Source organism: Kryptolebias marmoratus, linkage group LG16 (assembly GCF_001649575.2).
Source record: "Kryptolebias marmoratus isolate JLee-2015 linkage group LG16, ASM164957v2, whole genome shotgun sequence".
Classification (NCBI taxonomy): domain Eukaryota; kingdom Metazoa; phylum Chordata; class Actinopteri; order Cyprinodontiformes; family Rivulidae; genus Kryptolebias; species Kryptolebias marmoratus.
In genome coordinates, this window is record NC_051445.1 from 8,579,605 (window position 1) to 8,650,227 (window position 70,623).

General features: G+C 40.2%; 5 protein-coding genes across 7 annotated transcripts; 2 read left to right on the forward strand and 3 right to left on the reverse strand.

Annotated features, from left to right (window-relative positions):
- Positions 1 to 15,344: 15,344 nt before the first annotated feature.
- On the reverse strand, positions 15,345 to 19,816 carry LOC108235334 (zinc finger protein OZF). Of its 2 annotated transcripts, XM_025005739.2 has the most exons (4): positions 19,687 to 19,816; positions 19,355 to 19,464; positions 18,983 to 19,187; positions 15,345 to 17,088 (listed from the first exon to the last, which is right to left on the reverse strand). In XM_025005739.2, the coding sequence occupies exons 2-4, from the start codon at positions 19,376 to 19,378 to the stop codon at positions 15,704 to 15,706; spliced, it is 1,614 nt and encodes a 537-aa protein (XP_024861507.1). In that variant the 5' UTR covers positions 19,379 to 19,464; positions 19,687 to 19,816; the 3' UTR covers positions 15,345 to 15,703. The 2 variants fall into 2 exon arrangements, with proteins under 2 accessions (XP_024861507.1, XP_017270763.1); XM_017415274.3 differs by having other exon boundaries at positions 18,983 to 19,464.
- Positions 19,817 to 20,309: 493 nt separating this feature from the next.
- megf8 (multiple EGF-like-domains 8) lies at positions 20,310 to 38,480 on the reverse strand. Of its 2 annotated transcripts, none has more exons than XM_037980175.1 (44): positions 38,082 to 38,480; positions 37,256 to 37,448; positions 36,990 to 37,153; positions 36,683 to 36,892; positions 36,401 to 36,581; positions 36,080 to 36,168; positions 35,634 to 35,847; positions 35,375 to 35,558; positions 34,904 to 35,049; positions 34,696 to 34,806; positions 34,413 to 34,564; positions 34,137 to 34,238; positions 33,798 to 33,945; positions 33,279 to 33,442; positions 32,721 to 32,924; positions 32,233 to 32,430; positions 31,859 to 32,104; positions 31,631 to 31,749; positions 31,392 to 31,523; positions 30,781 to 30,894; positions 30,538 to 30,621; positions 29,962 to 30,201; positions 29,675 to 29,859; positions 29,313 to 29,526; positions 28,933 to 29,173; positions 28,687 to 28,819; positions 28,286 to 28,536; positions 28,048 to 28,158; positions 27,826 to 27,944; positions 27,442 to 27,679; positions 27,166 to 27,337; positions 26,820 to 26,983; positions 26,596 to 26,731; positions 26,274 to 26,505; positions 26,031 to 26,157; positions 25,743 to 25,953; positions 25,310 to 25,524; positions 25,035 to 25,230; positions 24,766 to 24,922; positions 24,480 to 24,672; positions 24,216 to 24,386; positions 23,952 to 24,082; positions 23,560 to 23,692; positions 20,310 to 23,398 (listed from the first exon to the last, which is right to left on the reverse strand). In XM_037980175.1, the coding sequence occupies exons 1-44, from the start codon at positions 38,103 to 38,105 to the stop codon at positions 21,896 to 21,898; spliced, it is 8,652 nt and encodes a 2,883-aa protein (XP_037836103.1). In that variant the 5' UTR covers positions 38,106 to 38,480; the 3' UTR covers positions 20,310 to 21,895. The 2 variants fall into 2 exon arrangements, with proteins under 2 accessions (XP_037836103.1, XP_017271058.1); XM_017415569.3 differs by having other exon boundaries at positions 31,859 to 32,107.
- A 415-nt stretch (positions 38,481 to 38,895) lies between these two features.
- On the reverse strand, positions 38,896 to 43,441 carry trim35-28 (tripartite motif containing 35-28). The gene is made up of 7 exons (XM_017415289.2): positions 43,307 to 43,441; positions 42,716 to 43,234; positions 41,277 to 41,372; positions 40,811 to 41,041; positions 40,687 to 40,709; positions 40,407 to 40,525; positions 38,896 to 40,224 (listed from the first exon to the last, which is right to left on the reverse strand). The coding sequence occupies exons 2-7, from the start codon at positions 43,139 to 43,141 to the stop codon at positions 39,686 to 39,688; spliced, it is 1,434 nt and encodes a 477-aa protein (XP_017270778.1). The 5' UTR covers positions 43,142 to 43,234; positions 43,307 to 43,441; the 3' UTR covers positions 38,896 to 39,685.
- Positions 43,442 to 55,271: 11,830 nt separating this feature from the next.
- Positions 55,272 to 58,499, forward strand: LOC108235481 (C-X-C chemokine receptor type 3-like). Its single transcript, XM_017415513.3, is given in 4 exon segments — positions 55,272 to 55,594; positions 56,632 to 57,030; positions 57,106 to 57,201; positions 57,203 to 58,499. Coding segments are annotated over 3 exon segments (1,131 nt in total). The 5' UTR covers positions 55,272 to 55,594; the 3' UTR covers positions 57,839 to 58,499.
- A 6,579-nt stretch (positions 58,500 to 65,078) lies between these two features.
- On the forward strand, positions 65,079 to 67,476 carry LOC108235340 (C-X-C chemokine receptor type 3-like). Its single transcript, XM_017415282.3, is given in 4 exon segments — positions 65,079 to 65,248; positions 66,072 to 66,470; positions 66,546 to 66,644; positions 66,646 to 67,476. Coding segments are annotated over 3 exon segments (1,059 nt in total). The 5' UTR covers positions 65,079 to 65,248; the 3' UTR covers positions 67,207 to 67,476.
- Positions 67,477 to 70,623: the final 3,147 nt, after the last annotated feature.

The window sequence follows — 70,623 nt, forward strand, 5'->3', positions numbered from 1 at the left end:
TTTCCATGGCCGAGCAGCTGCATCCAAGCCTTCCATCACCAAGTGCAAAGCGTCTGATGAAGTGGTGTAAATCACGTCACCACTGGACTCTAGAGCATAGAAACATGTTCTCTGGAGTGACGAATCACGCTTCTCTGTCTGGCAATTTGATGGACAAGTCTGGGTTTGGCTGCTGCCAGGAGAACGGTACTTGTCTGACTGCAATGTGCTGAGGGTAACGTTTGGTGGAGGGAGGATTATAGTGGGGGATGGTTTTCAAGAGTTGGGTTTGGCTGCTTACAAACCAAGGTCCATACAGACATAGATAAGGGAGTTTGGTGTGGCAGAACTTGACTGGCCTGCAAAGAGTCCTGACCTCAACCCGACAGAACACCTTTGGGATGAATCAGAGCAGAGACTGTGAGACAGGCCTTCTGTCCAACATTAGTGTCTGACCTCACAAAATGGTCGAAAACTCTCATAAACACTATAAAACCTGTGGAAAGCCTTCCCAGAAGAGTTGAAGCTGTTATAGCTGCAAAGAGTGGGCCAACATCACATTAAATCCTATGGATTAGGAATGAGATGTCACCCAAATTCATGTGTGTGAAGGGAGACGAGTGAATACTTTTGTCAGTATAGTGTACATTAGAACCTTCAATATATTTAAAAGAAGACACACAACTTTATTACAATTTTAATTTGGCTCATTTTACATGTGAGTTTACAGCATATATTTTTAAAATGGTTTTTAATTCCAGTGTTTTTTAGCCAATCAGGTTAAACATCTTCTTAAAAGTTTTTTGTTTTTTTTTACCATTTTAACTCAACCCATCTCTGACTGAACCGATGAGTCAAACGTTTTGACAAAATGTTTCAGTCAAACCAACCCAGCCTGTGCCCAAACAGCTGCAACGGAGTTATCAGAGTAACCCACCAGTTTTTAGTGTGTATTTTTCATTATGGGTACCACTTTACAATAAGGGTATATTTATAAATGACTTGTTAATGCTTTATAAATAAGTTATTCATTAGTTTTCAGACACTTTATAAAGCACTAATAAGCATTTTTAAAACACTGTTTATAAACTGAAGTAGGCTCACTATTTGTCATAATTAGGTGCTATACTAACAATAATGCTAATAATAATTCAGGTGAAACTATGAACTGTATATTGATAAAACAAACATTATTTCTACAAATGCTCACAGTGCAAACATGCAGCTAACTTACTGACAAATGTTTGATTTTCAAAATCTAAATTATGAAGAAAACAGGTGAGGATTGAGAATAAAGACACACAAATGTTGGCTCACTATCTGGTAAGACACAAGTCAGTGTTGTCATTTTTATGAACGTGCTGTAACTGCTTATTAATGGTTTGTTACGTGTTTACAGCTAAATTATTAACTGCATTTTAACTATTTATTAGTCATTTATAATGGTGCCCTTATTGTAAAATGGTGCCATATTATGTATTAAGCTTTCAATTGTTTTGTTTTTTTTGCCATCAAATCCAAATGCTTTATTTCGCCACCCGATCGATCACTGCACTAAGGATGTTATCAATAATTTGAAAGCTTGATTAACTCCAACGCTTCCATAACAGTCCTCCTGCGTTTATCCTCTCTTGAATTTTTAATTAACGCTTGCTTAATTAGTTTGAGATCGTTTGGGAGTGAGATACTTTGTTTTAAAAGAGGAGGAGGAGGAAGGAGGGGGGGGGGGGGAAATTAACATAAAAATCGCTGCTGATAAATTGATATATTATCAGGAAAGAAATGTTGTAGAGAATTTCTGAGCGGAACGAGTCATAAACAGACATCCATCAAGGGGAGACAGCTCGAGACAACGTGTTTAAGTCTTTGGCAGCACAGCTATAATTTAATTATTTAATGACTATACTATCCTAATTTCTTCAAATAATGAGGATATAAATTCTTTCTGCCTGAATCGCTCATGGACAATCAGAACGATTTATAACGTGCAGCATAAACAGGAAACCAATTTCCTCAGGTGACAAAGTGTTCTTGCTTGGAAACCACGCGTGCTTCATGGGCCTTAAACCCACTCAAATCAGCATCGCTTTACTTGATGGAAGGGAATTGTCACTTTTCAAATAAAAAACCTACACATTTGTACAACCAGTGACTGAAATTCCTGTATATTTGTGTGGCAACTGATTCTTAATGCAAGTATAGTCTGGCATGTAAACCACTGAATGAATAAAAGGCGCTTTAATTAGAGTGATTAGTTAAGGAATCAATGAGCTGGCACTTGCAGAGCTCACAGGGAGACCTGAGATCAGCTAATGGAGCAGCAGATTACTTAAAAAAGCTTCTCTTTTTTTTCTTGTCTGGTTCCTGCAGGTGTAACTTCCAATTTTCTAAAAGTTTGGGATGATTTAAAGTCAAAACATCCAGTGGATGTTGCCACGCATACTTTATGGATTTCTTTTCTAGTGCATTTGACTAACAGATGAAGTTTTTTTTTATTTTCAGAGGAGCCTGAATAGTGATTTCTTTTTCTACACAGGTCACACTCTTATATCCAGTGTGTTAAGAAGTCTCTTTGCATATAAACTAGTATATGGAGAGAGAGAGAGAGTGTGTGTGTGTGTGTGTGTACTGGCTGCTGCCAGCTGTTATGCAGCCTCCAGGTTGTTTGGTTGAAAGTGAGAGTGTGATTTCCCTCAGACCCTGCTCTCTAGGGACTCCTGGCTCCCCCACTGCCATCTCCCCACAACCCCACCGGTTAAACGGACAGGTCATTGATACAAACACACACACACATGCACACTCTCCCTGCCTGCCTTTCAATCTCCCCTCCTTAGATGGGCCCCACTGCCACATAAAGGCCACATTTCCCTGGTCATTACTGGCGAGTCAGAGCGAATATCTCACCTCACTGTACACCCAGTAATCAAATCAAACCTGAAATTACCATCATTAGAAATGCTGCAGGAGGCAAATCGCAAGGAAGCAACCTTGTGAATAACAGCCTGCGCTGATGGTGTGAGTTTGTAAGAGTAAATCTGATTCCACCCTTCAGCCACACGCCGTAATGAGCCGCCGGCATTGTTTAAACGACTCAAATGAAATTGATGCCGATTCACCAAGCATGAATGACAGCTCGTATGAAGATGTGAGCTGGGAATGAGAGATGATTGGAGGGGGGCTCTGTGTGCACATTTTTTTGGTTGCGTGTCAGCATGTGTGCATGGTGGTGGTGGCCCCCTGAATGGGGTGTTTAACAGTGGTATTAATAATCTCCATGATCTATGAGCTCGTCTGGTGTCAGTCAGCCATTAGAGAGACAGACTCGCTGTGTTCTCCACACCTCGTTTCCTCCCCCTCGCCCATGTCAGCCCCCCAAAATAATTGTGTGTTAATGGGTGAGGAGGAGGAGGGTGTGTATGAGGGGGATTAGAGCTCGGGGAGGGAGGGAGGGAATACCAGGGAGATGGGTCACTGCTAACAGAGGAGATGATTAGGTGCAATTGTTGACCCTTTCTTGCCACGGAAAACGGAAACGTCTGATCATAATTATAGGTCAAACACTGTAAAGGAACTGAAAAAACAAAATTAAAAAATAAACGCCTACCATTCCTTGAAGGAATGCATATCCCTCACCACCTTTGATGCTGGCGTCTTAGACTAAGATTATCTTATGATGAGAAATGATGCCATTATAGCTGTTTTGTTCTTACCTTAATAAAAACACGTTCAATTTCATGCAATATTGTGTCGTCTCATGTAAGCTCTTAGTGCTTGGAGTATGTGTTGTGATTCACTGTCACCTACTGCCACACCAAATTTCAGCTTAGTATTTGTAGAATTCACTCAGTTATAGCCATTTTTGTTTTCTAAGGTCAGTTGGCTGTGGCAGCCATCTTGAATAGGGGGGAGTCCAAAAGTTATTCACTTGTAGAAGAAAGTTGTATTAAATTTTGTCCACTGATTCATAAGATATGTTGCTAAAATACAAACAAACACCAACGCACACACAGAGATCAGGGCAAAACCGTTATTTCTCCTCTGCCTTCACCTTCAGTGGTGGGTAATAATGATCTTTTTCGGTAAAGCAGTTGATATAAAGATCTGATAAGGTAGCCCTGAGTCCTTTTCAGGTCTTAATCAAGGTAGAATGAGCCATGAGAGGAAGCAGGAACTGAAAACACACCAGCAGATCTCTTCTGACCCCACTTCCATTCTCCCTCCCTCCCTCTTCGTCATTTCCTCTCCTCTTTTCCAACCCATTCTTCTCACCGATTCCATCCTACAAAACAAAGTTGCCTGGCACTGACGGGACCCTCGAGGCTGTCGGTGAGAAAAGACGGAAGTCACCCTCAGCTGAGACGAAGAGGTAAGAAACGATAGAAAGAGAGAAAGGGGAAAAGGGGTGGGGGGAAGTGGGGAGACTGGAGCGTTTCAAATTTAAATAAACCCTTCGGCAGACTGAAACTGGCAGCAAGCTTCCCCTTTTGCTCACAAGGAAAAAGAGGGGAGAGGAAAGAATAAAGGGGGGAAAAGGAGGAGGATATAGAGATGTCTTCATGCAGGTTTGCTTATCCGCATGGGAGACTTTGAGGCCAGAAGACGGGGAACGAGGGAATTTAGAGATTGAAGTGGAATAAGATAGAGGGGACACGAATAATAGAAGGAAAAACCAAGACAAGACACTCGGGTTAAGAAAGGGAAGAATAGGAAAGAGATGTGAAAGTTAGGTAATGGAAAATAGTGTGTGTGAAAAGATGGAGGTGTTGGAAAGAGTTCATCCATCGTCCCCCTGGAAACCAAGAGGAAAAAGGGGGTCTCTCGACGGTGGGGTCTGATCAGTCTCCTCCCATCAAAACTTAGCTGAAGTTTGTTGGACTGTTCGCAGCTCCAATCCACTCAGACCACCACAGTCTTCTCCGTCACACTGTCTCCCCCTGTCTGTCCCTGTGGCTCGTCACAGCAGTGGGCTCTGCCGTGCAGAGAGGAGGGGAGGTGAGGAGAGGCGAGGGGGGACGCAGGCTTCAATATTAAAGGCCAAGCTTTGCTCAAAGGAATGCCTATCACCCGCTGCATTTCATGCCAGAGGTTTAGACTAAGATTATCTTATGTTGAGAAATGACAGCTCAACCATTTTGGTCAAAGTTTCTGAAAGTTTCATTAAAATCTGTCCAAAGGTTCATGAGATATTTTACCAACAGACAGACAGAGTTGATTCCAATCATTAAATGCAAAGTTTTAGATGCAGATCTTGCACATTTAGTTAGTTTAGTATAAGTTGGAGATCAGTCTCAGCTACTACCACAACACATTTTAGGTCAGTATCTGTAAAACTGACTGATTTGTAGCCATTTTTGTTTCTACTGAGACTGCTTTGCTGTGGCATCCCTTTGGATTCAGGTTGACTCCAAAAGCTAATTAATTTGTTGTAAAGGTCCATCCAATTAATATTTTCTTTAAGTTAATCTGAGTATGGTTCATGAAATATTTTGCTAACAGTAAGGACAAACTAACACAGACACAGGAAAAAACATTGCAAAGGTTGGTAAAGACACAACAGGAGAATATTAGGAGAGACTCAGAAAAGATCCATAAATGCTGAGAACTTTAACCTAAGGAATTTAAACTCCTAATAATATTTTGGGAAGATTTTTATCATTGATCAAACTGATTAAAAATACAAATACAAAAGACATGTTTAAGGGAGAAGACGTTCCCCACATCTACCATGACTTGTGTTCTCTGAAGGTTAAAAGATGAAGGTGAGCAATAATGTTTTTGCTCATGTGTCTTTTAGCAAAATATCTCACGCACCACTGGAATTTTATTGAAACTCTCAGGAAGTAATCATTGGATTTTGGTCTACAGCTGATCAACTTTTGAGATCATTCAAGTTCAAGATGGCCGCCAAAACTAATGACTTGGCGTGGTTGTCTGTTAGCAACATATCCCATAAACCTCTGGACAGATTACCATGAAACTTTCAGAAAGTAATTATTGGAAGTAAAACTCAGCTGGTTAATTCTGTGGTCTGTCTTCTTCAAAATGGCTGCCTTGGCAAACACAAAAATGGCTGTAACTCAGTCAGTTTTACAGATATTGAGCTAAAACTTGACATGGTAGTAGCTGAGAGTCATTCACTACAGACTCACACTATTGCATTTCCCAACACAAGATGATTCTGGTATAAAACTCTGGCGTTAGAGGCGGAGGGTGATAAAGGAAAGCCAGGCCTTTAATTATAGTTCAGATTTTGCACTTATCATAATGTTTGATCAAGTAGCTGACATGCATACAGAGCGGCTGTGACAAGTATATTACAGAGTCAACAGAAGAGTCGGGGCTTGACACGAATGTTGACAATAAATGACAAGACGCGATTACACACTCCCTGGATTAAAGGTGTGTGTGCGTAAAGGCACGACACGCACTCTGTGTTTGGGCCCACAGGTAGGAGCAAAGTCTACAGGATGGATGGAGAGACAGGAGAGAAGGAGGGAGGGAAGGAGGGGGGAGGGGGGGCTGGAGAGAGACTCCCGACCCCCTCCTTCAAACATACACACTGAGAAGTGGCTCCGGCTCCGGCTTCGCTGGAGTGGAGAACCATAAATCTTCATATAGCGGCTGTTTTGATTAATGCAGCCGAGTCGAGCTAGGGGGCTGGACCTATCCCATTACGGCCTAATGGAAGATGGAGCGGCGCTGTCTCCACCACTAGGCCCCTGTCATTTGTTCCACTTTGCAGTCCATTTGGCCGAGAGACTACAAGCCACTCCATCAAAAATATTTTCAGAGTTAATTTCCGCCCGCTTAATTCGCCTTGATTCGGATTGCGTATCGAATGGCAGGATCGATTTTCGCCTGGCGTCTAAATTAAATAAAAGAGAGGGGGGTGTATGCTTTAAGTCTGCGTTTTCTTTCTTTTTTCTTTTCCATTCCATTTTTTCCCACCTCTTTTTCCAACCATCCCTTACCGTGGGCTCCTCATTCTTCTTCTTCTTCTTGTGATGCATCTCATTTCCTTCTTTCTCTCAGATTTTGACAGAGGCGTGTTTGCAGAAGAGGAGGAGGAGGCACAAACCTGACTGATGAAGAAACACCTACTGGAAGATGAGATCAGGTGAATTTGCCATACGGGGGAAATACATTGTATGGTAGAAAGAAGGCTGAAAAAAAATACATATATATCATCACAAAACACTGACATCTCTGCGAGAAGGTTTGGAAAACACATAGAGAAGAAGAATTGGACAGGCCTGCATGGGAAAAGTGGGGTAAATTAGGGGCATCGGGGTATAGAGGGGGTGAAAAATAATAAGGGGGCAAAGTATCAAAAAAGAAATGAAAAGAGGCAAAAAGCACAGTGACAAATTGGTCGAGTGTGTCGCGAATTCCCTTTTAGATTTAAAGCCGCGTGTAGCCTATCGTCATATCTTTCCAGAGTAATTTATTTTCTCATTTCTCTCCCTCTCCCCTCACTACCCTTCTCCCTCTCTGTGTGAATTTATCTGGTAGTCACGTGGCCAAAAAGGGAGGAGGAGGGGTGAAAAAAGTCAATAAAAGTCTCTGGCGACAACTGTTTCCCCCGTTGGTCTCTCGTCTCCTTCTTGCATTATCTCTCTCATTTTGCCTTCTATTTGTTTATTCAATGAAGCTGCCTTGCTCCTCCCCACTTCCTCCTCCTACGGCTACGTTTCCTGTTTCAGATCCTCTCTCATATCATAAGACTACAAGCCTATACCTGTTCCTCTCCAGGGAGGCCTATTGATTTTATTCTTCCACTAACAGGGAGCCCCCACTCTTTGAAATTACAAAATCAGGAAGCTGTAGGATCCAACTCTTGTATCCACCTCAGAAATGTTTCGAGGAGAGCCAGAAAGTTTGAAGAAGCTTACAAGTTAGAATTTATGACGGCGCAGGCAGGTTTAGCTTGAAAAAATATATATTAAACTATGCTTAAAATGGTGTCCCTGTCCATGTAAATTTGATTTAAATAGCAACCGAGGTTGACCAAAGTGCTGCAGAGGAAGGCCAGACAACAAACAGAATAAAACAAAGTCAAATAAAGAACAGAACAAAACAATAAAATAAACATATAGAAATACAATACCAATTCCAAAAAAGTTGAGACGTGTAAAATATAAACAAAAACAAAATGCAATGATTTGCAAATTTCAGACAAATTAAAACAAAGGATTTCAAGCATAGACTCACCTCACATAGCTCATGAAATAACTCTTTCTTCTATTAATGCAAAATGTTGAATTCCTGTGCGATTGAGATGGAAAAGAGTTTTTACAGTTTATCATCCATTGTCATTCACCAGGGAGAGAAACAGCAAGATGGAGGCAAACCTTATGGTTAAGAATCATGTGGAAGGATTTACGAGATTCAGCCCTACACTATGTCCAGGTGTGCTCTGGTCACTGCACATCAGGTCGGTCAGTTAATGTTATATTTCCTAAAGTTAGTTTATGTTTTCAAGTTAAAAAATTGTGGATCACCAGGCTGATGACTGTATGGTTGGCACCCTATGTTTGGTGTTTAATGTGGGCGATGCCAACTCCATCTGAACTGATTCATACATAAAAAGTGGCCTTACACTCCATGAGATATGTTCTGAGATTTTCTTTGATTTGAGCCAATTCAGAAACACAAGTGTTCAGTAAACGAATGGATCTAGCCCATCAAAAATATTACAACCCCTCTTGATTAAACACTCGATCTTTACCTGCATTTGAAACTCACCTACATCTAAATTTCACCAGGGAGACGCAGCACCTTCAGCCTGAGCTGCGTGTAATAAAAATTAAAAGATACACTGTTCCGTATTTTTGGGGTAGCACTGCAAAAGCCCAGTCAATTTTATATTTTGATCTGGATCTTGCACATCTAAGAGAAACTGGCAGGTAAAGCAGTGATATATACTGCTTGGTACAAATATTAGTTTCAACATTAGATGTAGGTATATATTTAGGCATATTTCGCATTAACTGTTACAGAGAAAAACTGGCAGTCAGTAATGGACAAAAATATAAATATAATGGTACAAGGGTCTTTGTTAAAAGGCGCATAAGCCATGTTTGCTACTTCAGTCAACAATTATTGCGGTCACGAGTTTCTCCTACTCTTATTTTGTGGGTCAAAAGCTGAAAACTTTGTGAACCACTGTTCTAGTAGGTTTTTAACTTTTAACATAAAGTGTTTCCCACTCTGTCAAATGAGTGTAGAAGAATGTCACAGTACTTGCTTCTGCAGTGTGAAAACAATTTATCTTTTGGTTCTTCAGAGGACAAAAAGTTAAAAGGGTTGTCCACAGTATAATCAGTCAAATGGAACATTTCCAAACAGATATGAGAAGTAAAAAGGGATGGTACTTTGTCCAGCAGCTTCGTCCCACTCCAACAACAACCCGGACGAGTTGATAAAGCTGAAAGGCCTCTGTGCTCTGGGAATCCTTATAGGAGGTTGGGTGAGGGGGTNGGGGGGGGGGGGGTTACACCACCAAAGCAAACAGGACTGATGACCGATGCACCCAATCTGACTTGTTCACTCAGCCCTTCCAATACCAATGTCTCTGTTTCAGTCACCACATCTGTTATTGTCTGATTCTTAAGAAAAAAAAAAAGTGGCTGCGCAGAGAATAATGAAATCAAAGTCCAACACACACAAGTCAACAAAGCCCTTGGTAAGAAACACTCTGTGTCAATATTAATCTCCTGGACAGAAAGTCGAAATATGGCATCTGTCACACATCATCTTCCCCCTCTCCTGTCTTCTTCTTCTTATCTTTTTTTTTTTAGGGGAGCAGGGGGGATGAAGAGGGACTGGTGTTGTGTTGGTGAAAGTGAAGACAGGAGAGCTGACACACAAACCCCAGGACTCTGGAACAATATTCAAAAATACATATATTTTTTCTGTCACAGCTGGAACTTGACACTTCAGGAAAACAAAAGTTGATCTAAAGAGTTGGGAGTGATAATTAATGAAGAAGTAAGTATGTTAGCAAATGTTTTTAACAAGAAATCAAACAGAGCAGTCTGTCGAATATCTGAATGGTCAACCAGAAAGTTACACGGCAGTTTCCACCATGATTGAGTAAATAATATAGAAAAACACTACAGAGCTACAGTCTGTGTTGTTTTTACCAGATTAAAAATGAACACAAACAGAAGTCATTTTAATCAGTGTTGGAGAAATGAACTGGGAGGTTTTAGGTGGTTAATTTTTCCACAAAGAATTAAAAAGAGTTCTGCTTGTCACTGAAGGTGGACGTCAAAAAGTCAGAAATTTTTAAGTCTTACAAGTTTAAATGAACTTTTAAACCTTCTGTTGAAGAGGATCTGTTTGAACTTTTAGTTTTTGTAAATTAATCTGTTTTGACTAAAAGACTGATACTGATACTGTATTTGTAGTATTTCTATCATTTTGCTTTCATTAAAAAAGGCTAAAACTCACAGTAATTTGGTTTTTTAGGTGAATTTTCTCCTCTGTGTTTAGAGTGAAATCAGTGAGGTGACTCTTTGTCATAACAAAGAAAATGCTTTACTTTGGGTCAATCCCATGTGAAATTGAGATTTTAAAGTTTTAGGTGCAATACAACTTTTTTTTAGGAAATTATTCATATAAAAACATTTATCCATGACTGTATTAATTTAGCCTTCATACAAAACAATAGTGATGGTTCTAGTTTATTTAAAAAAGGAATGTTTTATTTGTAAAAAGACAATCTAGAACAAAGTTTGCAAGAGGTTTTAAAAACCTTTTCAGCTCCTAAAAATGATCCTAAATACTTTGCAAAATTATTAATTTATCTGAGTAAATTATAAGGTAAAGTCTACCAACTATTTCATTTTATCTCCCTAAATTTGATAATATTCTGTTTTCTTCTTCTTGCGTGACTAAATACCCATGGGTTGATACGGTTTCAGACTGCAACTGTAAATTTAAATTTCAGGGGGGTAAAATAAAGCTTTTTGTTTTGTAATAAACATCTCCTGAGCGTACCCTTTAAAGTGAATATTCAAGGTCAAAAAGTGAAAGAAAGGAAATCTGAGCGAGCCACTCAGACTGCGGGGCTGCAAAACTAATATCGCTGTTGAAACAAGACGCTTAAGGCCTGTGATCACAACACCAGATCTCTTGGTGATGAGATATAAAATGCCCCCCTATATTTCATCAGTGTTCCCTTGTTTGAGCTTTTCTCCTCCCCATGCACATCTGCCATCCTTTATTTATCCTTCAATCATCCAAGAATCTCTCCCTTCTTTTCGGCCTGTTATCTCTTCTTCCCACTCGCTTCACCCAGAACACTTTCCTTTCTTCCATCCTCTTTCCATCTGCTTCCTATTCCTCCCACCTTTCCTCTTCCTCCCTCCCTCTCAGCGTCTTTTGGACATTTCTCTTAGTCTTTTCTGCATCCCTCCACGCCGCCTCTCCACCCTCTCTTCCCCCTCTTTCCCCTGTGATGAATGAGTCTGTCTGCTGGGTGCAGTTCATATTTACTGAGCAGGGGAGCGCTCACTGTCAGTCTCTCTTGCCCTCCACATCTCTATTCCTCCACTAAAGAGACAGACGGAGCAAGAGGTTACAGTGGGATGAGAGGAGGAGGGAGGTCGTGGCTGTGAGACATCCACTCCGGCAGTCACCAAGATTGCAGCTGGCTCGGTGCGGAACAAGTCCAGACCGGCTGAGTTTCTCAGAGATGGCTGAGGGGGAGAGAAATCTTCCTCACCTCTTCACCAGCCTGTCAATGCGATGAAACTAATCGGGGAATAAACAGTGTCTTTCCCTCCTTTTATGTGCAACTTGGCAGCCCACTCTCGGCACTAAATGCAGCACAATTTAATAGCGTTTTCTCTCTCCTTCCTTTTGTGCGAGCCATGCTTTTAGGCACATTTGAACTTGAGAGGGAGAAAAATAAGCCACAGCTTACCAAAGCCTCCCCCCCCCCTCCAAAAAAACAAAACAAAACAGTTTCATCTACGCCCACACACACCAGTCTGAGTCAAACTGCGCGTATTGACCCGTGTGCTGACACCCCTCGTGAATGAGAGGGGTGGATGTGGGCCTGCAGGAGCCCAAAGGGACAGGGCAAGAGCCGCCGCGAAAGCCCCGCAGAGCCACCGCCTCTTCCCACACGCTGACCTCGGAGGCCAGCCAACACCAAAACCACTGCGGCGTGACGACCGGTGACACCCAGGGCCAACGCACACGATGTGTTCCTCTGCCAAATTGACAAAAATATAGACAGTAAATACAAGGACAATTGGGTGGCTCGAATTACATCACTACAAAAAAAATCCTCTCGACTGGACTTTTATAAGATTCAATATGTGGTCATTTAATTTTCAGACTGCAACACTAAAACACTATCAGCTGTCTGTCAAAGACAGCAAATTGGAAAAAAAAAAAAAAAAAAAACATTTGCCATTCTGCTTTGGGACAGGAGAGGGTAAATAAATGTAAGGTTTGGATTTGTTGATGATTTGTAGAAACGTCTTAGCCAATGTAGTGCACCTATATCTGCAGAGATGAAACGTATTGCCTTAGTAAACATTCATGTAATGTATGTCACGCTGTAAGAAGGAGAATGAAAGGGAATCAAGGGAAAATAGGAGCACGGGAGGGAAAAAGAGTAGGACACTGAAAAGGAGAGAAGGGAAGCATCATACTGTAATCATCTGATTATTAGGGAAAATTGGACACAGGATAGGCGAAAATTGGATATGGGGAAGATTTCTGAGGTGCAGAGGAAAGCCCGAATGCATCAAATGTGAAAACAATGACCGATATCAAAACGGATGGAAACAAATGTAGGCCCCTGTGGATAAATAACTGCTGTAAAACATCCTTTACGAGGCCTAAAAGCTGACATATGAGAGGGTCAGAGGTCCCACACTGGAAGCACTATCAGCTGGAACAGCACTGTTTATGAGGGTGGAGGTAATAATGTTGGGACGGAATATTTTCTACATGTAGTGCTGAACAAAGGCTCATTCTATGGCTCAAACTTTTGGGTTTGTGACATTTTCTGTGGTTGACTATTCCCTGAAGCCTCCGTTCCACAGCTATTCATTTCCCCCTGGTGCCTCAAAAGAGGAACTACTGCTGTTTCAACCCGGCCCCGGTTAAAGTAGGCCTCAGACTGGGATGCATCCAGCTCCTTGCAGTGTGAGGAGACTGCACAGAAAAAAAAAGTAAAAAGTAACACCTTTATTTGTCAGGATACATTCTCAGCCTCCGTTTGTTTGTGTGCAGCGGCGCTCTCCCCATCCACCTCCTCATCCCTCCATCATATTTGTCCATCTGCCTGCCACGCCACTGGAACGCTCCAAAAATGGCTTCTGTGCAATCCATCTCAATTTTCCAAATCTATTAACTTTCTTTGTGTGGCCTGCCTCTCCCTGAGCCCGATCTTTAAAAACCGTGGTTGTTCAACAATTATGATAACTGCAACAAGGGGAATTAGAGAATCCACCCATTCATCTCCCCCGCCCCTCCTCCACACAGACATGACGCGGCTAAATGAAAAATGGACACACTTTAAGAAGTATTGATTCCAGCTTTAAACTAAGGTACAGTCAATATTATTTACTCCTAAATATATCTTTGTTATCTGTGCTGGAGTCGTAGTTACTGCTCTGTCCCTGTAATTGCGGACATAAAAATAATAGACCAATTCCCACTGAATTGACCGAGACAGGTTTAGTTGTGGGCCTTGTATAAGTGATGCATATCCTGGGTGTGTATGAGTGTTAGCAGGATTTTCCTCAGATGACTGGCCCACTAAAGGCAGGTATATATTCCAATCCAACGAGGAAAGAAAGTGCAAAACACACAATGGACAAAAAAGGGACAAAACAAAGCATTCATAACCGATTAGAGTAGAAAAATTTATCTTTGTTCCTTGTATGTTGCTTTTAGATGAGTTTTATTTCAATCAAAAGTAGGAAGGTGTTTAATTTTTTTTTACTCAACTCGGCCTCTGGCATCTCTTAACTTATGCAGAAAAAAAAGGTTTATTGACTGTTGCTTATGAAATAGTTTTAATGTGTTACTGTGTGTAAAAGTGGTTGGAAACTGGCCTTTAAATGTCTAATCCTGCTCTTATTTTTTGCAAACACAAAGTATAATTTATAATATACTGACAATCTTTAAGAAATTAGATACAAAATTTTAGACTTTTGTAACCACTCTGTATGTTACAACAAATAATAAAATAAGGGTTGTAGTATTTTGAAGAGTCATAAAGCCTCATCAGTAGCACCTGAAAAGGGAGAAAAAAAATGCAGAACTATACATCATAATCATCTTTGTTTTTGCTTTAGTTTGATCAAAAAAATAGAAACGCTTTTTTTTTAAATTCATATACAGCATTGTTAGCGTTTCAAAAGTTATATCTAATTTTTTTAAATATGCAATCAAAAGCAATTCTTTAATTATTGAACAAAATTTGCACAAAAAAAAAAACAACCTAAACTGCATTTCTGAAAATCAGCTGCACAAAGATGAACTAGTTGCAAACAGGAGGTTTAATGGAACATTAAAAGACGTGGCTTACCTGCGTTGCTGACGGCGGTCCTGCCTCACTGACTCCGCACCGAGGAGGCAGAGTTCTCACAGTGTTTCAAGCAGCATATAAACCAGAGCACATGTCTGATGATGTGCTCCATTTCAGCAAAGGCTACTTACTTTGGACTGTTTTGATTTCCGGATCATACTAATCCCTAAATGAATGAAGTCAGTGAATCTTTGCCCTCACTGCTCATCATCACTTTCAGTCAGATCATGAACCAGAATGATGACAAGCAGTGGACAGACTCCTTTAACAAACACCTCCCAGTCTAAAAAACACCTAAACTCTGCTGTTTTATGGTAGATTTATGAGAGATGTCGGAGTCTGCTGGCCTTCTGACCTGTTGACTTTACTACAACTTTTTCTTTCTTGCTTGTTTCTCCAGTTTTTAGCCCCACAGTGCATGTCAGGATTGTTTGGGGATCAATAGGTTCAAGTTTTTTTTTTCCCAAAAATACTTTTGTTTGTACATGATTGGATTTAATTTACCACCTCTTTTCTTTAGTATAATTAATAAGTACAATTAGCTACACCAGATCTAGCAAGTGTTTGTAGCATTTCAGCCTCAAGTTAAGCGATGGTTTATATTATTCAGCCTGTGTGTGACTGCCAGCATCAAACTCCAAATATCTGAACACACTTTCGATCACAGACACATCTGTACTGAGCAATATATTAAAAGTTTTATTCTATATTTAACCTTTTAAATTTAGGTTTTGGGTTTAAATCTCTTAAACAGTCATATATAAGCAAATTATGCAGCTGTTAAAAATTACACAGTCTTCGTGCATTTATCAAACTATTTATTTTACTTTTACAGATACCTTAGCAGTGGAGAACAACGATCATTCTGGACATCCTACAGAACTAGTTCATATTTCATCTTCAGGCCTTGATCATATTAGTGTCTTACAAAACTGGTTAGAATGACACCAGACATAAAGTACATAAAGCTTGAGACAGTTGTGTAAATAGTATCATGCATTGCTCTTGATCAATATCTAGTTTTAATTTAAACAGGATTTCTTAACAGTTTTATAAATAGTTATTTAAAGATGATTCCATACTTTCAAACAATGACTTAAAACGTTAGTGTTAGAACCGCATACAGCTGACCTAATGTCCAATTTAAATCCTAAATATCTAAGCTCAGCGACATTTTGCGACGTGTCCGGAAAGATGGTGGGAGCGAGCAAACCTACGAAGGCAGTTGGGGCAGGAATACGGCTTTTCCCCGGTGTGGGTGAGCATGTGGGTTTTCAGATGGCCCGACAAGCGAAAGGTCTTTCCACATTCCTTGCATGTGTAGGGCCGCAGGTTGGTGTGACTCCTCCTGTGTTTGCCCAGGTCGCCAGAGGAAGTGTAGCAGCGGTGGCAATCTGGACATTTGTAAGGCCTTTCCCCCGAGTGTATCCTCTTATGCTTCACCAAGTCACCGGACTGAGTGAAACTCTTGTCGCACTCGTTGCATTTGTAAGGTCTCTCACCTGAGTGGATGCGTTGGTGATTTCTTAGATGTGCGAGGCGAATGAACCTGTTACCGCACACCGTGCAATGGTAAGGCCTTTCTCCGGTGTGTGTCCGTAAGTGCACCTTTAGCGCTCCGAGATCTCTGATTTCCAGCCCGCACTCTCCACACTTGTGAGCTTTCTCATTGTTGTGAAGTTTAGTGTGAACCCTCAGGTTTCTCCGAGTGTTGAAGTTCTTCCCACACACGTGGCAATGAAAAGGTCTCTCACTGGAATGCGTCCTCACGTGAAGATCCAAACTGGACTTGAATCCAAATTCCTTCCCGCATTCAGGGCAAGAATATTCCTTCTTACCAGAGTGCGTGGTTAAGTGGGACTTGAGGTGGTGCGACCTTATAAAGGCCTTGCCGCACACTTCGCATTTAAACGGCTTTTCTCCGAGGTGGATCTTCATGTGCTGCCGCCAACTGCTGCGCTCCCCGAACCTCCTGCCACAGTCTTTGCAGATAAACGGCCGGTCCCCCGTGTGGGTGCGCATGTGATCCTCCAGGCTTTGGGGCGTCCGTAACTTCTTGCCACACTGTGAACACTGCACACCAGTATCCAGACAGATCGGTTTGTCCTCGGATTCAGCTTCGTCTGGTTCGTGACACAGATGTCGTCCCTGACCCCAGGTGGCTTTAAAACTCTTCCCACAGTCTGCGCAACTGAGATGACCTCCTCTAGTGACCACAGACATGTTGTGCCAGCGCTGACAGTGATTCTTCAGGTTCTTGAGGTACTGGAAGCTGCGTGCACAAATTGGACATGGGTGAAGCCTGCGGGGAGGGGCAGAGGGGTGGACTTCGTGCATGTGGATGCTGAGGTGAGCTTTGCATTTGAAGGTGCTGCTGCAGATGGAGCAGACGTGTTTGTGACTGAAGTTTAGTGTGTGGTTCGGGAGGCTCTTTTTGAGATTGTCAAGATACTCTTTCTGATGGACCCACTTCACGTGTTTCTCCAAGTAGTCCATGTCAGTGAAGGAGACAGTGCAGTGAGGACATGGGAAAAACTCAGATGATGAGTCTAAGTGAGACAAAAAAAAAAAAAAGCAGACAGCAAAATGTATAAACAAAATTGTTCTATACTTTCCCCTCCTTGATAACAAATGTTAATAACATGCTGTTTTTTGAAACAATCACTTAAAATTAGCCACTGGACAGTGGTTCTATTTACAAAACAACAGTTGGATTATTTGGTATAGATCGTTGTTTTTGAACAAAGACTATAAACAAATAAATGTACAGATATATAAATACCTGTATAAAAATATACTGATTCACTGTGAATATGAGAACATTAAGCCAATGGAATATCTGTATTAAGATTTTGTTGAGAGGAAGAGAAGAGCACAGATGTAAAGTCCAACATTAAATAACAACTGTATGCAGTAAATATGTGGAAAATGGCCCATTTTTAGATGCATCTTGATGCAGACATTAATATTTTATGCATGGATGCAGTGACAGAACACAATTATAGTGAGCTATCCTCATTTCTGTGATTTTCCAACCACAGCATTTATACTTGCACAGTTAGCGTGAATAGTTATGTCCTGCTGACAATAAAAAGAAAATGTTGGGGTTGTTCAGTTGGTGCACAAACACCACAGAAGAAGAATAGAGTTACATGGCTTCAAAAATTATGCTTACAGTTTCAGAATATTTTTCAAGCTATTTCTGAAGTTATCGAACTGGTATCACCATATAAACGAAAATAAACAGAAAGCTGCAGGGCCTGATAATATTCTGGGTCATGTATTGCAACGCTGCTGCTGAATTAGCAGGAGCTTTTACAGACATCTCTCTCCAGTGAACTGTAAAGCTTTTGTTGCTGACCTCTGCCATAATGACGTGTTATAAATGACTAGTCATGGGACACATTAAAGTCAGCCTCCCACCTTCTCTGAATCCCCTACTGTTTGCTTATTGCGTCAGCTGGTCCACAGACTATGCAATCATACATACCCTACACACCGTCTTATCTCACATTAGGTAAAAGAACAGATGTGTCAGGACTGTGTTCCCTGACTTCTCTTCAACACAATCATTCCACAGCCAGTAAAGCTCTCTCTGCTCAGACTGAAAACCCTTCTCTGAGGTTAACTGAGTTTTTGAACTTCCAGGCATGAAACCAACAGACAATATGTGTCAGCAGTAAGATATCTCGCTCCATCAAACTGAGCATGGGGGCCCCTCAGGGATGCATGCTCAGTCCTTTGTCCTTTTTTTTATTATTTTCCTGCCAAAATCAGCACAAACCAGCTCATTGGGTTTGCTGATTATGCTGTTGACAACAGTGGTGGGGTTCATCAGTGATAAGGAAACATCTAACAGAGCAGAAAGGAAAAGATTTAGTGAGCTTGTGTGAGGGAAAAATACCCTATTTTTCTTTTATTACCAAAACAAGAAAAATGTTGACTTAAGAAAGGCTGAACATCATCCATCCCTCTGCACATCAGTGGCTCTCTTGTGAAAAAGGTCACCGGCACTAAATTTATATAAATCTACATTTCTGACAGTCTTTCTTAGATTCTTAACACTGTTGTTTTAATATTTTTTGATTTATTTATTTTAGGTAAGGTTTCAATTGCATTTTCTGGTATGTATTATAATATAGATAAGAGTACTGTATATATTTGTCTCTTTTTAACTAAGATATCATAGGCACTTTATGGTAATAATTTTCTGTCTGTATTATATGTATCTTTTGGCCTAACCATTTTTTATGTGGTATTGGATTCATAGGTATTGTCTACCCTTTATAATTTTAGCAATGACTTTTTGCAGTTTTGCTCTCTCTTCATCAAGTGTTATATATATATATATATATATATATATATATATATATATATATATATATATACATACATACATACATACATACACAAATTGTATTTGTTTCATCTGCCTGCTCGTACCTGTGGCGACAACCTCTCCCTCCTCAAACTCATCTTCGACGTTATCATCCTCCTCCTCCTCCTCTTCCTCAGCCTCCTCTTCACTGGGTGTCTCCTCTTTAACCCATAACTCTGTCTCCTCCTTGACAACAGCTTCACCAGATTCATATTCCAGCAGATCATCATGGTCAGAGCCCAACTCGCCTTTTATGTGTCCCTGCAGATCCTGACAGACAGCATCGGAATCAAGCTTAACTTTCACACAGTTATCCTCATCAATCTCCAGTGACTGTGGTTCCTCCTTTATTAAAATATTAAGATAATCTCCATTTATTGTGTATTCCTCATCATAAGAGCCTTCATCTTGTTCAGTAGTCTCCTGCTCTAATTTACATTCAGTTTTGACTGTGATTGCATCGTACTGTTCCTCTTCTCCCGTTCCTTTCTTCTCAGGTGACTTCATCTTCATTTCATCACCATCGGGGTCTCGTCTTTTTGGCGTGCTGTCAACCAGATGGACAACAAAGACAGCACAAAACACAACGTGAGGTCATGTACACGCGTTACTATTCGCGCCTTTGATTTGTTTGTTAGCGATGAATCGTTAGCATCCTAGCTAAGCAGCAGTCAAACCGTCAACACCGGGCTTCAATTTACGGCGCATTTGTTGTAGCGACGCAGCCCTTAATTGTTAGGCTTTCCTTTCATTAAATCAACATACTTACAATTATGAGTGAGGCGATTCAGACGAGGCTCTTTTGTGTGTATTTAAGATAGCCTTGGGCAGAGTAGCTGCCTTCATTCCTGCGCGAGTAATAAAACAAAAAAACAAAAACGAGAACACAGGAAGAGATCCGCAAACTCCCATTGGTTGTGGCAAAACGGCTCTGACCAATCATATTTCATGTAGACTTCCTGGTTAAATTAAAGGGACAGAGTCCAACTATGCGTCGATCTTTAAATCGAATAACAACAAAATTAAAATAAACCGTGATTAATGTCAAATTAAACATGGATACAAAAGGAAAAGCTTGCATTAGCTTTAAAAACACTTAAGTCGTATTGCTCTGGAAACTGCACAAACATTAAACAGATCATTTTCCAAACTAAGCCACAGTTAAGTCAGCTGTATGTCATACATACTGTAATAGTCTATTTTAAAGTTTTCTAATGTTTACAAAAAAATAAACACTCGAAAAGTCAAAATAAAACTTTATAAAGTCATGGCTCTTATTTGAAATACTGAGCCTGGTACAGATGTTTGTTTTATCCTCTAATAAATGTCCCCTTTTTCTTTTAGTTCTGCAATAATAAAAAAGGGTTGGATATAATAAAACCCAAACACAAAAATGTTCCACAGACTTTATTTCAGCTGACTCAGGACATTGAATCTTTGCTCAGTCTTCTGCACAATACTGTTCCCTTTCTTTGAAAACAAACAAACACATGTTATGTACAAAAATAAAGTATGTTAAAAAAAACCATACACAGATACAAGACAAAAAAGCGTTAATGGGTATTAGTGGAGGGTTGCTTTAAATATTTAAAGTATTTGTTTTAGCTGTTGTTTGGAGTTCATAAAAAAAAAAAGTTTTATTTGATAAGAAGCCAGTAGCCCATTAGTCAGTTAAATCCTTTGCAATGTGTGCACAAGTGGATGATTCATGTGGATAACAGGGCCACTGGCTTCATGCAGTGCAAAATGAAAGAAAGAACAAAAAAAAAATTATAATGCCATCACAAAACAGTAAACAAGAAATTCAGTCAGAAAACGCTCTCAAAACATTCTGAAATCTCTCACCAGGAGAATTTTCTCAGTTAACACTCTCACCACTTATTTTATTCCAATACAGTAACACTTATCAAACTGCATTTTCAACATCCATGTTCTGAAATTGTAGTAATAATTGGCAAATACAATAATCTTAGCAGCACACTTACTTCTTTGTAACTAGCAGTGGCCGGTGTCAGGAGAACAAAATGCAATTAAATAACATTATTCTCTTTTATGGACAAGTTTTGTAGTGCTATTAAATAACTGTATTGTCAAGAACTGGAAAACAATACTGGAAACATCATCCTGTATAATTTCTTTAAAATAAAACATACTCAGCTCCCTAAATACAATGTAAAATATTGTTTTTTTACTTACTCCAGGAGCTGCACCACATACACTTCCAACAAAAGCATTAAGAATAAGCTCACTGGCTCAAAGACAAGGCAAGAAGTGAAGGCAGATGAGACAATTAATGTAACAGAGCACATGAATAAATATGCAACAACATACTGAGGAGTCATTAGAACAGAAACATGTAGCTTTGAAGCCTGCCAAATATTGAGTTACATTATAAATCACTAATATTGACTGATATAAACCATCTCACAAGCAACACTGAGTTTGTTTTTCCTACACTGCGCTGCGCTGACAATCAACTGTTTGCAAATTATGCTTCAAAGTCCACTATTTTAAATAGCATTCATGATTGTATATCACTTTTTTGGGGCATAAAGCACATGTTGGTTTCAAAGCACGCAACTTTGTTTCCTTTTCATGATTCTTTTTCAGTGAGTATAATTTGAATGAGTCCAGCTTTAGTGTGCTCCTACCTCTTTAGTGTTCAGACATTATCTGCAAAATATTTTGCTGATAACTGCTGTAGTTCATTCTAGAGACAGCTGACTTGATCATGTGAAGAACTGAAATACAGTTTAGCAATACATCATACAATAAAAGACACTTATCTCATCATACAGTGTATGTACATTTCTGTTGTAAAAGCTCCTGGTTACTGACTTTAATGTACAGTAACTAGATCTGTTGGACCTTGCCTTTTTTAAGCTAAGTTTCTTTCAAAAAATTAATTTCTTATATTCTTAACACTTTACATCTGTCTTAACTCTGCAATATTTCATACTTATCTGCTGCTTGTTTTTCTACATGGCCATAGTGGTCAGGTGCTGATGTCCTAGCAGCCCTTTCCGCCCTGCACCCACCCCTGGATGCCCCCCTCCACTGCCATGACCACAGTATTCCTGCAGATTCTGGCGCAGAGTGACCAGTGCAGAGCCCAAACAGGCACGGTTTGGAGCCAAGACACCACCGGGCAGCTGGAACAGGACAGTGGCCACCCCGGCCATGCCGTCCTCGGTAGGCTCAAGGGTGATGGGCCCCACCTTGAAGGAGGAATAGGAAAAGCCCATGAGCTGTGAGAGGAAAGGGTCGGAGCGACAGAAGTGCTGGTAGCCAGAGTACGTGGACGGATGGTGATGATGTGAAGCTTGGGTTCCGGTTGTAGTGCTGGCATAGTGATGGGTGTTCAGGTAGTGCAATGGTAGGTGCTGTCCACTGTTGCCTCCTCCACTCAAGGTGAGGTGGTGATGGTGGTGGAGGTGGGCTGTGGGTCCAGAGTTTGGGTCATGTTTATAGGAGACTGGTCCTGCCCTGCCCCTCTGCCCCACTACTACTCCACCTAACTTCCCTGTGCGGGCATGAGCAAGGGATACGGTGCTGCCCCCCACCCCTCCACCAGCTGAAGGCAGATAGATGAGCTGAGGCTCTTCCGGCTCAAGGTACATGGTAAGTTTAGCAAATGGTCTGGACGCCATTTTAGTCATCTCTTGAATGTGGCGACGCTGCTCTCGACGAAAGTCCAGGAACTGCTTGACCTTCCACAAGAGAACACAGACAGACAAGAAGAGGAAAAAACAGGAGAAGAAAACAGAGAAGAAGACAAAGAGGTCGATATGGGCTTGGTCCTGTCGCAAAAACAGCAGTCCCTGGGACTCGCCCTGTCTCTCATCAGTTCCAACCCCTCTGAGAGAGATGTAAAAGCGGCTAGACTTCAGGGAGTGCACCTCATGAGGGAAGGTGATGACGACACGATCCCGAACTCCTCGAACAATAAGCACCGTCTGTGGTTTTAACACAGTTATGTAGGTGATGAGTCCTTCAGCACGCTCCTCTCTGATTTCCCTTTCTGGTCCGGGAGGTTTGGCTTGCAGCTGTAGTGGGTTCTGGGAAAGCATGGGACCTCCCAGATTGGACGAGGCGTTGGCAAACACTTTAATAGGGGACGGAGGAGAATCCTTATCTGCTGTAGATGCCCCACTTCTCACTGATTCCTCCTCTATTTTGATGGTGTGAATTCCTGTGTAGCTGTCCACATCAACAATGAAGGTGTCATGTGAGTTAGATACATACACCTCCACTTCTCCAAAAGTAACATCAATGGTGACCCGAATGTCTACATTTGTAAACTTCGGCTGGGCAGCAAAGAACACAGTGCGACCCCTAGGCAGGTTGCGAATGGTGGGGTCGTGGAAGCAGTTGGTTTGAGATGTGGGATCAAAGCAGTACTCTGTGTCCACATTAAACTGACGGTAGCATTGACGCCCGTTCACAGGGTTTCCATTGAAGGAGTCTTTGCACTTGGCACACTAAACGGGAGAGCAAAACAAACACAGTCTGAACATAATGCAATGACTTGACCCCCAATTTTAACTACTGCAACAGGACATGTTACAGAAAATAAAAATGAAACCTTAAATGTTACAAAAACATTATCACCATTCTACAAAATAAAAATCCCTGGTCTTACCTGCTGCCTGTAGCAGTCTTTCCTATCATTCTGAGGGCTGCTGAGGCAGGATGAGGTCTCCGTGTTGTTTTGACAGGGGCAATTTGTTCCATCGTGTTCATTACATCTGTCTGCATGGCCGTTACACTGACACCTGTAATGACGAGAAGACATTAACTACCAACCAAAAACAAAATGCATTTCCAATAAATCTAGACTGTCTTTTTGCAACATTTGCTATGTTGCAGGTTATAGTCATCATATCTGGCTACACAGCTTGTCAACCAATAATGATAGTGATAATAAGCATGAATGAAACTTTTAAAATGGGTAATAACATTGTTCTGTAACAGGCTTTAAATTGATAGTTACTATGAGAATTCATTGCCTGCTCAGCAGCAAGCCTTACTCACTTCTCACATTTCCCCTGCAGTAAGAAATAGCCAGTAAGGCAGCTCTCACACTTGTCCCCAACACTGTTGTTCTGGCAGTTCACACACACAGCATTTTCTTCTGTGGGACCCTCAGACACCCAGTTTTGAATCTGATGAAATTTAAAAGAAGTTAAAATAATGTCCATGGGCAAGATTTAAATGTGCAGATAAAGTAAACAAACTTATAGATGTATTTGTTTTACACTGTATCAAGTGAAGGATACAAGGATAGGAGATACTTACACTGCTGGGGTCCAGAGGGAACAGGCGAGGGTTTTCAAGGGCCTTACTATGTTCATCACGAGACAGACACACAACACTGTTTCCCTTGCAAAAGTCCCGACATGGACGACATGTGCCGCCACCTTTTGCAGATCCCACAAACAGAGGCTTACACTTCTCACAATGCTTACCCTAGAATTAAGGCAAAAAGAAATCACTTTTCACAAGTATATGAAAACAAAAACAACCTCCCAGCATGTGACTGGATATTTTTAAAACACTTACTATGGTGTTATTGTGGCACTCGAGACAAACATCGGGCTTGTTCACGCCAGCACAGTTGCTATGTTTGTTGCAGCTACACTGAGAGGAGCAATTATCTCCAACAAAACCAAAGTGACACTGGCAAACTCCTGGGGACACGCATGTCCCGTTCACACAGCCTTGTGCACATACTGGCTCACACTGACCGGAAACACTGAGCAGAAACAAAGACAAGAAGATCTGGGTAAACATGTCAAGTCACTACAAAGAACAGAACGGTATTTTATTAACAGCCCTCATTTATTACCTGCTGAGTATATAACCATGTTTGCAGGTGCAGTGGTATCCTTCAGGTAGGTCATGGCAGTCCTGAGTGCTGTTGCAGTTGTGATGGCCATTATCACACTCATCCTCCTCTGGGCAATGGAGGAAAGACCAACTGCTGTTTCTCAAGGGACAAACACCTGAAATAATGTTTTTTTTAAAATTCAGTGACAAAAAAAAAACAAAACACTGAATTGGTAGCATCATAAAAGCCACAACTTCTGAAACCTGACAATGGAATACTTTTCTCACCATCAAGTCCTCCTTGTAAACAGTAACCAGCCCCATTGCCCCCTCTAGTAGCACACCAGCCACACTGAGGCCTGGCAATGCACTGGGAACACTGGGTGAGCTGGGAGCAGTTAGGAGAGCAGGAGTCACCCCCAGAGAGCAGCCGGCCACACTGACCCGCTTCACAACGAAGAGGCACAAAGGATGGGCTCATGCACTGCAAAAAAAATGATAAAGGTTTGCTAGATATGAGCCTTATATTCATTCAATCCAAAGGTCAGGTGCTTCCAACGTACCTGCTGCAGAGCCATACTCCAAACACAGTGCTGCCAGCCCCCATCAGAGCCTCTGGAGCCCAGACAGAGGGTGCAGTTGTGGAGACTGTGGCAGGGGGGAGGGCATGGCAGAGGGGGAGATGACTCCACCTGCATGGGTGAGACGTTGAGCAGGGCGTAGCTGAAACAGGTCCAGTCGTAAGTGGGGTTTACACTCAGGATGCGCCTCGTCTCGCCTAAAGAAAAAATATCATCATATACTTTTTATGATAAAACATATACAGAGAACAAAACAAACACAACCATTATTACTGATACATATTTTGGACTGTATAATTTTATTAGTTTATTCTCAATTACTAAACACTTTCAGTCCTTATCTTTTTTTTTTTTTAAACAGACATCAAGTATCAGCTACAGATGGACCGCCTTCACACCATCACAGCCAGTGTACCTGTACGCTTGAATTGGCGAGTCCACATGCATTTCCCAGAAGCAGTACACTTGGGGCAGTCAGAAGCCTCGCAGCTCGTCTCAGTACAGTTGCTGGACAGGAAGATCTCTCTCTGGTTGATCCGACAGTCGTGTTCAGATGTACAACTGACAGAGCTGCTGATACACGCCCCTTCTGGGCAGTTTGTGCACCATTTACACTGCAAAGCAGGCTGCGAAATTTGGTAAAGAACATATTAGCTGACTGTAGATGTCTGTGACTGTGACAGATAGGGCTGTCGTATGTTACCTGCGATGGACTGGAAAATGTTTTAGGATGTCGAGCGAGGCATTCGCTGCAAGTCTTCAGTCTGCGGCACTGATCTGGTTGACGAGGAGTTGGGGAACAGGCAGACTGTGCAGACAAGCAGCCCATTCTGATGGAGAAAGAGAGTCAGGGGCTTATGTCTAATTCATTTAATTTACTAGCTCCAGATAACTTCAAGTATATAAAAAACGAATTTGATAGAGTTCCTGTTGACAAGCATGTTACCTTTCAGCAATATCAGAAGAAGCACAGGTGCCTCTACACCAGATGCAGCTCCCTGTAGTGCTGTTGCAGGCCTCCGGTGTAGGCAGCAGGCCACAAGGGTCAGAGGGCACGGTCAGAGTTAGGAGTCGGCCCAGTGTGACCCCATTGAAGCCACCTGACAAGAAAAGACGACCACCCCAGCTTGTCATGGCAAGAGACATTGAGCGGTTTACTGAATCTCCTGTGGCAGAGACTGAAAAAAAAAGACAATTAGACAAAGCAGTTACATTTGGGTAGAATGATGTTGAAATATTATTCTGTAGACAGACATTAAGATAGTCACCTGGTTGTATCCATGTGTTACAGTTGATTTGGTACAGAGACACAGAGTTACTGTAGTCTTCTGCTTCTGTCCTCCCACCCACAATTACCATGGTGTCTTTGATCAAAGCAGCAGCATGGAAGAAACGGGACAGGGGCTACACAGCAAACAAAGACAAGTTAATTTTACACATTTCATATGCCTGCTTGCTTGCCTAAATGTGGTAAGGTGGAAAGGTTCCTTACCTTATTACCCTGTGAGGGAACCAGGAGAGACCAGGTAAGATTAGGATAGTACAAACTGTAGAGCTCGCCTGATGGCTCCACTGTCTCCACATGAAAGCGGTAGCCTCCAAACACATAGATGGCATCAGTCTGCTCATGGTACACTGCTGAGTGGCCATATAAACCTGATTGAAGAACACATGAAAAATCAGATCTTTGAACGGAAGAAACTGTATAGCTGCATCTTTGTTTATCTTCCCATTTCTTTTACAGACTTTTAAAATATGAGCCAGATTTAGTCTAATTTAGAATGTGCATCAACTATGAATGAACTGTGATACAACATAATGGGAAGGTCTTTAAAAACCTGTGGGTGGTGTTCCAGTGTGGGGGGCAATTGTCCAGTTCCCAGTTTGAGAGCTGAACTCCAGTAGATGGTGATTGAAGCCATTTTCTGGAGAGTAACCTCCAATCAGCAGAACTGAGGAGTCTCGACGTACAGTTAAAGTGTGACCTGCCACCGGGGGCAGCACTGAGCTCTGCAAAAGAAAACGAAAATGTAATGTCATTCAGCTACAACTTCAATTCTTTATTTTATTTATTTTTAATTATCTTGTATTTACATTATAATTCAAATCCTAACCTTGTGTTCTCGCCAGACTAAGCTGCTGAGATTGAGACTCCAGGTATCCATGGCAACACCTTGTTGAGTGACACCGCCTACCACTAACATGAAGCTGTGATCACCATCATGGCTTCCGGTGCTAGGGTCGTAACTGGTCAGCAGTGACGAGGCGTGGTGATAGCGAGCACTTGGAGTTGAACCCTCATCCAGAGAGCTTGTCAACATTTGGGTCCAACGATGATCCAACACAGAATATCTAAACCAGACAGTGGAAAAATGTTTTTATATGCAGAGAGACAAAGCATTAGCACCTACAGCTCTACAACATCAAACCTACTTTAAAACACAGCTCTTACAGTCCTGCATCTTAAGCTCCGACAGTCTCAGGTTTTACTCTCCTACCTGTAAACATTTCCGAGAATCCCCTCTGTCAAAGACAGTCCTCCATACATCCAGAGGTTTCCCTGTGGTTCAGACACCAAAGTGTGTCCCATTCTGTGAAGGAACCTGTGGGCGTGGTTCTGTGAAACATACATAAGTGTCCACATTGAGTTTATGCAAGGCAGGATGTGTAATTCATTAATTACAACAACGCATCATTTTGCTTATTAGTTCAGTCCCTACCATTGTCAGCTGAGTGTCCAATAGCGTCTCCCAAATCAAACTGTTGGCATCTCGGGGAACGGAGCAGTCTGAGCCAGCCCAGCTCTCTGAGCACACACACACTCCCAGAGACTATGAAAAGTGAAACATGTTAACCTTTTTTTTAGATTGTTTTTAACTATTAGAAAATGAACTGTAAAATAATACTTTCTACACAGCTCTAAAAAATATGTAAGCAAAAATTTAAAACGTTTCTTACTATATTACAAACTCCTCTTCCTTCTGATGCTCCACAACCCTGAGGACACATGGGCCGATCACAATGTGGTCCCCCGTATCCTTTAGGACACCGACAGATACCACCCTGACACTGGGCTGCACCAGAACACACAGATGAACCCTCTTCATCCTCGTCAGAGCTTTGCTGACACCGCCGTACCCAGAAAGACGCATTGAATCCCTGTGGTTTGTTTGAAGAGACGTTGGCTTCAAAGTAGACCGAGATCACACCTGGTGACCGAAGAGAAGATACGACATGGCTTTACACTGACAATGATAACATGCAAACTGTAAATGAGTAATAGCAAATAAAGCTAAAAGTGAATAATAAGCTTATTACTGAGGTTGTGTGCTACAGACGTGTTCAGGTTTGAGGCCTACCTGAGGTGGCCTGTACTGTGATAGGCTGAGTCCTTGTAGTGCCACAAAATGCTCCAATAAGATTATGATCAGAATGTACAACGCCATTGTCCAGGAAACGAGGAAGGCCATCAAACACATAGACATATGAGCTCTGCAAAATAATGTAAATTTAATGTAATTTATCTACTTCATACTGATAGCTGTTTGCCACAGAGCAGCTCTAATAACAATTTATGTCTATCAAGAAGTCATATTTAAGCTTACTTTACAGTACGTGTGAGAGTCTGGGTGCAGAGTGAGGGCCACTGGGGGGCAGAGCTGTCTGGGCAGACAAGGTGCCAAGTTCTCAGTGACAGACAAGACCCACAGACAGTGAGAGAGTCCTCCTTTCCCTTCGGTGCCACTCCGCCATCCCAAGGAAGAGGACAGGGGAATGGCTGAGGAGGAGGTGGAGGACAGCAGGACGGAGCGGCCCTGGCACTGACGGTAGCATGTGCCATTGTTCCTAATGGTAAGGATAAAAAAAAAGTCAGAATCAGAAACCGAAATTAATCAGTTTCAATTTTTTAAAGCACTCAATTTAGATACACAAAAACATGAAATGCATGCATTACTGTTAAGATGTGCAGTGAGGCTCTTCTTACCTGGGGTCCCCATAATAACCCGGCAGGCAGGACTCACAGTGTGGTCCCTGAGTGTTGTGAGTGCAATAACATTGGCCTGTCTGGTTGTGACAGTATCCTTGCTGAGGGTCGCCATGTCCGTTGCACTCGCAAGGCACACAGCCTCCACCCCCAGCCAGGGCTGAGCCAAAGCTACCTGGACGGCAGTGTTCACAGTGAGGCCCTGTGGTCCAATCTGAAATACAGAGAGAGAGAAAAATAAGCAGTCCGATCAGTACGTAGACGTATCAACCACTACAATGACGTTCTGATACATTTCCCTCTTCTGTTTTTACAAATTTTAACACAGAGTTAAAACCATAAAATAACTAAAATGGTCTCACCCTGGCATTCATCGCAGATGCCTGGAGCAGTGATGCAGGTGGAGTGGAAGTTGCAGCCACAGTCGACGTCACACTCAACACCACTCAGAACCAGAGTGGCAGGGTCAGACGTCCAGCCAAGGGAACATTCACACTCAAACCGTGGGCTGCCGCTACACTGGCCCTCACGACACTCATTGTAACAGCTGTGAAAAGGGATTTTTAAAAAGATTTATTAGGTTAAATTTAACTGACCAGGTTATTTTTATTTAGAGCGTAATTTTTTTTTTTTGTGCAGGAACTCTTACGTTTGGTTGCAGTGCAACGTGCCATCCCCCATGTATCCTCTCTCACAGTGACACTCATAAGAGGTGGGCGTGTTAATGCAGGTGGCAAAAGGATGACAGTTGTGAAGGCCTAGCCTGCATTCCTCTACATCAGGACAAGTGGAGTAGGACCAGACCGCATCTTTCTCCTCATCATCGAAGTGCTCAAACTCCATCTCCATGTCGAGGGGTCTGGGTGGGGCAGAGGTCTGAGGCTCAGGGCTAGAACAACACAACACAAACATCTAAGGTTAAAAAAAAAAGCTAAATTTGCAATTAAAAGATGCAGAGATTTCTTGAAAATGCAACTAACACTTTGAAGTTTATCTACAATTCAGTAACTTGGATAATTTATTCATGAGTCTAGCAGTCTTAAAACATTGCAATTAAGTATTTTAGTAGTTCTAAACAAGCCTCATGTCCATGAAAACTACAACAAATGAATTTTCAACATGCAATAAACACAAAAACATAAATATTACACTTGGGCATTAATAGTTCTTTTCCTATGAAAACTAGTTAAGACAGCTTGAAATAAATTGTAATGAGACATCTTACTTTGCAGCTCGAGCTTCAGCCACAGCCACACTGCAGTTGTATACAGACGGGTCATCTACTCCTGCCCAGTCTCCCCTTAAGCATCTAAAACGACAACAATCAAAAAACACATTTCACATATCCACCCCTGATAATTAAAAGGATGTTTAATTTAGCTATCATTTCAGTAATGTTTTTACAGTCCGTGCCCTTTCTTTGTATGTGCTCTTTATCAAAGATTGTTTTTCTGTTGGTCATACTTACTTCCCAATTGTGGGATTATTGTAGTCACCACACCAGCCACACTGGAATGTTCTCAGGCAGTCAGTACATGTGTTTAAAGCTGAACACTGTTTACACTGGGGAACTGAGTGCACACTGATAAGAAAAAACAAAAAGAAACAAAAATTTAGGTTATTGGCTGGCAAAATATACCAACATGTGTTTAAGTAATGTAACTATTTGTGTTCAAAATAAAAAAAAAATAGATTCTTTATGTTGGTGACTGCACAGTTGACACTTCAGACATTTAGATGATTAAGACAAGTTTGTCCCAAATTCGTAATGAATAATGACTACTCAGTTAAACCCAAAGGCCAAGTCTTACTTTGGAGTATGGTTTCATTGTTTTTCTTTAACAGAATTGCGCATTACATTTCTTTTCAAACAAAGTGTCCAAATTAAAATTAAAGACTTGCCATTTAGATACAGTATCCATTGAGGTACTATAAAAATTGTGCAACTCTCCAACTGCAGTCTAGACTGTATATGCAACTGTAATTTGTTATTAGGTTTAACAATTCACAAACCAAAAGAGGAGAAAAATAATTGAAAACTAAATTTTTTTTTAAGTGTTGCAAATGAGCACATTTTACCTGTCATACCAGTCCCTGCATTCTCCGTAGGGGTATTTTGTGAGGTAGGCAGCGAAATAGAAGCAGGCCTGAGCTGACTCGCACCATGCACACTGGCTGGAGTTAGACAGGCACTCGCCACATGTTTTTCTCCTTGACAAAAAAAAAGGGGAGAACAATGGCAGTGAGATGTTAATTCTTGATAAAAATCATGTAATATTTGAAATGACAAAAGTTTGAAAAATAGTTTTTCAGCTCACTGGTTGCACACTTTAGGACACCCCTTTGAGTCACGAATGGATCCTTCCAACCTGCCCCGCCGACTGCACTGGTAGTCACCTTTCTTGCTGGAGTTTATCTGCCACTCACAAAATGGGTCCTGTAAAATAAAGTTCGATTAACGTCAGTCAAGATTTTAGAACTTCTAAAATAAGCGACAGAAAATATGCAGCATATTTATTTTGTTTTGGATAATATCTGTGCTGTACCTGAGTACATGCAGAGCAATCTCTGTACTCTTCACACAGTGGGCAATGTGGCGGTGCCAACAGCAGATGGCGCTGACCTTCACCCTTGTCCGTTTCAGGACAATGTTCGAGGTCTGGCATGTCCCGCAACAAGCAGCGGGACAACGATGGACACCAGCCACAAGACTGGTCAGACAGACAGGCCAGACATGACATGTACCCAGAGCAGGAACCTGAGCGGTAGGGCTCCAGGAAAAGGAAAGAGATCTCCTTGAGGAAAAACAAAATCCATTTATTATTCTGCTTGTGTATAACAAACTAAGAAAAACAATTGTTTAAAAAAATAACAGAAATGTAAGTTTTTTAATAAAAGTTTTAACTATATCACTACTCACGCTCCCTCCGGGTAACGTTCTGTTCCAGATTAGGGCCATTTCGCTGGTCTGCCCTGATCCTGAGTTGTTAAGGTAGCCCTCAGCTTGAACAAGGTAATGGTTGCCCCTGGTCAGGTTAGAGAAAAGTCTGCTTCCATCCGGCCGAACCAGCAGCTTCAAATCCTTTTCCTGCTGAGCTGCCCAGCGACCCACTATCTCCTGATAGGCCAACAGTTTCACACATACAATAATAGGATTAGTGGAAAAAAAGCAAGGAATCTTTTTGGAAAAAAACCCCAACAGCAATATAATAAAATAATAATTTATATATATATATATATATATATATATATACACACACACACACACACACACACATTCCATAATAGGGCATTTATTTAATAATAAATCGTTCTATGATCAGCTGCACTCGTTAGCCCAAAATTATATTTTTATTTTCTACATTTGAAAATTTGTTACTACTGTTAAGGAGTTGCACTCATTCTTACCTGATGGGTGGAGTTGGGTCCTAATGCCATCCTGGCCTCAAAATGGAGCCTCTGAATGCGAGCCCACATGGAGACGGTCTCTGTAGGTGGAGGTGCAGGTGGAGGACCCCCCCACAGTGGGTGGATGAAGCCCTTGAACTGCAGGGCCACATCCATTTCTGTGGTCGGACTTAGAATGATGGTGGTACTGCGGAGGATAGAAACCTGGTGGTGGGGGGTGGGGGGGGGGTGAAGTGGACGAAGGACAGTGGAGGATAGATGGAAGTGGAAACACATCAACAGGAGCACTATTCTCTATACACTGCTCCAAATGTTCGACTATCTACTTGAGGAAAAAAAAAATTCTATGAAAAACAGAGAAAAACAACAGAAGAACTGAGTACAAGTCAAATAATTTGAAAACAACATAATGGAAATATCAAATAAAAAGGCAATAAAAGATAGAGAGCTTTAGTGGAGCCACAATTTTTAAAGGAAGGAAGGAGGATTAAGTATAAGCATAGCGGGAAGTGGTTACAACAACTAGTACAGTGAGCAGTTGAGATTAGGACTCCATACCTTGTCAGGCTGGGAGTCGTTGCGGGGGTGCTGGAAGGTGAGCAGGTGCAGTCCCGGGACATAGTTCTCGGTGCGACAGGAGTGGAGGGAGGTTAGGAAAAGGGTACGCTCCCCCCACCAGCCGTACGCCCCTGAGATCTGGTCCACACGGCACGCACTTCGCTCTGTGAGACCGAGAGGGAGAGGTCAGCACACAAAGTACACATCTGACCTCAGTTGTATTATACAGCAGTTTCAATGAGTATACTACTGTACTAACATGACTGATCTGTGACTTATGTGTGACGTGTTCACACGAAGTAAAATGACACGACTTTACTGCACTGAAGAAACTGTGATTGGACAGGCAAACCAAATAACAATCTGAGTAGCCTGTCCAATCTCAGCAGGGTGTATAGTCACGTCACTAAACTCCATCTCAGAATCACGCCAAACAGAAGTCTAGTCCCTCCCATGTCAACTCCCAACATCTTGTTGTTTCTTTCCTTCTGCCCTCCTTCCTCCCTCCTTAGGTCTCACCTGACACTGGTAGGCAGGACTCATTCTGAACACACCAGCCAAATTCACCGGGGGCTCGGGCAAGAGATGCTGGAGTGCCACTGAACACCAGGCAGGACTGACAGTCTGACAGGAAGCGAGCCAGGCCCAAGCAACCAGTGCTGCCACACTACGAGCAGAAAACTAAAGTTACTAAAGCTGAAACAAACTAAAGTCATTGGCATTCAAACAAAAACATTGAAAAATGAATCTAATGATATAGAACCAAACAAAGGAAATAGTATACTGTTTATGATCTCTACAAATGTTTAAATTACTTAGACTGAATAAAGCAAAATACTATTTCAGTGGAAGTGTTACCGGGTTAGTGGGCTGGTACTCTCGACAGCGGCCTTCACACCAGCTGCACTCTGGGTTCTTAAGGCACATACTTTCATCAAGTGCTTCAGCACAAACAGCATCCTGGAATAGTGAAAAGACAGTAGTTCATATAAATACAGGAGTGAAATGCAACCTATCCTCAAATGTCTTTTGGTTTTCATCCAATCTCTGGCGAGCTTTTACAATTTCATAAATTTCTAGGTACCACAAATGACACTGATTTCCATTGTTTTGCTTTATGGCACTTAAACTCACCCTGTCACCTTGATCGCTACTAACAAACAGTGGCACTTTATAAGCCACAAGATCTCCACGGGCAACACCACTGTAACCGCCGGCAACTAGCAGCACTCGCCCCTCCATCACAGCAGCAACGTGTGAGTACCGGCCCCTCACAACCTCACCGTCTTAGAAAAAAAACAAAAAACTTTAGTCGGCACTTTATCTGCACAAGTATCGAGAACATCCAAGCAATGACTTGAGGAAAATACAACTATAACATAAGAATTGTAACAGATTATAGTCCACAGGTACTCACTGGAGGGCCATCTTGCCCCAGACGACACCCATTGGTGGCAGCCCAAATGATAGAAAAAGATTTCCTCATCATAACATTTCTCCTCTTGGTAGTGAATATGAACATTGCCCCCTGAAAGAAAGAAAAATAAATAAATAAAAAACAAACACATAAATACTGTGCAGCAGCAAAAATCAAACTAGTTTGTGCTACATTTCTTGGATCTCACCATAAACCACCATGTAGTTTCCAATGACAGTGGCCGTGTGGAAAGCTCTCTCTCTGGGTCCAGTTGCTGGGAAACGGGAACGGAAAGAAGTCCAAAAACGCCGATCCACGTGGAACACATCAGTGTTGTTGACCCGCACGCTAAATCTTAAAAAAAGAAGAAAAAAAAACCCATACAGCACTGACTAAGAAGATCCTTTTATCTGATAGCTTAATAATCTAAATGTGTTTAAGTTAAACAAATGCTTTTTATCTTTTGTTTATGATAAAAAAATATTCATGTTCTGCTAATCCAGTTTTTTTATCTACATTCATTTGACTCTTACTTTAACAATTTACTATATTATGAATAGAGGATTACACAAAATATCACATATCAAATGTTTTTGAAAGATTGAAACACTAATGTTCTTTCACTCGCTCATGTAACAATGTGTATTTCATTATTCAGTATGCATAAATATGCGCGTACCTAGCAGTGGTAGGCCGGTGACCTCCGTAGACTAACAGTGTCCTGGATGGGCTGTGGAACACCATGGAGTGACCAGCAGAGGCGGGAGGTTTGCCACCGGTGGGCTGAACGGTTTCCCACCGCCCTGAACCATGCAAGCCAAAACGATACAGAGTCGAGAAAAACATATCCTCCTCTGTGCGACCTGGGAAAGAAATTTAGGTAAGATTTATTTCTTTAATAATTAAAAGCAACACACAGCCTGTAATATCAAGCTCACCTCCAAACACATAGAGATAACTGTCAACCACTGCTGCAGCGTGATTCGCCAGTTTGGGAGCACCTCGTGAACTGGAAAATCCGAGCTGCTGCCAGTCATCTTGGAGTGGCCGGTACATCCAAACATCATTGGCCAGGGAGCCGTTAGCTAGTTCTCCTCCAAAAATAACCATGTTACCCATGTACTCCACAGCTGTGTGGGAATGACGAGCCAACTAATAGAAAACAGCCAAAGAAAGCAGAAAATAATATAATAACACAAATATTAAACAATAAATGTGAGATCTGAAATTTGTGATATTTTACATATACTTCTAAAACAGGTGATTATTTCAGAAAATAACATAAATTTTACAAACACTAACCTAATTATTGTAAAGTTTTTATTTACACAATCAGCCAGCAGTTAATTTTTAACCAAGCAGATATTAACTACAAACTACTTACAGGAGAATGGCCATAAGACCTGCTTTCCCATTGGTTGGATGTGAAATTGTATTTGATCAGGTCACCAAGTGCTCTGTTCAGATCGAACCCTGCACATAGAAGATGAGAAATATTCAAAATCAAAAGGACTGTCAGACACTTTAAAACGATACCAGTCAAACAAAGGACAACAGCCTTATTCAGGAACTTTGATGAATGTTAAATTAAAAAAAAGAAAGGCAGACATGTTTTACAAGTGTGTAAAAAATGGGAGAAAAAGTGAGTGTGTTCTCTAAATATTAAAAAAGGAATCACTGATCTTCTTCTGTGTTTTATACCCACCACCGAACAAATACATGGCTCCGGTTGAGGACAGGTACACGCCAGCAGAACCTGTTCTCGGAGGTGTGTGGGGGTTTCCCTCACTCACACGCCACCACTGGCCTGCCCCGCTGTCATCATGGAGACCCAGCTGGCAGCTGTGGCCCAAAAAGCCTGGGTTACACTGACAGCGTTCTCCTTTCTGAAACAAATCATAAAAGGCAGTCCATTAAAAACAAAACAATAAACTGGGAGACTTACTCAAAGCTTTCTCAGTGAAAGACAATTAACATTTTTGTGTACCTTGTCACATTGGCCATTCAAGGAACAAGCCTGGGAACACAGAGGAATTGTGCAAGATGTTCCGCCCCAACCCAGATGACAGTGGCACTTTGACAGGGTGGAATCACAGCGGCCATGTCCACCACAGGCTCCAGGGCAAACTGAGAAGGTGTAGGTTGCATTAAAGCCCAGGAGGTTGTAATTAGCATCACTGAAGAGATGGATGAGCATCTGAAAAAAAAAGATAAAAAAGGAAAACAGGTGATTAGTTACTTCAATCAAACCGAAAATGCTAAAAACAGCTGAAGTTAAGTTCTTATTATGTTACCTTGCCAGACTTTGCTTCGATTGGTTCAGGCAAAGAGTTGCCACTCAGGCTGGCAAGAAGAGGGCTCTGATAGGAGTCACCATCATACACAAACAAGTAGTCGTAGGTACACTCTGTGTCCATAAAGGTGAAATTTAAGACGATGAAGTGATTGTTGCTGGGAGCTGAAAAATAAGAAAAACTTCCAGTGTAATTAATCCCAGTCGAGAGCTGCCTGCTAAAAATAAAAAAGAGAGAGCACAGCAAACTGTTTTAGGCTGTCCTACCTTTGATAAGCCACTCGCAGTTCCCATTGACAGAGTAGTTTCCCGGTCCATCTGTGACGTAACCCGGGGGTCCCCTCAGCACTTGTCTGTGGCCCTTGCAGTCGCCTGCCTGGCATACAGGTGACTTGGCTGACAGGAGAGCCACTACAATGAGGATGGAGACAGGGATGGGGGAGGCCATCGCTGGCACTGCCTGAATGAGGGGAAAATGGAGGGACAGAATAAAACACACATCTAACAAAACAAGAATTGGTGAAGATATGCTGTAAATATGTGGCACTACAGTGGATCACCTGATCTACACAAGAGGTTGAATGGCAGGTTTTGTGATGGAAATCAGAAAACAACTTCGTGTGGCCCTGAAGAACCCACTACTCGGTTGCACAATTTTGTTTTGCTGCCTGATCTCATTTGGAGTCTAAATGATCCACTTAAATAATGCACTACAAACGCTCCAATTATCATGAAGAAAATCGAGGCAGCCTCTAAAACAGATAGTGATTCTAATGTAGCTGTTAGCCAGATGGTTAATACAACGGCACGAATCTCAGAAATAAAAGCACACCGAGAAATTATTTTTGTTTGTTTGTCAAGATATAAAAATACAAAAATAAACATTAACACAGCTGTCTGGAGTTGCATTGGTTGCAGCACATCAGCTAAGCAAGAAGGCAAATGATAACAGAGAGGGAGAAAAAAAGATGGGCTCCCTGCAGGGTATCATAACAAAGCTAACAGAGAAGGGTTCGCTAAGCTAGCTGACAGAAAACCGTTAACCCCCCGGAGCCGTTATGTTATTAATTAGATTTTATCATCATATACTTACCGATTCCCGTCTCTTTGGGCCCATGGTGATTTACATCGTCGCCGGGCCTTCTAAGGTAAGCAGCCGCCCGGGGCTAACTTAATGTTTTGGCGAGGGCTGAAAGCTGACAGCTAGCTAACCTAGCTAGCTGCTACCGACCGTAAGCGACTGCGGAGGGCGGAGGCTGCAACACGGGGCTCCTTGCTAGCTGCCCGCTAGCCAAATCCAGATGCGCAGTCGTCAGCGGCTGCAGAGTGCCATAATAAATCATTCCTCAGTGCAACTGTGAAATATTAGTGTTTTAGGAGAAGCTGTCAGCTAGCTACGTAAAATCTTAACTACGGACGCGTAACACCGCACATTACTATTTTATGCCTGTAATGTAACCGGCTTTAGCGACTCCTACTGCCCGGGTTGTGTTCAGTACAGATGCTGTTGTTTGGGTGTTTGGGAATCGCGTGCCCGTCGCAGGAACGCGCATCGCATTTTTTGGCAATTATGATTTTGTCAGGTTGCATCCCCTGCTAACTTGGAGAAATAAAGAGTTCGGAATGATTTCAGCTTTTCTACATAACCACACTTGTTCTCTGAGCTAATGGTATGAGGAAAATATTTGGGGACAACAGACAGGAGATGCAGATATTGGCAGGCTCAGTATTTGCTTTGTTAAAAAATGCATCTCCTCCTCTATCAAAGGAATAGACAGGTCTGGGTGATCCAATGCTTTAACTATTATGGTGTTGATAGAAAAAGCGAGGAATTGCAACACAGCAGAGAACATATTCAGCACTGACCAATGAATAGTTTCAGTAGGTATAAATTATAAAACAAAAACAACAGATTTCAGTTGATTTATTATAAATTGTTATGGCTATAACATGCATGTTTTAGGAGTGAATGTAAAAAGGTCACAGCACATCTTTTATAAAGGCAGGTGTTTCCTGATAAGACAGGTCTGAAAGTGACAACAGATCAAGGAATCTGAACATGTAAAAAGAACTCAAACAAGAAACTGAAGTTAATTTTTTAAAGTTATTAATGTTGATTTTAAATGAAAAAAAAACAACTACCAAAATAAATTTAAAGACAAACAGTTAATATCCAAAAATAGTATGAAAACATGCTCTTTTTTTTTTTTTTTGGTATTTTTCAGATATTAATCACAATCCACAAGATCATGTTTTCATTTAGTCAAACTGCATCACCATCAACCACCATAAATGGCTTTTGCCATTATTTTATCAAATATATTTTGGCTTCACACTACCAGGTAAAAGCGCACAAATATTTCTCAATTGAGTTTCTTTTAGCGAAGGCACAAAAGCAGAAACTGGTCTTCATTATCGTAGATGACCATTAAATAGTGTCATGCTTTGAAAACATCTCAAAGTCTGCAGTTTCCTTTTATGGTTGTAAGCACATTAATCATTTGTAGCATCAATAAATCAATAAATCTCATCTTCATTCTGATCGTTCATACATATTTGTAAACTACTTGTTTGGTAAAGTGTTTTTGAGCTGACAAGTTCTTAATTTAATTAAAGAAAAGGAAGTGGTTTGAATATTTATTTTAAAATATGCAGCTTCAGGTAAGTAAGCCTCTCTCTCTGTGATGTTATGTTTTTTTATGACGTGTGCACAGCCATTTTTCCAGGAGCCAGAATCATAGGAGTAGTATGGAGCCCGGGGCCAAAAATCGGATACAACATTTCTTCAAATTTGTGTGAGAGAGTGACCAAGTGCTTTTCTCTGCCCCCGTCCCAAAATGACACCTCTCCCTTTTCTATATTTAGCTTGACGCGGATCTTTTCGGGACACTGCTGCACCGTTAGCTCCGTCCGGTCAGGTGCAGTGAAGGCGGTGTACACCCCTTTACTCAGCCCGATTGCCCACACACCACGACTTGTTGAGAGCGTGAACTTCTTCTTGCGGGTGACAGTCTCTTTGCACACTCCCAGAATCCACTTGGGGTTGTCACCGACGATAACGTCCCACTTGTACTTGCCGGAACTGTAACCTTCAGCACCGAGGACGAAGACGCAGGGATCGAAGCGCTCGAGGTTTTCGGGGACGGTCAGGCGCTCTGAGCTCTCCTTCACAGTGGTGAGATCAGCATTCAACGACAGCCATGGAGAGGCTGAGTTTGGATCCAGCACAACTGGATCTGCACACACAAAAACACCATTTTGTTGTTAATTTCTCATAAAAATACATAAACATTTTGACTGTCTTAGACAAAGACAGTAGAATGCTTGTTGTACCATAATTCCAGTCATGTTTTTTTCCCCCCTTTTTGTTCAGATTGTGTCAAAACCAAACTTTTTCCTCTCACTGAGTAATACTTACAATATTTGACATGAGCTTTCATTTCCTTCCATATGTTGTACCTCAGAGCGCCAACATGCTTGCCCATGTTCAAAAGGGAGTCGAAAAGAAAGCTAGGCTCAGGTTCAGTCCACTGGGCTCTACAGCAGACACAAGGATAAATCACTAAAATACAACACATCTGTAAAATGTGAATCCCTAAATTGATTTTATTCCAATATTTGACAAGCATACAAATGTTTTTTATATTGAACTTATTGATTTCTATATAAATATTAAGATATGCTGAGAAGTATCTTACTTTCTTTTTATATTCTGGAAATTCTGCAACAAAAAAAGAGAGATTGACATTGATTTGATGAGAGTTTTGAAATAAAATGAACTGTCAGATATAAACCAAGGTGGGGCGCGCTGCCTTTGCTTACCCGTAGAAGTGGCAGATCCTCATTGCCCATCTCTTTCTTCAGAGAATCGATGAGCTCTTTTAGACTTTCGATGTCCTTTTGTACATCATCAGACATTCTCTGTATGGAGTTGATCTTGTCCCTCTCCTCAGTGGACAAATCATTTAGTCGCTTCGTTTCTTCATCATAAAGCACCTTGTGGAGCTTTTCAAATTCTGCCTTGATAGTTTTCTCTGCTTCTCCAGCCTGATACTGTAACAAGTCAAAGGAAAAAATTAAAACGATGTAGATGATTTGTCTTGTTATACACATAAATGTATGGACTATAACACTCAAAATTTTCATTTCCTGTTCCTACTATCAGTTTAGATCCTCAAGTCTTGTTGCGTTTTTGTAACACAATCTTTGACTCATGAATCATTAATCAGTTTAATAATTATACACACAAATGTAATGTGAACGTCGTGAGACATGGCAGTAACTTTACCTTGATATATTCCACTGCATTGCTGAACTTCTTAGTCATGTTTTTGTACGATTCCACTTTCTTTTCAAAAATCTGGACTTTGTAGCCAAGCTCCTTCTGCAAGTGGTCAACAAAGAAACGAGACCTGCTTTAGACAAGAGACCAGAGCTGTGCCAAAATAAGAGTAAAACTCATTTCCAATCCAGTTTCACAGTTTAAAATATTACCCACAAGTTTCCAGAAAAGAAAACCTGAAATTTGCCCTTTTTGTTGAAAGAATTTACAGGAATGTGAACCAGTTATAATTGAAGTAACTGATGGATAAAATAATTCAAATAAAATGAAAAAACAAAGCAAAACTCTGCTAAATACACTTTATGAACATGTAGGGCACTGAAAAAGATACACGTTTGCTAGGTTACTTTAAAAAAATATCAACATTTACAGTAGAATAATGCACTCACTTAATTGTTTGACTCTTTGGGCCTAAAAAGCCTAGAAAATCATCAAGTTTTCCCTTATTTGTAATGATGTGACATACAAATATACAAGTTGAAAACTTGTAAGGTCTACTAGTTAATGAAAGGAATAGCATTCAAAAACTGAATTACCTAAAATCATCATTCTGAATCAACAATTTGTTGAAGAAATGTTGATCTTTAGAGTGCATTTTTTAATCCGCTGTGTTTAAATTAAACAAATGTTACTATGAAGCCAAGTTCATGTGCTTTTTTATGTGGACTGGAAAAGTCTCACTGAGCCTTCAGTGCACAACCACACTGAAAACATTAGTACATAAAATGAAGCAGAAGGTTCTTGCACTCTTGATGACACACAATAGGACTTTGATCAACCAGCCTTCACACTAAATAGCATGATCTTTGCCTGCCAATCAATTTAAATCAATTCAGTTAGCAGTATTTAAATAGCGCCAATTCACAACGAAAGTCCTCTCAGGGCACCATGCAACAGAAATCATAAATCCAGTTCAAATCCTATTATAATACAACACGTTCACATACGGAACATTATGAAATGCCAATTATCAAAAGTTTTATATCGATCTATCCATTCTTTGCACTTCTTCAGTCTAACATTCTCACATACAAATATTGATGCCACATCATGGCCTGAGTTTAACTTTCCACTGCAGGAAAACTGAAAACTTGTTCACTTGTTTTAACCCAGGATCAACCCTTTGCTCTAACTAGTGAGCCAAACAGTGAAGGAAGTCTGTAAGTTGTTCTACAGCAGAAAAACTAATCAGCAAATGGAGGAATTTCAGTTCAGCAGGTCTAATTACTTCTGCTTCAGGCAATGAGGCCGGCTGCTGTTCATTCTTAGATTGCGTAATATATATATTCCTATATTAGTCAACCTGCTGCATGGGCACTTTTTGTCGTGGTTTTAAAGTATCTGGCTGAGGGAGCCATATTGTTGTTTGAACTCGGTGCCTGTACCTTGCATATGTTCGTGCCTTCTTTCAGCGGCCACAGTCGGTGCGTGTTATGCAGGGCCACGCAATCCACGCACACGGGGCCCTCATCCTTCTCGCAGTAGAGCTCCAGCGGCTTCAGGTGCAGGTTGCAGCAGGTTTCCTCCTCGATGGCTCGACTCGGGGGGACTCGCCTGTTGGGCTGCTTGAGGAAAGTCACGGAGGCGTCGTTGAGCGCGCGGTTCGGGATGGCGCTCCCCTCCCTAAACTCGACCCTGCACACCGGGCACTTGCTGCTGAAACGCGAGCTCTTCGCCAGACACTCCCGGCAGAAGCTGTGAGTGCATGGCAGCAACATGGGGTCCTGGAAGACGCCCTGACACACGGGACAGGTGAGGTCCTGCTGGAGAGGGAGCGTGTCCTCTGACATCTCCTCGTCCATGTCAGCCATGGCTCCAAACACGGCCCCGGCCTGCTTTCAGTTTAAAACGGAACGGAAACACTCGATGGGATGTCTCTCACGCCCTCACGCGTTTGACAAGACCTAAAAACAATTAAACAATTAATCTAAGAACAGATAGAGAGTATAAAAACACGTCCGTGAAACTATTTTTACCCTGCGCTGTAGGCTCCCGAGTTTCTTTTACTTCAAAGTTCACTTCCGTGTTTCTGTGACGGGCAGAAAACACCAGCTGTGTTTTTACAACACTGCCCCCTAGCGGATGAGGAGGTTCTGACCAAAATCTTACTGACTACACAAAGAGTTTCTGAACTACGAGACTTGAGGCCTTCCTTTATACAGTAGTAGTGGTGTCCAACCCTGGTCTTGGAGGGCCACTATCCTGCATGTTTAAGATGTTTCTTTGTTTTAAACCTGATTTGAATGAATGATTAACAGGTTTCTGCAGAACTTGAAGACCTGCAGGGAAACATTTGAAACATGCAGGATAGTGGTCCTCCAGGACCAGGATTAGACACCACTGCTTTTAGTCATGCACTTATTCTTACACATAAGATTATTAATTTTTTCTATATTTTAATAAATTATGGACCACTACTTTTTGTTCTTAAAGTTCACATTTTTAGATCAAACTGTAAAGGGTTATTAAAGATTACAAATATAATACTGTGTTTTTTGCTTTTACATATCTTGACTCTTTTTAAGAATTTGTATTCATTATTTTTTAGTCTAAGAGTCCCTCTGCTCCTCTTTACAGCAAACATTTGCGTGGGAGTGTGTGTGTGTCTACAGAGCCTTGTAAAGGATATGTCGAGGTGGGAGAAACAAAAACAAACAAACAAAAAAAACAATGATTTTGCTTTCCCTTGCAATACTATTGTTTCACCTTGGGCTGGACTGATTGATTGAATTTATACAGTAAAAATAATTCACATACATATTTTAATGGAACATGCATTAAAATACTTGGCTGACACAAGTATTTGTTTTGTACTTTTGCACAGGATCTTCTGTTGCACCAAATAAACATTCAGTGCTGAAGTAGGGTTTGGCAGGAGAGCTGTTGAACACACATGTGGGAAATAATCAGTGTTCCTTACACGATTTCAGAGCTAGAGGTTAAACAATAATATTGCAAGGTCATTCAATAATGTGTATTTTTTTTCTGACATATCCATTATTTGACTTCATATGTGTCTTATAACATAAAGCCAATCATAAAACACTCCAAAAAACAATTTTGGGGAAAAAAATACAACATCAAAACCAGGGGTGGACATTAGCACCCGTCACCGGCCAAATGTGGGTAAATATTTGAAGTGGCGGGTGAATTTGATCAACACACACGCCACTGTGGCGGGTTGGCAATTTGAACAGAAAAGGTGTTATTTGTCCTCTTGACATATAGGGGGCAGCAATGTGCTAGAGTTGCTGCTAAATGCAAGAAGGAGAAAAGTTTAGCAGACACTCTTTACCAGTTGGTGGCGGTATTGATTCCTTCAGTTGTTTACCAACCACCAATAAAAATCAAGAAGAAGTAGAACCAATTTGAGGAGTAGCATTAGCAATGTGGTGGAACATTTCGGGAGTTAAGCGGGTGCCAGACAACAAAAATGTTTTTCAAGAGTAGTCGAAGGAAGAACCGAAAGTTAAACAACGTTTTTTTTAACTAAATCAATGACGTCATGACGTCATGACGTTGGTCAGTGTGCGTTCGCGCCTACGGCCGGTGTTCTGACGATGTGTGCATCCTCGTCAGATTTTCCTACCGTAGCACGGCTAAACAGCGATGTCTAACGGTCGGTGCTACCCGTTAAAAACTGCTACCGTCATGTTTACAAATCGAAAACTATCCCGGTTTGCGTTAATGTTAAATATCATCGGATACTGAAGTGGAAGCTTAGGAGTTATGCTTAGCATAGCATTGGAACAATTTATATCCCCGACGAAAACCTTTCTAAAATCACAAAAATCACTTCCTTCATCAGAATATCCTACCTGTTAAATATAAGCGGGTAGCACAAATAGATCTATGCATTAAAAGCAGCAAGTGTCTGAAAAACATTACAACTTACATACAAAAACTTACAAACGCCCCCCCAAAAACTTCAAAAACACTCCACAGAAATAAATTTTACTTGTCTGAATTTTTTATGTACAGATATGCATCTTTTAATGGTTTAAAATAAAAAAAAATAAAATAAGAAAAATCTAGTTATTTCCATGCAGTGTCCAGAAAGAGGTGTTGTTCAGCTTGTAGGGCACCACAACTGCTTCCACCCACCTCCATCATCATCATTATATGACATTACTTTTTGTCACAACAAAAAATAGTGGCTGGTAAAATATTTGAGTGGCTGGTAAAAACTTTAATAAAAAATTTAATTTCCACCCCTGATCAAAACAAGTTTTTACAAAACACTGTCACATCCAAGACTATACAGCTATTTAGGAAACAATATTTTTACAAAATCATAAAACAGAAAAAACATTAAAATGTTTTGAGACAAGTGTATTTCTAAATGTTGAGCTTTTCATTTAGTTCTGGTTTGTAAAATGTTAATTTTTTTTAAAATAAAATTTCAGTTTGATGTTTGCTTTAATAAAACTTTCAAATAAATAGTTTTTTATTCTTTAATTTTATATATATATTTTACAGTTTCCTTGATGGAAATTCCTTCAACAGATGGTGCTAGAGTATCTTTCTGTAGTTTTGCAGCTCGTGCCACAGAAAGTTAGTGAATGTGGTAAAACACAGTCACTTTCTACTCAGCGGGGTTGATGTGTGGGCAGGCGTACTTTTAAAGATCCCTGTAACTATTTAAAGAGGAATCAAAACCATTAAGAGCGTAATGTAAAAAATTGACACAGCTGCTACTTTGGACTGCTCTGTAGTAGCAAAAAAATCTAACCTCTAAAAATCTAGTGATTTAATTTTGAATCAGGGAAACATCGTTATAATTTATTTTAGCTTGTTAACAGCATAAAAGTGAAAACGCTTTCACAGAAGTATCATTACTTTTCATAATATTGCATCCTGCTTATCATTTACAATTTTTAATCCTAATTTTTACAAGAAACTGGAGAGAGGTGTAAGTGAGGGGGAGAAACCCTCTACTCTGGGTTGCAGCATAGTTTCATGTTGAATCTGGGAATAGCCTCAAAAATATATCTGGTTTCTTGCTTGTTTTGCTTTAGCCCTTTTGGCCAAAATCAAAGGTTACAGCAACCACAGAGGTGTTACAGTCACTCCACAGCTTTTAACCTAAAAGCATATGGCCTGCATCATCTTCAAGATATGCACACAAGTTTGGTCCAACACACATAATTCTTTCACCTTTTTATTCTGTTATCAGTATTTAGAACAAAAAACATTAGTGTGTGCTCCAGCTGAATGACAGAAAAGACACAAAAACATAAAACAGATGTAGCTCAGGCAAAATGCATAGCATTATACAAAGCAATAAACCCAAAAGAGGTTGAAAAAACAACAACTGGACTTCTATTCTGTAGCTACAGACGTTTCACTTCTCGTCCGAGGAGCTTTCTCAATTCGAAATTGAGATTTTTTTTTTTTTACCATGTCCTAGATGACTAAGAATCTACACCAGCACAAAGCGGTAAAACATTTTCTTGAGTAAAAACAAACAAACAAAAAAAGACAAAGCAAAGAATCCAGCTGTGGTGTGGACAACTTCAATACATCTGCAGTAAATGTTTGCAGATGTGCCCATCAAGGATATGTAGCTTTTATAGTGAGTCACAAATGACAGAAAGGCTCAAACTGTAAAAAGTATGAACTGAAGCCTCAACACACCAACTGAGTCCCCAAAATAAAAGAAAATACTTTTATTTAAATGGGTGTGACAGGTTGAGACAGGTAGTCTCATTTGCAATAAGGACCTGAAACAGTCACAGAGCAACATTAAAGAATAACAACATAACAATCAGAAAGCATTATCTTGACAACTAAAAAGGAGCAAACCTCAAAAGAAGATCAGGTCGTCTGAAGTAATGATTTTTCCGTTTCCATTTCTGTCCCAATGAGATCAAACTGGACAATTTCAGTTTTTGCTGCAGTGTATTCCAAGAAGACGGAGCAGAAGAGGAGAAGGCCCCTTTTTCCAAGTTCTTTGCAAACCAATGGGACGCTGAAAGAAAATAATAAATTCCCAGCAACGTAGGCTGTGACTTTTTTAAATGTAGGTATGAAGGCAGCAGGCCTATGGATTTGTAAATAAAAGTATACCAGTGTAGAAGTGAGTGTAGAGTACAGTGGTGTGTGAGAGGTTTACATTTTGTTATAAATCACAGAGCTCCATGATAATCAACATCCAGGATGTGCACAGAGCTGGGCGGGGCGTTCATGTGAACAACATCATCATAGTCCAGCTCTGGTAGGAAGGCTGCAGACAGGAGATGTTCGTGAGCCACAAGAGGCGGAAATGACATGGTTCTAAAAAAAGTTTATCTTCAGTTTTTAAAAATGTAGTCTATATGAAACTTGAAGGAGAGCTTTTTGTCAATGACAATGCTGAGGTATTTATATAACAAAGACCATGATGAGCAACTGAATTACCTCACTGAATTATTTCAATAAATAGATATAAGATGTACAAATGTAAACAGTGCAGGTAAGAAGAAAATAATCGACATAAATTCTCATTTAGTCCATGTAAATGCTGGATACAGTTTATAAGGAAACAGCCTTGAGCTGATGATGAACACTGCTGTTTCCAAACAAGTGTCTATGTTGTGTTCTTAGCCAAAACACGGAAAGAAAATGGAAAAAAAAAAAAAGAAATGAAAAAATAAAACAATACCGGAAAATGTTGTAAAACCTAAATGAAGACTTTCTCTCTTACGCCCCCTTATTTTCCAGAACCAAGAACATTAGTTATTAATTTTAACCAAATGAGACTCCAACACACTTCAACTGCTCGCAAGGGGATTTTTGTTTTATTTAAAGTATTGCTTAAGTGTTGCATCTCTTCAATTTAACTCCTCTAGTAGGTAAATACTTTGCAAAGGTGCAGATCTAAAATGTACTATTATCCTCACATTTTAATGAGTTTTGACTGAAATAAACTTAAACATCATGCTTTTCATTGTCCTTTTGTGTATAAAGTGTCATTTTGTGTGTATGGAAGTTCTGCAAAATTGCAAATATCATCAAAGAGTTTTATTCAGCTACACAATATACAGCTCCTAAACTGTATGAAATGTTTTGTTCATTGTCTTTTTAATTCATAAATAAAATTGTTGCAACAAATTTTAGTCTGTCTGTTAAAAACAGGGATTATCATCTGGTCTTCCAGCTCATTGCTTCTGGTCTACAAAGCATCAAATTGTTAAAAAATTTCGCAAAATCCATGACAGGAAACTATTGTAGTCCTGCTCATGAAAGAATTATTGACTGAGGATGCAGGAAGGCACAGTATCAGTGAAATAAGGTAATATTTGGACAATATAAGAAATCAGTTGTCAATAAATGCTTAAAAGATTAGGAACCTGTAAATGAATATTACACCGGCACTTTAACTTTGTCCATAAAAAAACATTATTACTGAGCTAGATTTGCTTTTTAGGAAGTTTTAGTCTTGATGTTGATGCAAAATTAGTGGAAAAAGCTTCATGTCCTTGTTATGTTAGTATTGTGTTAGGTAGAGAGCTAGCTTTGTTAAAATATAGTGTTGATATATTTTATTTGCTACAGCACAAAATGTCACAGGAAATCCACAGGACTGCTGCAGTTACTGTCTTATAACAAGAACAACTCTACAAATCATCTGTTATTTATTTTTTTTCTTTCTGAGAATTTTGCTTTCCCCAGAGCGTGTAGCAAGTAGGGACTGTTTTAATGTGGGTGTTCTGGTGTTTGGTAGCTGTATGACAACCCTCTTACAGATAAACCAAACTGTTGTTGCCCCTGCTGGTGTATCACAAACCATGGCATGAGGTTTTATTGTAAAATGCACATTTTAGACTCATGTAGATATTGTCTCTTTCCACCATTGTGAGGGTTGTAATTCAATATACTGTTTTTGAAATAAAAAACAACAACCATACAACACTTCTGGAGAGGAGAATTACAGGTAGTTCTCAAAACTAAATAGAGACAGGCGCATGAATAAGGTGTCAACAAAAGTAAATTTTTGCTACTAATAAAAAGAAGGGGTTAAAAATCAAGAAACCAGCGACCGTGCAGTTCATAACGGAGCAGAAACTGATTTTCTTTCCCCCTGTAATATTGAAACCAGATGTGTAAGAGCAGAACATTCTTATTGACTCTGCACAAAAATTTGGACTTTCATTTTGATTTAAAACAAAAAAGGAAAGAAAAGCCTTCTGTCTTTAGCCTTGTGAAACTTGACCCAAGTGGCCTTCAGATAACTAAAACACAGTGTAGGTTATATAATAGCTGCCGCGATCATAAAAAATAAAAGAGCAGATATCTGAGAGGGAATAAAACTGTTCAACAGATGAAAAAGGATAAATTGTCTCAGTGTGATTTGATATGTGACACTTTGCATGTCTTTCCCAAAACAGTAAAATAAACGTTTTACTTTACAATATTATTACATCTTCTGTGTCAGAATCATCATTATAGGAAGTTGAATAAAATCCAGCAGTGAATAACTCTGCTGGATTTTAAAGGCTACATTTAGCTGTACCAAATGTTTGTTTCCATTCAAGCTTGGCAACATGATTAAAAACACAACAAGAATTTAGGAATCAAAACTAGCATGTCCATATGTTTTTGTGTGTTTTTGTTCTTTCAGTTCCTCATGCGCTAAATTTTTATGGTTTCGGAGCTGCACTTTCGAACAGAACAAAAATTTTTAGGCCAACCATTTGTCTTAGGTACTTTATTTCTATCTGAAATACGATTTTTTATGTTGGTGTAATGTGTTTGTCGAAGATAAATGTCAGACAATTAATTGTGCAGGTGCTCACAGTTATTCATGTGACATGTGAACACGAGAACTTTATTTAGTGTGACAAGTTCAACCAAAGTGTGTCAAAAGCACATTTATGGAAATGAAAAAACACCAAACTGTTAATTTCAAACCACACTGAGGGTATCATCCTTCCTGAAACATTTGAAAGCTGTGATGGCACCCGAGATGTCAAAGAGCTCACATAAAACCCTTTGAGCTCATCGTGTCCTTTGCAGTTTCTTTTTTATGCAAAACATAAAGTGAGATTGCGCTTATTTTCCACCATTTTTCTAGTTTCAGGCAGAAAAACAAATCTTGGTCTTACGGTTATGTGCTGATACTCACACTTCCATCCGCATCTGTTGTCACATTTATTGCGCAGACGTTGCAGAACAAAGAAGGAACAAAAAGGTGAGAAAAAAAACAGGAACACGAAGGTAACCTTTTGCAGCAAAGATGCAGAAAGGGGAAATAGAGATTTAAACGCAAGGCCCTGACAGGTGTCTTGTTTGCATGGCTCTGTAGCTGCTCAGACACGGTGAGCAAGACTGAAAAAAAGGTGTGATTTCTGTGGTTTTGTAGAAACTGAGCTACATGTTCAAAAGGGGTGAGGTAGACAAGTATCTAAGATAAGATTTAACACAGATATGAGTTATAATATTGGTTTGAACAAAATGCTTTCAAACTTTCAATGCGAACAACTGAGATGTTCATTCATCAAGTTTCATTCATTTGGATTTGACAGTTATCCAATCACTTTCTCTATCATTCATGACTTCTCTCTCTCTTAGTTTCCTCTTTGTTCCTGTAAATCTAAAACCAAAAATGAGCAGCATCACCTCAGTCATATCTACTCATCTTAATTGACATTTTCAGCTGTGAAATTAAATGAGTTTGCCAAGTTTTCTTTGCAGACAAAAAGGTATCATACTACTTCATTGAAATGTTTTCATATCCTGCGCATCTCATAGCACTACACAACTTTTAAAGAGTCCAAAGATAATTTAGAAAGCCTCATTGCTACCGAAGACTGCAGTTTTGGTTCTGAACTTTACTCCACTATTTATACTATCTTGAGTCAGTGACACGTTCATAAATATGATCGTCCACCTTGTCGTCTCTGTGCTTTAGCAACACCCTGCTGCCTTTTCACTCCTGCACCAGCCACTGCAAAGCCAGGTCTGGGTGCCTGTGTGAGGTGGGGGTTTGGTTTGCGTGCCAAGCAGAGGTTAACAGCTTCACGTTTTTGTTTCCTAAGGGTGCTTGTGTCTCTCATGCTATCTGAGGCTGGGCTGAAGAGACCTTTGGTTAGCTCATAGGCCACATCCATAACCTCAGGCTTCTGGGAGTTACCCAGTTCTGACAGGTTAGCCACAGCAACAGCAAGTTCCATCATGAGTCAACTGCCCTGGACAGTTCCTCTGGATGAACTTAGGATGAGATCATTCTCAACACATATTTCATCCCACAAAGCAGGGTGACCCTGAGTCCAGCCGGTGGCCCATCTCCTACATGAATACCAAACTACATGAATACCAAACTGTTCATTTCCTACATGAATAGTAAGCTGAAATCCTATGTTGGCAACAGTGTGACTGCATTAAGAGAACACAAAGACTGTCCAACAGATTTGTACATTCTCTGATTTAGCTGGGAGAAACATGTTTGAGGATGCTGAAACTGACCTGAGATTGGGGTGGAGGTGCCCAGCTCCCCCATTCCATGTATCTCCAGCTTTGAGCAGCCCTTGGCTTGCTCTATAAAAGGCTTGACCAGAAATGTCTCATTTCCCTCATACAAGCTTTCACTGGCGTTGAGACTGGTAGGAGCCTCTTATCATCATACAGGTCCCATTCTGTCCCCTCTGCACCCTGAGGGATAGCCATTTTTGAGGCAGCCCATTTGCAAATATCATAGTCTGTTTGCAAACATCAAACAGGTCACTATCCACAGGCCTCGAGTGTGAAGCCTGGAAAGTGGACTCATCCTCCTCTTCCTCCAAGCTGTCCTTGTCGAGAAAGTTGGAGTTGGCATCAACATACTCCTCCTCATGATCTGTTACAAGTTACCCATCATCCACCAGCCCTTCGAAAAGCAGTGTAATCTTCAGCCGCAGGAGAAGCTCGAGGACTCCTCTTCTATAATGTCCGCCCAGCTCATGGTGGTTCACAGTTGATGGCCGTCACCTGCAACTGTGGCCGCGGACAGCAAGGATCCTGGCTGTTTGCGACTGCCACTCTCAGCCTCCTTCCGAGTATTTTTTCTAGCATGGTGGAGCAATGCGGACACTTTGTGTTTGGCGCCCACACAAGCTATGCACATCAGATAAGGGCTCTTACCTGAGATGGAGGCCCCACATGACACTGAGCACCAGTGGGATTCAGCCTTCTTGGCTTTCGGTTCCGACCCTTTGTAGGGGTAGCAGCTGTAGCCATCTCAAAGATGGGGGATATAGCTTGTCGTGGCACAACTTGTCCATTGCTAGCCCTAGCAGCTCACCATAACACATTAGCTGAAGTACAAACCGTCTGGCTATAAGCTTGCCTTGACACGTCAGCTTGAGTTACACCTGAAATTACTCTGTTAATTAAAACCAAGTGGCAGCAGCAACAGCTTGCCTTGACATGGTCACTGCTCCTATAGTGTAACTAAGATACTTTACACAAAGCCCAGACTTACTCAGCATGATCCAGCCCGGGACCGTGACTGGAACCTGCGTTCGACGACATACTTCTTCACAGGACATCTGAGAACTGTTAAGCAGCTAACCAAGCTAGCCTGAATTTGCTGACGGAGCTTAGTTGTCGTTTCTTCCGGGAAGAAAGCGAGAATGAGTAGAGGGTGGTTGGTTGACCATAGTAATATGAAGGGGTGGAGCTCCAAGCATGGCTCAACCAGTCCGTATCAGCCAGACGTTACGTCATTGGAGCTTCCGTAGTTGGTCACAATGTGGCGGTACCCATTGTGAAACAGCAAGCGAAGTTAGAAACAGAACCATGCTAATGTGGACGTTCTGGTGACACTGTGCCTCATTGTCCAACCCATTGGTTTTATGGTTTCATATTCCAGTCCAGTAGGTGGTGATAATGTTTGCCAACTGTTTTTTCAACAACAAAAACAAAAACAAATTCAAAGATTTTTCATCAAAATAAATAAATAACACAAATTGTCTGTAGGTCCTAGGTCGTGAACTGAACTAATGTGGATATGGATTACCTCACACAGTATCTCCTAAAACCAAGTGCCCATTTTGTTTTCCTTCTTCTGCTTTTGGTCTTCTTTATGGTTTTGTTTCTCTGTTGTGTTTTTGGAACCATTTTTTGAACAAGAGGTTTACCAAGGCTTGTGTGTTGCTGCTGGAAACAATCCACAAATGTAACAAAATTCTGTGCTGCACGCAGCTGGCTACAGATGTTCCTGATGGACTCCTACATACTGAAACAGATAACAAAAATGACACGACAAAGTTCTTGAGATTAAACCAAAATAAGAACTGTGGACAGTCTTTACATTTCTCAAATGTAACTAAACTGTAGAGACTTAAAAAGGATGATTTTTGTAGAGTAATGATATTCTGAGGCACAGATCAGACGATCTGTCTTTTCTAAGTTTAGGTGAAGGTAGTTTTCTTGTAACCATTACCTGATTTCTGCCAAGCAATCATTTGCACCTGACTCATCACATACCTTCTAGTTCTTAAAGTAACAGTACAGTTAGGCACCATCAGTGTAATTGTGTTATGAGTTGGTGCTCAACTGGTTACTGACCTTTGCTAGTGTGAATATACAAGAATGTAGTTGGCCTCAAAATCGAACCCTGAGGTACTCCTCATGACCTGGCATATGCTCAAAAACTCCAGCTAGAAAGTTAAGATGTGAACCATTCTCAAATGATTCCCAAAATGCCAAGTAAGTAATGAATCCTGTCTGTTAGGATCCCATGATCAATGTTGTTGAAGTCAGAACTGTGATAAGAAATAAGTTCTGAACCATAAAAACACCCTGGTAAGTTTCCACTTCTTACAACCATTAAACAAATGTTTGATTTTTTTTACAAAATTGTTGTGATATTTACAGAGAATAAAAGGCTGTTTCAAAGAAATGAGTCAAAATAACTGCTGTCCATCAAGTTTGTGTTAGTTGTGTATGTACAATATGCTAAACTAAAACTAAAATGTGAAGTTCAACAATAAAATCACAATTTCATAGAATGTTTGCATGATGCCAACATAGTTAGCATGCATATAAATCATTAATTTCTTTTAAGATGCACATTTCAGAGTTTATTCAGTTTAAACTAATTAGTAAAAACACTTCCATGTTATACATTTGGTTTAATTACTCAATGGCACTGTGTTCTAGTGTGACTCTTACAGGAAGTTCAAGTGGAAAATTTTGATATCTAAAAGACTAAAGCAGTCCAGAGGGCATAGTGCTTCTTTTTTTTTATGATACATTTCTTTTAAATTTCAACAGAACCTGAAATGCAGCGTGCAAACCAAATGAAACTGATGAGTCTATCACAGGTTGAGTTGGTGTAAGTTCAGGGAAATACAATTCATCAGTTTTGGAAAGTGCTTAAGTTATTCACACATCATGACTTCAAATGTTTTAGAATATATTAAACTCTAAGAGCTGAAGGAAGTTAAATAGCCTAAAACATTTACAGGAAAATTCTTGGTCATTTAACTTTTGTTTTACATAAATAGTAAACCCAATTACTCCAAAATCTTTCTGAAATATTCAGTAGATTATGAAGCTTTAGGATGATTTATATTATATTATATATTATATTGAAATATTTCATTTAAATGAGAGGTGTTAACCATACAGCAATATACTATTTAACATACTTTAATGTTAATATTCATCAGGGTCATCACTGTTTTGTTAAACCCTTGGATCAGTAGTTTGACTGAATTGATGGTTAATATAAAAACTGCTCCATCAGGGTCGCAGTTGTGGAATGTTTCATGTTGCCAGAATACATTTTCTTCCTTTGGCTCAAGTAGGCCTTTTGGGTTTGGACAGCCCTGATGGTATGCAGTCTTGAATGAATAAAATAGTTTTGTGACTCAACGCCACATGCTTTTAGGAGTGGTCAACAAGTTGTCAAATCACTTGACAAATGAGCGGCGCTAAAGCTGAGCAAAATAACTTTTTTCTTTTTTTTTATCTGTAAAGGGAAGCTGAAAAACTAACCATAATTTATCTGACGCCTCCACCAATAAATGATGAAAGAAAATCTTTTTTAAATCAACAATTTAAAACAGAGCAGCTAAATTTCCCTGCAACCATCAAAGTCTCTGCATGCTGAAGCAACTTCTGAAAGTGTTGATCGTTCTCACCTTGAACGGTGTGAAGAGTTTCTCACTTTTTGCTTGAGTTCTTCTCTGGTTTCCTTTTTGTGGGGGCCTCACATTCTGTTAAAAAAGACGCTGGCTTGAGTGGAGCTCATTTCTGCGGTGCAGCAGTGTGACTCAATATCTTGCAGCTACAGTTTGGTAAGTTTTTTTACAACTATTTCTTGAGAACACTTGAAAGTTTTCTTTTATTACAAAAAAACCACCTGTTTACATGCATAAACCATGTTTTTTTTATTGTATGAGAATTGAACTCACTGTTGTGAAATTTAACTCTACACTAAAGGTAACACTTTTTGTCCATATGATGTTTATTTAAATAGTAGGCTATGACGCAATTTAAAATCTGATGAATGGCACAATATGAACTCCAATAAAGCATGTCTTTTGCTTGGTTGTGCACATTTTCTTCACAACTTTGGTTGTGACACGATTGATGTGGTGTAGTTTATAGACTGATGGCTGCCCTTTAATTACTTTGCTATTAATACGTTGCAGCATTTTAGTGAAACATATACAAAGACACAATAAAGTTGATGAAAGACTTTTTGGACAATTTGTTACAAAAAAAAGAGAGAACATTCATTGTTCATTATAATACGTAACTACAAATGCCTTTTGAACTGTTTTTAGAACTACATGTAAAAAAAAGTATATCGTTATGCTTTCCAGTTAGACATATGTATCATTTGTTTTTCTATCTCTAATGAAAAGTTACAAAATCTCAAAAATAAAATTAAAATTAAATTATTTTACTATAAAAAATATTCCGCTGTTGTCGCCTTGCTCTGCTCAAACAGAGCACAGAAAGTGTTTTTGAACAACTACAAGGTGGAATCGTTTAAATTTGGTTGTGACACGATTGATGTGGTGTAGTTTATAGACTGATGGATGCCCTTTATATATATAATATTCATAATTTAGCTTAAAATTAAGCACTTAAAACACACAAAATATAGACATTCTTGTTTTTGCTTTCTATAAAGGGTGAGAGAAGTTGTTTTTTTTTAAAAACAACAACATTTTTTATTATTATTAAAGCTATTCTTTGAAATTGAAGCAAGAAATATTTAGGACTCACTGTATGCTGCTGTCAGACACACAGCGCCATCATGTGGCTGAAAAAAAAAAGGATTTCAAGTTCTGAAAATAAAGTAAAATCTTTCTTTTTTTCATAGATGTACATGATGGAGTACATTGACGACTCAGAAGAACAGCGTATTTTGTCTGACCTGTTTGATGAGTTATACTATGGCAATGATTCTTATGCATATGACAACTGTTGCGATGAAGAAGATATTTGCAACCCGAGCGAGGGAATGAGTTTTGAAGCGATCTTCGTCCCAGTTCTGTACTCAGTGGCATTTGTTGTGGGTATTCTGGGAAACGGATTGCTGCTGGGCGTCCTGTTTCAGAGCAGGAGGAACTGGAGTGTGACAGACACCTTCATCCTCCACCTGGGTGTCGCAGACATCCTGCTGCTGCTGACGCTGCCCCTCTGGGCTGCACAGTCTGCTAGTGAGAAGGGATGGACATTTTATAACCCACTCTGCAAAATTACTGGAACTCTTTTTACGGTAAGAAATCTACAATAAGAAAGATGTGCTGAAAATGCAACAGAATCTTTGTAACTGATTTCCTTTTATTTTCAGATCAACTTCTACTGTGGGATTTTTCTCCTGGCCTGCATCAGTCTGGACCGTTACCTGTCCATTGTCCATGCTACTCAGATGTACACCCGCAGGAAGGCCTAGGGTCGTTCAAGCCAGCTGCTTGGTGGTGTGGTTGTTCTCTCTGCTCCTCTCCATCCCTGACTGGATCTTTTTAGAAGTTGTGTCTGATGAAAGACGAGGGAAAGCCGAGTGTGTTCGCAACTATTACAAATTTGGTCAAAAGCCCTCTTCTTCCTTAAAAACAGCAGCACGAGGTTTGTACCACGCAGTGGGCTTTCTGCTCCCTTCAGCTGTCCTGATCTTCTGCTACTCCAGCATCCTGTGGCAGCTGCGGTGTGGCACCCAAGGCCTCCAAAAGCAGAGAGCTTTCAAAGTCATTATAGCCGTGGTGGCAGTTTTCTTTATCTGCTGGACCCCATACAATATCACTCTCATGGTGGACACAATTCGCCAAAACAACGACAGCAATTCATGTGAAATGAACACGTCTCTGGACAAAGCTTTGCTGGTGACCTCTTCATTGGGTTACCTGCACTGCAGCCTCAATCCCATCCTGTACGCCTTTGTTGGGGTGAAATTCCGGCGTCAGCTCCTGAACATCTTGAGGTCGCTGGGCTGCAAGCTGAAGACTAGTGTGCAGTTTGAATCTGTCACCAGGAGAAGCTCATTTTACTCTGAGTCCGCTGACACCTCCAAATCCATTGCAATCTGAAGGAGACACAAACACAATACCAAATCTCTGGTGTTGATTCTTAGTCATCCAGGATATGGCAAATCAAAACACTTGGACCTCTATTCTGTAGCTGAAGACATCTGGAAAGCTGTCTTTTTTCAGAAAGCTCTCCAGATGGAAAGCGAAACGTCTTCAGCTACAGAATAGAAGTCCAGTTGTTTTGATTTTAACCTGTTTTAGATACAACCAAAGCTGAACAAGCTTCCAAACTGTGTCATCCTGACATTAAAGAAAGACAACTGAATGTGCAGTTTTTATTGTATTATAGTCTGTAAAAAGTTACTTTTTTAAGGTTTTTAGATTTAAAAGTATATTAGCAGCTAAACAGGACAATGACAATGATTCAGGGATATTAACTAGCACTCACACCTCTTTCTGCACAGAAGGGAACCTTTTCTTTCCTTTTAAATTACCATTCAGCATTTATATATATATATATATATATATATAGTAAAAAACAAACTCAGGACAACTCTCAATTCCTCTCATAAGTGGTGTTGTTGTAGCTAGCTAATTTGTTGCATTTTAATTGTTTAGCTTATTGCTTACTGTAAATAAATATATATTTTTACCACTGTTCTTTTGCATTGATTTTACATGAAATGTTCTGCCGCAAAATAAATGTACTTTTTTATAATAATCAAGTGTGTCTTTATATTCCAGCTGTGCAACAAGGTGAGATCCTCTTATCTTACTTTTAATGCTTTTAAACAAGACATAGGAACTTCCAAACATATAAGACAAGTTAAATACTTTTTGTGCTCCTTGGATTAAGTTTGTTGTTTCTGGGTTTCTGTTTTCATGGCTTGTTCCTGTGCATATCTGTTGGATGCTTTAAGTTGTTGAGATTTAGAGAGGAAGCTGACCCCCTCCAGTGGCTGATTTGATAAGCGTATGTTTATATAACAACATGGATACATGCCAACAATGATTTGCCACGAAACTTTGTCATTTGTTAAAGAATGAATTGTACAACACCTTGGGAGGGCTCTGCATTCTGTATTTATGAAAACTTGGGGTCTATTGTAACTTCTCTGACTACAAGACGCTCCTCCAGCCATGAACAGACACTGAGCCCGGGTCAGTCCAGGCCAAACAGGATGGAGGCAGGTGGTCTCTGACCCATTCAAAGTGTTTCTGGTCAGAAGGAACGTGTGAAGGGGAGATTAATGGTTCTCAAACTTTGAAGCGTCCAGTTCACAACAAAGGCAGGAACTTACAACCCCAACTACTGCAGGCAAAAAAAAACAAAACAAAACAAAACAAAACAAAAACCACTGATAAATGCTAATGAACAAAGGGCATAATGACAACACAAACTGCATCAAAAAACATTTATGACTACAAACTCAAAACTGAACATCATGCATTCAACTTGGAGGAAGACAATTAGAGAATCTGATGACTGCAGCAAGAAGCTAAGGTTTGTTCATATATTTCCTCTGTGAGGCACCAAGAACAATGTAAAGCCAATCCAGTTTCACTTTAATCTCTTTACGCCCCCTGGAGGCTGGAAGCAGCACTGCTGCGGTGAGATTTGATTGTCTGCATCTGAGACATTTACTAAGACTTCAGCTGCAGCTCCCCTGACACTTAGAGATTTTTTTTAACACCTAGAGACTCGCAGTGCCTTATTTTTAATCACAGAGATTTAAGTCCCTCAGCTCTGAAGTAGAACCATTTCTCTTTACATCAGCAACGTGAAAGGTTGTTCTTTATGAATAATTGCTCACTATCTCTGACAAACTGTCTCAAAAATCTGAGGGATTGATGAAAATAAAAAACCTTCTCACATATGTTGCAGGAGAAGGTGAAACAGTGAGAACAAATTGTCCCAATCAGGGATGATCATTTGCGATTGTTTGGTGCAAAACTAAAAGTTCACTGAAGAAAATGACAGCATTAATGTTTGCTTCTAACTATAGAACCCCACTACAAAAACAACAGTGATGCACATGGTTTGGAAACACTGGCTGATGTGAATTTTTTACAATGAAGACAAAGTGTTACTGTTTCAAACCTTTCTCTTAAAATGTGGTTGAAGCGTTTTGGATGGTACATTATATGTTAACTGTGGATGAGAAATTGGTTCACTTTTTAAAAAGTGAACTCATTTTTAAAAATAAAGATACTGTTTAAGTTGATTGTTTAGGACCATTCACCATAACGATGCACTCAAAAAGAGGCAGTTGCACTATGTTGGATTTAATCAATGGCTAAATCCATCTGCAGTCCCTCAGCGAGTAAAGACATAATGCACCAAAATAAAACAATCAAAACTATCAGCATGAATACAAGTCATTAAAAAAACGATGCATAATGTCATGATGAGGGGAGACAGAGACGAACCCAGAACGCAAAATCATCTCTAAAAAGAAACTAATTTATTACTTAAACAAAAGGGCTGACGTGGCAGCAAAAGTAACAATAACAAAAATCCAAACAAAGGAACACAGCATGGCAAGACGAGACAATGAGCAGATCGAAAAGCACAACAATGATCCAGCAGGGTAGTGGAGAAAATGACCAGGTTTTAAACACAGAGGATAATTATGGGAAGTGGGCACAGGTGAGTGATTACAATAGCTGACAGGTGGAGATGGGTGTGGCAGACAAGCAAGGGCAAACAGAGGGGAAGTGAATAATGACTGAGATACAAGGAACAAGACACAGACAAGAAAACAAGTGCAAAATACATCCAAAAGAAAAGAAAACAAAACCCAATCCTTACACATAAATATAAATAGAAAAGTGGTCAGTGAACATACATACAAATATAAAAACTTGAAAATGTAAACTTAAGTTCACACTGTGGAAAACATTAAAACATAAACTCTAACTAAGCTTAATGTTAACCACGATAATTAATGTTGACAATATATTTGCAACTAAAAAGCCAGTTCCTGGCCTCCTGGGGACAAATAATAGAATTGTCACAGTTTTTTCAACTCATTAGAAAGTGTGGAAAAATTCTTAGCTGCCCCAAATGAAAAACGCAGATTGATCAAATTGTGATTTTGTTAAAGATTCTCTTTAAACAGTCGAGCTGCAGGATCTCATCTGTTCTGAACAGACAGCACAAATCCAGTCAGTGGTCTTAAAAGCAAACCAGACATCTGAGTACATGATTAGATCATCAAAACTCAACCTCTTATATTTAGTGAGTGCATGACAGTGATGATATTGCAGTGGTTTCCAGTCCACTACTTTTGATTAAAAGGTTATATTTTAAATTTGTCTGATTTGTTTGAGACCAGCAGGATATGCATAAAAAAATCTGTCTAAAAGTAAATGTGTAATATTTCAGTGTATTTGTCAACCTCTTGTTGTGTTTTTTATACCCAAGAGTTAGATCCAAAATCACACCTATATATCTACATATCTAATTTTTTACACATCATTGATTTATTTTTTACCAGCTGTGAATGGGGCTTTAGCTGAACTTCAAGTAAGAAAAGTTTCAGAGAACAGTTTCCAGTGAGTCTTTCTGATGCTGCACTGTCTTCTTAAATCAGTCTCACTTTCTTTGTTTTTTTTTTCCAGAAGTTTGCAGAAGTGCTTGACAGCCAAACGACCAGCAGCCAGACACCAACGGACCGAGGCCAGCCAGCACAGCTGCAGTGTTAGTGGTGTTGTACCTGCAGTTCACTATCTGTGCTTCTGCAGCAGGCTTCATAATTATACAACAGTGTTTTTTTTAAAACTGTCTCGTAATAAAAGGTCAGCAGTGAAACAAGCAATGTAGTTTAAGTGACTGTTTCCGAGAGAACCCACAGATGCTTGACCCAAATGATAGAGGTCAAGAGTTTTTCCACAAAAGGAATTCAAAGCTGTAATTCATTTATTTCTGGTTTAGAAGAGGATTTTTGTTATGTAACATTTGGCTCTGCTTTTTGTGTCGCTGACCGTCTGCAGACCAGTCAGAAACAATAAATGCTGCTATTTAACTCTTTTATTTCGCAACTTTGTATTTCATACCTCATATCCAAAGTTCACATTGTGCTGTGTGCAGATTTACAGGATATTTAATTGTTTTTTTCTGGTCTATGAATTGTTTTGATTGCAGAGAAGCCTTTAACATATTTGTCACTGCGACAGTGATGCAGTCTGAATGTGAATGGAAATTTCTGAACGTTTCCATGCATTTCTTGCCAAAATCAGAAGTTTTAAAAAAAGAAACAGAAATGTGCCTACATGCATCAGTTTCTGTTGAAATCATTAAAATGATAACAGGAAACTGAAACAAAATGGAAGAATAAGATCAAAAGCACATCTTAAACCACAACTTTCCAGTTAAAAAAAGTGGAGGAGATGAAGAAACAATCTTGTCTGTTTTCTATGCACCTAAAAACATCCACCCACAGCTCTTACTTACTTGATTCACATACAATGAAAACCTTTCCATATAAATGAAACATATCTTTTCAGCATTCACTCAAACAAACAATTCACACCTAAAGCAGCAAACTGCCATACTTTCTTCTTCCTGAGTCCCCTGATGTAGGTCTGTGTTTATCATTTAAAATCAACTAAACACACATTTTTTTGCATGCATGCAGTATTACATAAACCAGTACAGACAAAGCAAATACAATATTAATATTTAATATATTAACTATTTAATATTTCCAATGAAGTTTGTCAGCTTTAAGTCTCAGTTTATAAAATGTGATTTTTAATCAAATCACAGCAACGCAAGAAAAACAGACATTAGGTTTATTTGTTGTCTTGGGCTATCCATATATCTGTCTAAAATCAATGCTGACCTTCAAAGTACATTAAGAGTAAAAAAAGACACATAATGAAAGACTGAAACCGATGTAAAAGTTTCTGTGCTTTACTTTTTTAAATCCAGTAATGTGCAAATTAGAATGCTTAGAACAACAGTGCATTTGAAAGACGAGGAATGAAAGTCAGCCGTAGTGAGAGAGAGTACCTGTGTGTGAATGAGAGGGAGGCAGGTGGAGCAGTGAGGCTACGAGGAGCAGGGGTCACAAAGGTCAAGGGTCGACTTTCCAGGAGGACGGGGAGTGTGGTAAAGAGGTGAAGAAGAGAGTCCAGGCAGGATGGAGCGGATGGAGAAAAGTTTCAGGTTTGTGACAAAATGGTGGCAGCAAAGGTCAAAGGAAAGGTTTACAGTGGTGAGAGATGCTGTGTTGGACGGTTTGGAGACAAAAAGACAGGAGACAGAACGGGAAGTGGCAGAGCTGAAGATGTTGAGGTTCTCCTTGGGAGGGACGAGGATGGACAGCATCAGGAATGAGGTCATCAGAGGTCATCAGAGGTACAGCACAGGCTGAAGGACTGGGAGTTAGAGAGGCCAGACTGAGACGGTTTGGACATGTACAGAGGAGGGACAGTACTCATCATTTTAATGCAATTATTAACATTTTAGACACACATTTGACTTTTCTTCAGAACTTTAATGGCATACTATTTAAATGATCTCTTACATTTTCTATAATTTGTTTATGTTTTGTTGCTTTTAACTCACTGCTTTTCAGTCTTTTTTCCGCTGATGTGCTCAAGCAGAGGAAGGAAATAACTTTTTCAATGCGATGCTCAAGACTAATAATGACAAAAAATAAGCTGCCGTATGATGTTACTATTAATTAAAATGTCTAATTAATTTAACTTCAATAAACAGTTTATTGAGAGTTCAATAAACTGAAGAATAAATAGATTGCGGAAGTAAAGTAGAAAAGACTAAAGAGTTCTTTTTTCTCCATTTCTGTAAAATGATTGTACGTAGAATTTCCCACAAAAGTACCCATTTCAACACGAATCCATTCATGTTGAGATTATAAAGCTTAGAGGACAGGATGAAACTTGGTAGAAGAGTAATCTGAAAATGAAACCTAAATGTGCTTTTATCCCTGCAGTCCTTTTATTCTGAGCAGCAGGAGACAGACGTAAAATTGAAAGTGAAACACTTCACTCTTGTGTCTGACATTCCCTCTTAGAACTGTAGTGACTTTTATTTGTGGTTTATTACCCAATACTAAACAGACGAAACAGAAAACGGGGGAATAAAAAGCTTTTTGTGGTCTAGTACCACATGAGTATCAGAACTTGTCACAAGTTCTTTTTCCATTTTCAAATCACTTTTAAAATGACCACAGATAAAATTTAAAAAAGATTTAGATTGTTTAATATCTTTCCCTAATTAAAACTCAGCAAATTATTTAGACATTTAACCGCATAAACAAGCCAAAACATACATCTTTAAAAGAGAAACCAGGATGCATATTTTTTTAAAAGTTGGTCTTTTTATTAAGTGATGAACTGTTCAGGATTGTGAACTGTGCATTGTCTCACTCAGTAACAGCTGGGAAAGGCTCCATCGCCCCACATCTACACATAGAATGAGGCAACTACAAACAGAAAAAGAAAATTAATGCTGATACATCCTATTTTTTGAAGCATTTTGCATTCAATCCATCCATCCATCCATCTTCTTCCACTTATCCGGGGTCGGGTCGCAGGGGCAGCGGCCTAAGCAGGGAGACCCAGACTTCCCTCTCCCCAGCCACTTGGGCCAGCTCCTCCGGGGGAATCCCAAGGCGTTCCCAGGCCAGCCGAGAAACATAGTCCCTCCAGCGTGTCCTGGGTCTCCCTCTGGGCCTCCTCCTGGTGGGACATGGAACACCTCACCAGGGAGGCGTCCAGGAGGCATCCTAATCAAATGCCCGAGCCACCTCAATATGGCTCCTCACAACGAGGAGGAGCAGCGGCTCTATGCTGAGTCTCTCCCGGATGACCGAGCTTCTCACCCTATCTCTAAGGGAGAGCCCAGACACCCTTGTGTTCAATCTTCCACTTTAAAACATTCATCCATCCATTTCCTTTACCTGCTTCTCCTTTCCAGGCCGCTGGAAGCTGGTGCCTATCTACAGCAGTCACTGTGAGGTGGGGGACACCCTGGACAGGGTCACAAGTCCATCACAGGGACACATAGAGACAAACGAGACAAACAACCATTCACAGTCTCACCTAGGGACAATTTTACAGTTACCACTTAACCTAACATGCATGTTTTTGGACAGTGGGAAGAAATCGGAGTACCTGGAGTAAACCCACGCGAGCACAGGGAGAACATATAAACTCCACCCAGGAAGGCTGCAGGTCGGGACACGATCCTGCAACCTGGGAGGAGACAGCTCTGACAACTGCGCCGCTGTGCCAAACACAATACTTAGAAGTAAAAAACCAAATTAGAAAAGGAGAAATAAAAGCGAAATGAAACTTGAAAAATCTCATGATTGTGCTGGTAAAGATTCCCTACGTTTGCAGTTCTGTTTCAAGTTCCTCTGTAGCATCAGCAAAACTGGACGACAGAAATTTCCCTTCTGCAGTGTGCTTGTGTGTCCTACTGAGACGTAGACTTCGGTAAATTTTAATTTTATTATTTCATATTGTCTTTTTTTTTGAATAGTTGATATTTTAAAATAATGCAAGTTCATAAATAATTATCAGCCTTGATTTGAAAAAAAAAAAAAAGCTTTCTCCGGGCCTTTCCTCTATAGAGTTGTTTATACATTATTCTAAATCTTGTCTTTACTAATATACGACTAAAATAAATTGAATTTTGAAGTTGATAGTCTCACAATCATAAAAATCTGGTGTTAATATAGTTTTGTTTTTGTGACAATTAGATCTTCTCCTTTATGCATGTGCAGCGTTTCTTTGATTGCTCTGGTTTCCTTAGTTTAAAAACATGCACGTTAGATTAACGGGTCATTTTAAACAGACCGTTGTGTTCGTGAACTTGATTGTTTGGCCTTATGCTGGACTGATGCCAGATTTCATCCCTCTGCACCAAAAGCAGCTAAAAGAACAGATCAGTATTAAAATGAAATGTGCTTTGTAGCGTGTTGGCGTGCCACTACTTACAACATTTGAGATTTTTAACCCTTTATCTTAACAAACAAAATGTTTTTTGACTGTTACGGTTTGTTGTTATGATGAAAATGTTCATTTATGATATTTTGTTCCCAACACATACATGGGTCTTTAAAAAGTGAACGTCATTTTGGCTTCCTTTCCTGTTCTCAGATTCTCTATTTATGAAACTTTTAATCAGAACCTTAACTGGATAAAATTGCTGAAAAGGTTTATTGGTCAACCCCTTGACAATTGTACAGTTTGTAATTGAAAAATACTGTGCATTTCAAGTTCTAAAAATAAAGTAAAATCTTTCTTTTTTTCATAGATGTACATGATGGAGTACATTGACGACTCAGAAGAACAGCGTATTTTGTCTGACCTGTTTGATGAGTTATACTATGGCAATGATTCTTATGCATATGACAACTGTTGCGATGAAGAAGATATTTGCAACCCGAGCGAGGGAATGAGTTTTGAAGCGATCTTCGTCCCAGTTCTGTACTCAGTGGCATTTGTTGTGGGTATTCTGGGAAACGGATTGCTGCTGGGCGTCCTGTTTCAGAGCAGGAGGAACTGGAGTGTGACAGACACCTTCATCCTCCACCTGGGTGTCGCAGACATCCTGCTGCTGCTGACGCTGCCCCTCTGGGCTGCACAGTCTGCTAGTGAGAAGGGATGGACATTTTATAACCCACTCTGCAAAATTACTGGAACTCTTTTTACGGTAAGAAATCTACAATAAGAAAGATGTGCTGAAAATGCAACAGAATCTTTGTAACTGATTTCCTTTTATTTTCAGATCAACTTCTACTGTGGGATTTTTCTCCTGGCCTGCATCAGTCTGGACCGTTACCTGTCCATTGTCCATGCTACTCAGATGTACACCCGCAGGAAGGCCTAGGGTCGTTCAAGCCAGCTGCTTGGTGGTGTGGTTGTTCTCTCTGCTCCTCTCCATCCCTGACTGGATCTTTTTAGAAGTTGTGTCTGATGAAAGACGAGGGAAAGCCGAGTGTGTTCGCAACTATTACAAATTTGGTCAAAAGCCCTCTTCTTCCTTAAAAACAGCAGCACGAGGTTTGTACCACGCAGTGGGCTTTCTGCTCCCTTCAGCTGTCCTGATCTTCTGCTACTCCAGCATCCTGTGGCAGCTGCGGTGTGGCACCCAAGGCCTCCAAAAGCAGAGAGCTTTCAAAGTCATTATAGCCGTGGTGGCAGTTTTCTTTATCTGCTGGACCCCATACAATATCACTCTCATGGTGGACACAATTCGCCAAAACAACGACAGCAGTCCATGTGAAATGAACACGTCTCTGGACAAAGCTTTGCTGGTGACCTCTTCATTGGGTTACCTGCACTGCAGCCTCAATCCCATCCTGTATGCTGTTGTGGATGTGAAAATCCGGCGTCAGCTGCTGAACATCTTGAGGTCGCTGGGCTGCAAACAGGCAACAAGCATCTAAATCAAATCTGCAGAATCTTCCTTTATTCTGACCCTGCAAATGCCTCCAGCTCCTCTATGCAAGCTTACAAACTGTGTTAAAACTAACATAAAGTCAAAGACATCTGAACGTGCAGTTTTCAAGTTTTTTACCAGTTTCTCTGAGAAGTTCAGACTTAATATGACTATAATTCAGTATTATTTTTTTTCTCTATCTTTGAATTCTTGCCTCCATATTTACCTTTTTTATTACCAACTGTTGTCATATAATAAACTTAGAACATCTTCATGACTTTGTGTTTATTTTTATTGGTACAGCTGTCCGATATTTATGGTTTTCAGATAGGAGTTTTGATTGTTGGTTCCTGTGTAGAGCTGCAGGAAGCTCCAAAGGAAGTTGACCAGTAAGTTAAAGGTTATAAGTGTTGGTTTTTTATAGCATTGCTCTGTTATTGCTCAAACACAGCACTCTCATACACTTTTTTTTTTTTATAAAAGTAAAAAAAATCAAATTGATTTAGTATTTTTTTAACTGTTTATAAAATACGCTGTATAAATAATCCAAACATCATGTTTTACTTGTTACTGTAAACTAGACTGAAATAGGTCACACTTTTTTTTACAGTTCCATGTGGAAATAACAAACAAAACACAAATGTTTTAATGTGTTTAGCGTACACACAAGCCTAAGTGTGCCTCCTCGTTCTGGTCTGAGTTACAGAGAGGCTGAAGCTGGAACTGAACAGCTGACACTGATTTCACAAAACTCTCAGCTGTTCTGGTTTGTCAGTTTGAAGTAAATTTCAGAAACTTGTAATCTTATAATCAGTTTTAGCACCAAAAAATGTCCCCGTTTTGTGTGGGAGCAAATTATTTTTGGATTTCTTTTTGTTTTTTTATGGCAGTTCGTCTTTTGCTCCACAAGCTAAAGGGTTATCATTTGCACAATGAGTGATTTCCTGATTACATAAGTTTGGCTTGTGTTTATTTTGTAAATGGCCTCAGACAAACCACAGGAAAGACGCCACTGTCGGCAAGAAGACCACAGACCTGGTTGAGGCAGCTCCTGTTTGATAGGTGCTTTAAACACACAGTAAGGTGCAAAATGCATTAGGAACAGTCACTTTTCTGAATAATATTTTTTGCAGAACACCATTTTGCACTTTTTTTTGCATGTGGCTGCAAAGAAAACACTCTGCCACACAAAGCAATACGCAGGCAGGAAGTCACCTTGAGAAAGGATGAAGTGTTTGACGTGCACAGTCACGCAAAGCTCACAACAAATCATGCTTTTCTTACGGGTTCCTATACATTTATGATGCATACGTTTAGCTCATATATGTCGTGACACAAAAATCACCCTGCGGTAATTTCTGTGAAATTATTTCACGCCATTGTTTCAGGAAGCAGAAGAAGAGGTGAGAAAAGTCAGAGTCACATCCTGAACCGCACGTTTGCAGCTGGAAGGTTCGAGCCACGGTGCGAGCAAAGCTGAAATGAGTCACAACGCGACAGAAAACATACATTCAGCGTGACTCCTGTGCACCGACTTCATTTATAGTAAATGGAAACCTTTTACAGCAGCAGGTTGGACCAACAGCGGCCATGTTGAACTTTGACATTTTATTCATTCAAGCAGAAGTAGCCTTCACTCAAGAAAGGAGAAATAACAGGAACACGTCAGTGCTGAAGTCTCACGTAGGTAAATGCGGTATCATCCAAACCAAACAACATATCAACACGTTGCCAGTGTTTGTGTTTTGTTTTGTTTTGTAGAGTTAGCAAAATATCTCATGAACCAGAGAACAGATTTTAATAAAGCTCTCAGAAAGCAATCATTGGATGTGCATCTACAGCTGATTAACATCTTGAGTCAACCCAATTCAATATGGCCGCCACAGCTAACTGATTTTAGAAAACACAAATTGGCTACAATTTAGTCATTTTTACAGATAATGAGCTAAAATTTGCTGTCAGTGAAGCTGACAGACACACGACTCACTGCACAAGATCTTTGCTTAAAACTTTGGCATTTACTGTTAGAGTCATTACTGTCTGTCTGTTACCAAAATATCTCATGACCCACTGGACAGATTTTAGTGAAACTCTCAGAAGGTAATTATTGCATGCACATGTACAACTCATTACCTTTTGGACTCATTCCAATTCAAGATGGCTGCCACAGCTAACCAACTTTAGCGAACACAGAAAATGTCTATAACTCCATCAATATTACACATATTGAGGTAAATTTTGGTGATGCAGTAGCTGAGAGTCAGTCACAACACATACTCTGAGAGCTAGCACATCTCATGGAGTTTGTGCTTACAAAGTTTGACAAAATCATCTATAACTCTGTCTTTTCTTAGTTTAAATCTCTGGCATGAAAGGCAGTGGGTGATATCCGTGCCTTCAAGTAACGCTGGGCCTTTAATTTTTATATCAACATCACTGACTTCTGCTGTGAGGCGGCTCTTTACTTCCTGATTTACAGTTTCATGAAATCTAAATGAAGATTTGCTGGCCGCCTGATGACGAAGGGAGTAACTGAGTTTCAGTGTTGGTAATTTATTTACAGCTCAGGTTCTGTTTGACCTTTCAGTTGTGGAGCTGTTGCTGAAAGAACTGAAAGATGTTTTCTTGGTGGAGACACACCAAAGTCTTAGAGGATTTAAGAGCTTTACTCGACAAACATGATCGTGATGTTTTTAACATGTGCTCACCTGTAAAAGATTTATTTATTTTTTTTAATCAAAGAACTGCTACTTGATTTGCTGCTCATCTTTGTCTTACTTCACAGACGACCTTTGGCTCAGGCAGGAAATAGAGTCTTAACTTGATGGGATTTTAAATTCCAAAAGCCATTAGTGTCACATCACTAAGATGCATGTCTGCTGTTAGAGCCAACTGGCAATTCTCACATTTAATATGATGAGATCTAACCTCCAAATAAATTTAAGTAACTGTCAGAAAACAGGAAACAAAGGGTTTCCCCCCCCCCCCACGTGAAATTATCATTTACTGGGTTTCCAAAAAGAGCACTTAAGAGTTGTTTTTAATTTGAAACCGTGCTTTGAATCTTCATTTTTGATCTAAGCTCAAAAATGAGGCTTGGCTCTCAGGCACTGACCTGCAAAGCATGTGTGGGAGAAAGAAAAAAAAAAAAAAAGAGCACAAGTTTTTCAGCACAAGTGCTTTTTATCTCCACAGGAAGCTTTTTCTTTTTTCTAATGTCTCTTTGTTTGTCATCTACTTCTCCAGTGTGCCTTCACATGAAGCACCACCGTCCTCCCGTCCAAACAAAAAGCTTCATTATGACTCGACCGCAGCTTCTGTCGACGGCTTGTTTTCAGCCTTCACAGTGTGGCTCACTGTCACCTGACGGATGAGATAAGCTCCTCTTTCTGTTCCTCTGTGCACGTCACAGCAGGCACACACA

Bases quoted from the DNA above. Each gene is read 5' to 3' on its own strand.
- trim35-28 (XM_017415289.2), bottom strand. From the start codon at position 43,141: ATGGCTGACATGGACGAGGAGATGTCAGAGGACACGCTCCCTCTCCAG. The intron at 40,526-40,686 runs GTAAGATACTTC...TGTCTGCTGTAG, and splicing joins TTCCAGAATATAAAAAGAAA to AGCCCAGTGGACTGAACCTG. The intron at 40,225-40,406 runs GTAAGTATTACT...TTGTGTGTGCAG, and splicing joins GAAAGCTCATGTCAAATATT to ATCCAGTTGTGCTGGATCCA.
- megf8 (XM_017415569.3), bottom strand. From the start codon at position 38,105: ATGGGCCCAAAGAGACGGGAATCG. The intron at 33,443-33,797 runs GTGAGACCTAAG...TCGGTCTCACAG, and splicing joins GTCCTGCCTACCAGTGTCAG to AGCGAAGTGCGTGCCGTGTG. The intron at 24,673-24,765 runs GTAATAAATGAG...GTTTCTGCTCAG, and splicing joins CATGGTTATATACTCAGCAG to TGTTTCCGGTCAGTGTGAGC.
- LOC108235334 (XM_017415274.3), bottom strand. From the start codon at position 19,430: ATGAAGATGAAGTCACCTGAGAAGAAAGGAACGGGAGAAGAGGAACAG. The intron at 17,089-18,982 runs GTACGAGCAGGC...TGTCTCACTTAG, and splicing joins GGGAGAGGTTGTCGCCACAG to ACTCATCATCTGAGTTTTTC.